General features: G+C 52.6%; 2 protein-coding genes and 1 long non-coding RNA gene across 15 annotated transcripts; 1 reads left to right on the plus strand and 2 right to left on the minus strand.

Annotated features, from left to right (window-relative positions):
* The first annotated feature begins 1,284 nt into the window (after positions 1-1,284).
* LOC118930738 (uncharacterized) lies at positions 1,285-38,143 on the plus strand. 2 transcript variants are annotated; one of them, XR_008994896.1, is made up of 3 exons: positions 1,285-1,416; positions 4,399-4,566; positions 37,872-38,143. It is a non-coding gene; the product is annotated as an uncharacterized LOC118930738 (long non-coding RNA). The 2 variants fall into 2 exon arrangements; XR_008994895.1 differs by lacking the exon at positions 37,872-38,143 and adding an exon at positions 7,754-7,971.
* Positions 11,601-27,014, minus strand: LOC118930735 (uncharacterized). 8 transcript variants are annotated; one of them, XR_008994890.1, is made up of 7 exons: positions 26,820-27,011; positions 19,641-19,991; positions 17,788-18,084; positions 16,128-16,561; positions 14,372-15,850; positions 13,756-13,821; positions 11,601-13,496 (listed from the first exon to the last, which is right to left on the minus strand). XR_008994890.1 is itself a non-coding variant. In XM_057494936.1 (4 exons), the coding sequence occupies exons 1-4, from the start codon at positions 26,890-26,892 to the stop codon at positions 16,591-16,593; spliced, it is 1,089 nt and encodes a 362-aa protein (XP_057350919.1). In that variant the 5' UTR covers positions 26,893-27,014; the 3' UTR covers positions 16,569-16,590. The 8 variants fall into 8 exon arrangements, 1 of the variants encoding a protein (XP_057350919.1); XR_008994888.1 differs by having other exon boundaries at positions 11,601-13,655; XR_008994886.1 differs by having other exon boundaries at positions 11,601-13,821.
* Positions 38,144-39,691: 1,548 nt separating the features above from the next.
* LOC130681668 (CD48 antigen-like) lies at positions 39,692-55,556 on the minus strand. 5 transcript variants are annotated; one of them, XR_008994894.1, is made up of 5 exons: positions 55,503-55,556; positions 46,443-46,793; positions 44,549-44,845; positions 42,584-43,017; positions 39,692-42,348 (listed from the first exon to the last, which is right to left on the minus strand). XR_008994894.1 is itself a non-coding variant. In XM_057494937.1 (4 exons), exons 1-4 carry the CDS (start codon positions 52,699-52,701, stop codon positions 43,160-43,162), a joined length of 978 nt encoding a protein of 325 aa, XP_057350920.1. In that variant the 5' UTR covers positions 52,702-52,743; the 3' UTR covers positions 43,115-43,159. The 5 variants fall into 5 exon arrangements, 2 of the variants coding, with proteins under 2 accessions (XP_057350920.1, XP_057350921.1); XR_008994893.1 differs by lacking the exon at positions 55,503-55,556 and adding an exon at positions 52,629-52,744 and having other exon boundaries at positions 39,710-42,321; XR_008994892.1 differs by lacking the exon at positions 55,503-55,556 and adding an exon at positions 52,629-52,744 and having other exon boundaries at positions 39,710-42,348.
* Between the last annotated feature and the right edge of the window lie 2,553 nt (positions 55,557-58,109).

Consider the following 58,109-nt stretch of genomic DNA (forward strand, 5'->3'; position numbering starts at 1 on the left):
TCTTTATATTCTTTTCTCTTATATTGTTTTAGTAGGTTATCTTTTTCTAGGAAATTATCCATTTAACCTACATGTTCAAATATATTGCTATATAGTATGTATAGCATGATCACTCTTTTCTTAATCTCTGCTGCCTTTATAGTGCATTTTATTTTAAACACAAATCAGATTCATCAGCCTTCTCTTTCTTTTTATGGTCATTCTTGCCAGAGCTTTATCTACTTTTCTGTCCTTTCAGCAAACCAGCTTTTCTTTAAATTGAGATATAATCGACATAACATTGTATGAGTTTAAGGTATACAGCATGTTGATTTGATACATGTATATATTGTAATCAGATAATCACCATCACCATAGCGTTAATAATACCCCTATCATGTCACATAATAATCATTTCTTTTTCCTGGTGGGAACAATTAAGATCTAGTCTCTTAGCAACTGTGACATTTATAATACAATACTGTTGTCTATAATCACTATGCTGTGCATTAGATTTCCAGGACTTAAATATCTTCTGGGTGCAGGTTGTACCCTAAATAACATCTCCCCAATTCTCCCCTCACTCCCAGCACATGCCTTTGTTGTTCTGTACTGTATATTTATTTCAATTACATTGCTTTCTGCTTTTATCTTATATTTGATTCCTTTTACATTATCTGAGTTGATGCTTTTTTCTAATTTTATGAATGGGACCATTTTCTCATTGACTTTTCAGTTTATTTCTTATTTTCTAATATAATATTTCAAATCAAAGAAATTCCTCTAAATATTATTTAAGTAATAACCCATAAATGTATGTGTAACTATTTTTATTAGCAGTCAGAACTGTGTTTTATAATTTCCAAATATGTGGACTTACTTAGTTATTGTTTGTTGATTTCTATACAATTTGAATTAAAGTTAGAAGAGGAAAATATGAATATTTAATATTCTTTTCCATTTGAATTTAAATGTTAAGCACTCTTTACACTTCTTTAATATTCATTTAGATTTGTTTTGTGGCCTACTACAGTCAGTTTGCAGACCATGATTCCACACATTCTGGGAAAGAGGATGACAGCCTTCAGCAGATGATCTGAGGGCATTGACTTCAAAGATCCACATTATGAGCTAAATTGTGTTCCCACAAAATTCATATATTGCAGTCCTAACCTGTAGTATGGCAGAATGTGACGGTATTCAGAGATAATGCCTTTAAAGATGTGATTAAGTTAAAATGAGGTCATCAGCTTGGGCCGGAAACCAGTCTGACTGGTGTCATAAGATGAAATTTGGAGTGAACGTTTGGAATGCAAGCGCCCAGAGGAAAGGCCATGGAGGACACAGGAAGAGCCGCCTTCTGAGAGCCAAGGACAGGGGCCTCGGGAAAACCAGACTTTCTGACACATTGATCTTGGGCTGCCAAACTCCAGAACTGTAAGAAATAAATTTTCTGCTGTTTAACCCACCAGGCCTATGGAATTTTGTTCTGGCAGGCTAGAAAACTCCCCTCAGGAGCAGGGACAGAGGAAGCAGGGCGCCAGGTGGGGGAGGCTGGAGGGGCAGGAGTCCCCACCCATGGAGGGCTGCAGGGTTCTTCCCATTCCAGGGGTGCCCAAGGCTCAGCAGCCGGCAGTCCCGCCAGGACCCAGGAGTGGGACAGGACAGGGCGAAGACACAGGGAGCAGGCCTTGAAGTAGCCCAGGGAGTCCTGTCCGGGGAATCCCAGGATGTCACCCCAGGGAGGGCCTGAGAGGGGATCCCCAGGCCCCTCCTTTCACAGGGGAGGAGGCTCCCTAGGGGAGAGCTTCTCCTGGGTCACACAGGCAGAGCCAGACCTGGAGCCCGGTCTCCCCTCTCCCAGGCCGAGCTGTCCCCTGCAGGGAGCCCCCCACCAGCCTCCCCCTTTCCCTGCCCCTCCCCCGGGATCCGCCCCCTCCAGCGCTGCTGTCCGTCACCAGGACCTGAGAGGTTCCTGGACTCTCAGCCTGCAGCCTCCCTCCTGGGAAAGGGGACCAAGTTCTCAGAGGGCTCAGCAGGGCAGGGGCTCCCAGCCCCCTGAGGGTCCCACCGCAGCCCAGCCAGACCCCCACCCTGCTGGGCAGGAGGGAAGCAGGCAAACAGGGGGCTCAGCCCTCAGGCTGCAGGGGAGGGTCCCCCAGGGGCTGGATGGGGAGCAGCAGCTGCGAGGAAGAGAAGAGCCAGAAAGAGGAGGAAGGCAGCAGGGGCTCCAGATCTGCAAAGATCTAAGCCCAGAGGAGAGAACAAAGCCAGGCGAGGGCATGTGTGTAAGCAAGGGAGTGGAAAAATTATTCAAATAATATTAAATTTAACACTCAACAATCAACATAAAAATTTTGTTCATGTTTCTGACCCTTCCCCCACCATCACACTCGGAAACTAGTCGTTCCCTCTCAAGTCCTGATCAAGCCCACCTGCAGGTCTTTGTGTTGTCCCCTTTGTCCCATGTCTTGGGGGCCCACTGTGCAGGGACCCTGTCTTCTGCAGCTCCTGCCAGCAGACGGGACTCATCAGTAAACGCTGTCACTGCTGTGGTGAGGGGCTCCCTACAAATCGAGGACTGTCCTTACTGGCAGCTTGTGTCTCTGGGAAACTGAAGTGTGAATTGACCAACCCTCAGGCCCCCTTTCCCACTTCGTCCAAACACAGGTCCAGGAAAGGGATAAAGATTTTTTAAATGATGAGGACAATACTTTAGTAACACCCACAGCATCACTCCCTCACCACCCACCCCTCCCCAACATATAAAGAAATTAGGGGGGCACATTACTTCTAATGATGCCTTTTCCAGTTCACTCAAGCTGCCCAAACTGAACTGGAAGGTGTCCATCCTGGTCAGCACCAAAGAGGTTGGGCCTAATGCAACCAAGTCCACTCCTTCCCATATCCTATGTGACCTTGAGAAAGTCACTTTCCCTCTCTGGTCACAGATCGCCTTATCTCTAAAATAAGAAATTCTACCAAGTCCTTCCTTCCTTTTCTTCCTTTCCTCCTTTCTTTTCGTCTTTCCTTCAATGAAGTTTGCTTTGGGCCTAGTATGTAGTTAAGTTTTATCAATATTCCATGTGTATTGAAAATAATATGCATTTTCTAATTGTTGGTGTTAGGTTTGGTATTTATTTATTAAATCAAATTATCAACTATGTTGTTCAAATCTTTCTCCTTACTATTTTTGTCTGTATGCTTTTTCAATTTTTGAGAGACTCGTATTAACATCTCCAACTATGAAAATCGTCTTTTTCTCCTTACAATTCTATCAGTTTGCATCATATGAGGTTATGTTATTGAAAGCATTTTCATTCATTGCCAGTATATTTCAAATTGTTATATGACCCCCTATCTCAATAATGTTTCTTATAAGCACTATATAGCTGGATGGAGTTTTCCATGCAATCTGTTCATGTTCATGTCTGATTGGTGAGGTGTTCTCCATTTAAGAGATTTTGATTATTGATGCATATAGTATGATTTGTCATATCATTAGATCCCTCTTTTTATTCTGTTTTGTCTATGCTTCTTTTCTTCTTTCCTTTGTGTGATTAAATTTTACTTTTTTTTGTTCCATTTTTTTTCCTCCACTTTTTTGGAAGTTCTATACTGCATTTCTATTCAGTTAGAGATTTGACTTAAGTTTTTAACATACATACTTAACAAATTCCAAATCAATGTCTGTACCCACTTCATAAAATGAAAACAAACATCAGATCACTTTATTATTGTAAATTGTCCTATTATTATCTTGTCCTATTATTATTATCATCCAATATTTTGATTATGCATTTTCACCCCCACATTGTATAAATTCTTATGCAATCTGTGTTCAGCTCTACCCCCTATTCACTACTTTCTACGCTCACCATTCTTTTTTGTTTTCACACTTTCCTCCCAGATTATTTTTTTAATGAAGTAATCCTTAGTGATTGTCTGTTGGTGATAAACATTCTCATTTTTAATTTGACTGAAAATGTCTTAATGTTGCCCCTTTTGTGAATGATAGTTTAGTTGGGTATACAAATCAAAATACACAATTATTCTCTATAAACCTTAGAGGACATTACACATTACAGCTGTGCTGTCATTTCCTAGTCATTTCTCTGTAGATGATCTGTCTTCCCTCCCTCTGGCTATTGTAAAATTTTATCTTTGTCTATGATGAGTGCTAAAGCTGTAACACACTTTAATTAGGTGGAGAACTGCCCCAATCCCAGGCAAAGCCAGTGCCACATGAGGGCCTGAGAGAATTAGACAAATTAATGCATTTAAAAGGAGAAAATGAACATGGACTATGATATGATCCATGATTCCAATGACCATGAGGTATATAGGGAAGGACAAAGAAGTCATTGGAGGACAGGGGCATCCCATGTCTAGTCTAACTAACCCCTGCCTCCACCACAGGCTGGAGCGCCTCCTGTCCCAGAGAATTTTGAAGCAGCACCATCCTGCTGTGGCCCTTGGAGTAATAGTCAGTAAAGAAGGCCACTCCAGACAGGGACGATCTACAGGTTATGACATGGATTGGATGTGCCTTGGTGTTGATCTGCAGGATCCTTGAGAGCTTCCCAGGTATAACCTGAAACCTGCCCCCGCTCACGGAGGGCAGGGAGATACCAAAGAAACAGGCATGCCACTCCAGGTTGGTAGGTGGCTTAAAAAGCAAAGGGAATTTACATACAAAGCTTCCTTTGGGTGGCGACAAGGTAAGTAGATCTTCCACACCTGCAACCAAATCTTAGTACTACATCACTCTTAAGATTTGGTCCTTGGGGCAGCCTCTGGGAGTGGAGAAGGCAGGCAGAACCCAGATTCCAAGGACTGAGGGTGGTGAGGCCCCTCTGATTACTGGGGACTAGTTCATGGGTCAAATGGTGGTCAAGTTTTCTCGAGGATATTCCTCAACACTTGAGCTCCCAAGGTCATAATTCCCTGGAGTGACTCATGGACCCTTCCCTAGAGCTGGTCTGTTAATAAGTGTGAAATACTTTCTGATTATGTGTATATTCTTAACACCAATACTTATTTAGATTTACTAATGTTTTTTACCTATTTCTTTGCCGAAATCTCTACTTCTTTGCACTCCTTTCTGCCTGTCTTTACTTCAAAAAAAAATTTTTTTTTTTGCATTATAGCCTTGATTCCTTCCTTAATTTCTTTGAATAGTTAATCCGCACCTGTGCCCTGAAGTGGAGGTCCCTCCATGGGTCTGTCCAGTGTTTGCTTCTGTTACAGATCAATAGACTTCATCTCTTTTTCAGGCAGTTTCTGGGCTCAGAGTTACAGCACAGAGTGAAAATTCCCACCCACAGCATGCATAGTATAGGCTTGGATTCCAAATTCTCAAATTCTTCCCATGAGCAGGGCAGATGACAGCCCCCAAGCTGATTTTCTAGGACAGAGGACAGACATGTTCTCATCCTGATTCTCCGCAGCCCGTTATCCAGCATTGTTCACCATCCCTACAAGGTCAAGGCCACACTTAAATGTATCCCCATAACGCTGGCTTCTAAGGGTTTTAGCTGGTTCTAATAACACCTTGGACACCGGAACTTCAAACCCTGTCAGTCCTTTAGTACTGAGTTCCCTCTTGTTTTTGTAACTGGAGTTTCTGAAACCAAGTTTTATAACTGAAACACTTTTATTATATTTTTATGAAGTATCACTTGGTGGTCAGAGAGTGAAGATGGGATTCTGAGTCAGTTCGAGGGCCCCCTTCCCTAGAAGTTTCTGTCAGTTCCCTCCCTGCCTCTGGCCCGCAGATAAGGGAGGAGACGCGATGAGACATCGAAGATCTGAAAGGGCCAGCCAGGGGACTCGAGGCGTAACAGCGCAAGAGTAATACCAAAAAGGCACTCCTCATATTTATTGAGTAAATGAACCCAAACATCCAAAGAATTTTGAGTAGGGGGTTCAACACTGTAAGGCTGGAGGCACTGGAGGAAGGAAAGCGAGGACAGTGCAAACGGAACAAAGACAGCACCAAATAGCTCTGTGCCATATAAGGAAGGGACGGACAGCTCTTCCGGGATTCCAGTCCCCTGACGTGCCGACAAACCCCGGATGCAGACCCCCTCCATCCGGAAGGCGGAGACCTCTGGCTGTCCATCACCCGACCCTGAGCCAATAAAAAATTCCCCACATACCCCTAGCGCAGTCCACTTCCCCCTCCCCTCCCTGTGCTTATAAAAACTCCCCGCCTATCTGGTTACACGTGACTTCCCCAGCCTGTGTTTCAGACTGGTGAACCTCACCCGGGAATTGCGCTCAAATAAACTGCCTGGCCCTTTGTTGCCTCTCATCGCCTGCTTATTTTGGCTAGAATTTATCTTACAAACACATGATCAACACACAATCATTATCTGACCTTGAGTCCAGCCCTAGGGTGTGATGTTCCTCAAGGACCCCGAAACCATGTGAGGGTGGTCAGAGTTGTAGGAACTGCTTTGTCTTTACTCATTTTGTTATTGATCATGCATCAGGAGTTGTAGGAGAAACAATCAGGTCATATGCATTTGTACATTTGATTTCTATATTACTTGATTTATGTATTAATCCCATCAACCCCACAGGTTACCCCAAGTATTTTTCTAGTACTGAAATCCCTGCTTCCCACAAACTCCCTTGCTCCTCCGATACTTGGGGCTGAGTGAACCATTGCTTCAGGAGGTGCTTCAAACCCACTGAGAATGTACAACGCCATGTCCGACTTTGGGCTTCCAAAATAACTAAAACCATATCTTATTGATAGAAAAAAGAGATTAGTGATTCCCAACACCGAGGATGGTAGGCTGAGGGAAGAGGTCTTTCAACAAGTAACAAACGGAAACAAGAACAAAACTATTCCACACCAGCTATGGAAAAGAGGTGTGGAACAAGCCAGGTGATGGAAACTCCAGATATGTCGAGGGACTACAATAGCAGAGGGGACAGGGCCCCTCCTAACAATTTATCTGGAATTCCAGGTCGTCTCTCGGGTCATCTTCTGGGGTAGAAATTGAGGCATGATGGGTCTGCAGAAAAAGAGCCTAAGAAGTGCGACAAGTCCCATCAAACTGGGCAATGATGATGGGGAGATTCGGAAGTTCTCACACATCCCCTATAGAAGAAAGAAAGTTCTGGGGCTGGGTGTGCACCAGAAAGTGCCTGGTTGAGAAGGGGGCAGGTCAGAGGGCCCAGACCTCACTGTGGCAGGCGTCACCTGCTCTGCCAGCGCATCTCTCCCTTTGGCTTTCTCAGATGTGACTTTCCCCCATAGAGTCGGGGTGGGGATCAAACCATAGCTCTCTCCACACAGATTCTCTTCCCCCTTATCTCTAAATCCTGCTCTGTTATGCCTTCGGTTTAGGTGAGAGCTTAACAGCCTCAAAACCAGTTTTCATACCTTCCTTTTCAAATTCTGCCTGTGGAGGATTCTCCCCAAGGGTTTTGATCACACCTGCCCTCTGCTGCTGTGGGTCCTGGGGAGGATCTGGTAAAGGGGTCTGGGGGGACATGGAGGTGAACTTGGCTCTGGTGCGGTCAGGAGCGTGGGGGTGGAGGAGCCGAGAGAGTCTGGCTGTCCTCCCTTCTCTGAAACTGGGATTCTCCATCCCTTCCCCATGGCGTGACTTTGGGTAAACTGTCTTACCTCCCAAGCCTCAGTTTCTTTGCTAAATGTCCTGCCTTCCTAGCAAAGGGCTCTGAGACTCAATAAGGCAGTGGATGAGTAATGAGGCTCTACAAGCGCAATAAAATTCTTAATTTTTTTCATTTTAAGGTGAGTTTTTGCTGGTCCAAGACGAACTTCAGTTGCTGGAGACATTTGTAGGAGTGCTGGGGAGTAAAACCAGGAAATTCTGAAAAATGTCATGGACAATAACAGTGGTACCCATGCCCATTCCTACTGAGTCAGCTGAGAAGAGAGATGATTTTATACTCTATTACCAACAGGCTGAAGGCTTAAAAACAGCAATAACAAAATTAAAATAGTTTTTAAAACTCAGCACAAAACATAGTCATGTCTGTTATTCTAAATTTGTTTCATTATTGTTACTATTGTTATTAATATCTTTCACTTTTTATTCAGCTAACACTTTTGAAGTGCCCACTCTGTTTTGTTCTGATACTATATGAGGTGCTTTGAATACATTCCCTAATGGGCCTTCAAAACTATTCTGTGAACGAGTTGTTAGAGCCCCCTTTTAATTAGTTCTCATGTATATGTACCTAGAAAGATAGATAGATTTGTATGGATATTTGTATATATATTTAATAGACTATTTTAAAGCAATTTTGGGTTTTTAGGTTTATAACAAAACCAGACAGAAAGTGCCCAGAGTTCCCATTAACTTCTGCCCCCGCCCACGCACAGCCTCCCCTAGGATGGAAATCCTAACCAGAGGGGTATGTTTCTGACAGTCAGTGAACCTGCACTGACGCATCACCATCACCTGCGGTCCATAGCGCACACTGGAGTTCCCTCTGGGTGTTCAGCATGGTATGCGTCTGCACAAACGTACACTGACATGTACCGACCGTCACAGTCTCATACACAGTATTTTCACTACACAATATTCCCTGTGCTCTGCCTGTTCATCCAATAACATTCTTTTGTCACCTCCTGCCCCAGAGCAAACCAAGATTCCTAAACCCACCCACAGACCCTGGTCACTGACCATCACACCAGGCTGGGGAAGGCTCACCCTGCAGTGCAGAGCCACTGGGACCACACAGAACCTCAGCTTGACCTGGGAAACCAAGGGTTCCCCAGGGAGCTGGAGCAGGCAGGGGCCTGGGGCCAGCCCCCACCTCCAGGACCCTGAAGCTGGCTCACAGCCAGTCCAACACCACCCTGTCTGTGTGGTTAGAATTCCAGGGACAAGAAAACGGCCCTCCTGGATGCTGGGGACTCCGCTGGGGTCAAGAATGTGCCCAGCAGGGCGAGTGAGCCCACCTCCACAGACACTCCTTTCCCAGGCGACTGGGGGAAGGGGGGCACTCACAATTCCCAAGAACTGTGACATCCAGTCCCCCAGGCCTTGGGATGACACAGGTGGGAAGACCAGACACAGACAAGCTTGGTGTGTCTCCCAGGAAGCTTTGCGTGGGAAGGGAGGGTGAGCTAGGAGCTTTAGGCAGAGGACACAGCTGTGTGGGGCACTGATATTATCTCTGCTCTGCTCCAAATCCCACCTGAAGGGCCCCTGGGTGGACACGGGTTCAGATTTGTCATGAGTGACCTCGAGAAGGAAACCAGTCTCAGAGGAGGGGGGCAGCCGCGGATGACAGTAGGGGAGGGCTTCCTGTAGCCAGGGCCACCCAAGCCAGAAGAGGTGCTGCGGGACGTGGTGAGGTCCCCGCCACCGGTGGACAGTAACCACAGGCACAGGCACTCCGTGGGTTGTCAGAGGCTCGGGACCAGGTGGGATTCCGTGTGGAGTGTCCTTCCAGTGTGACAGCCTTAATCCAGGGAAGTTTCTTTACCAAATCCCATAGGATATCTCAGATCCCCGAGGCCCCAGTGTCCCCAGACCCAGGAGGGGCAGGGCCTGGCACTGGGCCAGTGGCCGCAGGGGGCACGGCCAACCCAGTTTGTCCCCGCAAGCTCTCTGCCTGCTCCGTTCTGACCAACGGGGACGAGGCCCCTATTCTTCCTCCATCACTGTGGGCGGTGCTGGCCCAAGGCCTCTGCTCCTCGGGCTCCTGGGGAAGCTGGGAGCTCCGTCACGAGAGGCCCCAGCGGACGCAGGGACACGGGAGGCGCTCAGGCAGCCTGGACGGCCGGACTGGACTCTATATCTTTTTTGTGCTTGTCAAATTTTCAGAATCATAAATGAAAGCTTTCTATTATCCACCAAATTTTAAAATACATTTCTAGCACAAAAATTAATTATCCTCTTAAGATTTGAGGAGTTCACCTGTAGTAGAATTTGGCCCTTATGACATCAAAGGAGAAAACACTTCTATAAGTTTCCAACATGTTCTTTGGTAGTTTTTTGAGGTTTATATCCACATGTAAATCAATTTTAGCAATGCATTTTTTTCTAGAATTGTCCATTCAATAAAGATTTTTTAAATGAATGGACATTAATTACAAATACATTTTCTTAGAGTTTTTCTTCCTGTTATTGCTGTTTTAAAATGAGAGAATCTTGCAGGAAGGCTAAGTGATAAATTGGGTGAAGTCTCCAGCCCTGAGAGCTACAGGATCCGTTAACCAGTTCACAGCTTTTCTCTTTGAGTCTATTTTGGTTTACAAAAGCAATTTGATCATTCAGTTGGCAGATCATGGCATACTGAGGATATGTTCTCTCCTTCCACACCCTCTATTACATTTGGAAATGAGAAAAATAAAAGTGGATATTTTTGATGGGTTTCTTTTTTTTTTTTTGCTTTTTGGGGATTAAATAAAATATCACATAGCTGGATCCCAGAAGAGGTATAGAGATTCCCGCTCAGAGAGCAGAGCAAGACTAATCTCACACATGCACATGAGCAAAGAAAGAATATGTCAGTCAGAAGTTCTGTTAGCAAGAAATGGAGCCTAAAGAGAGGAGAGCGACAGAGACAAATGAAGGGCTCTGCCACCCGGGCAGGAGAGCCCCGGGCCCGGGCAGATAAACGCGACCGTGGAGATGCAGAGCTCAGCCCCGAGGCCTCCGGAATCCACCCCACAAGCGGCTGCTCACCCGCCTGGACTCAGGGCTTCCCAGGCGATACCCTGACTTCCTGCCTGGCTTGTCTTCGGGAGGAGGATGCCCTGGTCAGGCTAACAGGCATATCCAGCCCAGTTAGCAAGTATACGTCTCACTGTAAATTACTAAACATTCTGGTTTTGTCTGTCTGTGCCTTTTGACGTTTGCCAGCAAGATTTTGCTTCCCCAAGGCAAATCAGCAATGGATGAAATGGAGCCTCTGGACTCTGTCTCATAGTCTACGCATCAGAGTGTGAACCGTGGTGAACACAAGCAAGTAATGCCAACCCGTGCGGCCCTGTCAGTCACCCATTCCTTCCCTCCACATTACTGGGCTGTGGACTGAGCGCACGCTGAGAAACGTCTTGGAACACAAACCCTCGGCCTCTCCTTGCCATGCACATTCCCTTTTGAACTTTGTGAAGACTTCATGCAGACCCAGTGCTTCCGTTCTCAATCCTGATCATGCATCAGAATCAACTATTGAGGTTTTTAAATACAGATGATGCTTCATTTGTGGATAGAGTCCAAGCATCTGTTTTTAAATGCTCCCCAGTTCATCTAAGGAACAGCCAGAGTTGTGAGCAATCCATGGGGAGTGTCCGTTTGGATCAATTAGACCCAAATTTTTACTCTGTCTTTACTATCTAGAGAAATCCAGATGTGCTTGGGGTTATTTCAGTAAAGATCCTGAAGCCACCAATTCTACACAACAGAAAGTGAAAATGAGCATAAATACTTTCACTGGTTTCCATGACAGGCTTCCTGTTGGCACACAAGTGGCTTTATCTGTCTGAAGCCCAGCTCTGAGCCTATCACTGCCCTGCTGAAACATTGTAATAGATCATCTTTTTTGATTAGTGTCATAATCTGATGATTTGGAAAAAGAAACAGACTTCAGAAGATAACCACTGTTACCTTCTTGACATATCAGCTTTTAGACTTCCTTTTTACTCACACAAACATATGTTTATATGCATTTATAATACAAGATAATACCACACACATTGTTCCATAATCCACTTAATATTTCAAGGAGAGCTTTCCATTTAAATAAATAAAAATGTAATTTATTGTTCTTATTACATAACTGTTAATCCATCATGTGGACAGACTGTACTTCATTTACCCACTATATAGTGGTCACAGGCAAGGGCTTTAGATTCCAACTCCAAGATTTCAGTCCCAACTCTTATTAGGTATGTGAACTTGGACAAGTAACTTATCAATGTTGCAGTTTCCTGGAAATAATAATAGTATTTTCATAATAAGATTGAAATTGACACCTTGAGGCCTCAATACCCACTCGTCTTTAAAGTACAGCCCAGGTTAAATTCACCCTGACTCACAACCTCGTGGAGGGCGGGTGGAGAAAATAGGGCATGAAGGGGGAGGGAGGGCTCCAGGGGAAGGATGCAGGTTTAAATAGGGAAGTCAGCTAGACCTTACTGAGAAGGTAACATATGCACAAAACCTGCGGGAGGTCAGGGAAAGAGATATGCAGATACCTGGAGGAAGAGACTCCTGGCAGAGCAAAGGCCCTGAGGCAGAAGCATACAATGTGTATGGAAGGAATGGCAGAAAGGCCAGTGTGGATGAAAGGAGAAAGGGAGCATGGGACATAAGGTCATGTGGTACAGGGCCTTGCAGATGAAGTAGACCCATGGGGGAGTCCTCAGCTAAGGTGCAACTTAGGTTTGGAAAAGATCTTTCTGGATGATAATTTTGAAAACAGGATGCTAAGGGATTAAAAACCAAAGTAGGGAGATATGAAGCTACTCTAGTAATTTGGGTGAAGAATGATAGGGCCAGGGAGGTTGTGAGAGGTATTTTATTATGAAAATAAATATTTGAATATATATATATACAGGAGGAAAGATATCAGTATGTACTGATAGGGAGTAGGGTGTGAGAAAAAGGAAGATATCAAGCATGACACCAAAGTTTTGTGGCCAGAAAAATGGAAGGATGGAAGTGACAGTTTTAGGGGTGGGAAAATGTGCGGGAAGCACGTGTGTGGAGTTTAAATTTAAACATGACAAGCTGGAGATGCTTGTTTTCCATGCAAGTGGAGATGTCAGGTATGTCCAAACAGTGGGACATAATGTGGAGTCCAGAAGAGGGGTCACATCTGTAAGTCCTTTTTGACATTGAAGGTCACATAGTCACAGAATCTGGGGATTAGTGCGTGTCCATAACATCAGAAAGAAAATGGGTGTACCTAATGACGAGAGGTGGTCTCGGTGGTTTGGGTACAAACCCTGGGATATTCCAAAATTAAGGAGCTGGGGAGGAAAATGATAACGAAACTAAGGAACAACAGCTGAGTAGGAAGAAGTGAACAGTGAGTGGTGAATGCAACATGAAGGCAGGTTTTCAAGGAAGGGCAGGTCCATTGCTTGCAAACTGGTTCCAGGAGATGAGGACTGAGAGCTGACCACCAGATTCAACAATCTGGAGTTTCCCGGTGACCCCGACAGCAGCAGATTCAATGGAAAGGTGGGGCAATTCAAGAGAAGAACAGATTTCTCCAAATAAGGTATACAAATGGTCAATATGCACATGAAAACATGCTCAACATCACTAGTCATCATGGAAATGCAATTCAGAACCACAGTGAGATACCACTTCACACCCACTACGATGGCTACAATTGAAAAATGAGTTGCAGAGGATGTGGAGAGATCCCCATCCATTGCTGGCGGAAATGTAAAAACAGTGCAGCAAAAGGTGGAAGGAAGGTGGGAATGGAAGGATGAGAGGAGGACGGGGTCCAAGAAGCATTAGGAAGGATAATCCCGTGGAGCATGGTGACAGATTGGGTGTCTGGGATGAGGGAGAGAAAGGATCAAATGAGTAAAATTACCATCCATGTGGCCTTACATCATGCCTGCATCACTCTAACTCGGGAGAACTCATGTGAGGGGCTTAACCTCTCCGGATTTTATTTTTCCATCTGTACATTGGGGATGCCTCCTTACCGAACTGTTGAAGTTTTAAATGAGAAAATCATGTACAGCCTATTGAGTGGAGTTTTGAATATAATGCAAAGGCTAGCTGGTAAGGATGGGGATGCTGAACATACCTTGTTCAGAGGAGAAGGAACTTCTGCGAGACTCCAGGGAAAGGACGTCATCTCTGAATGTCTCATCTGCACCAGTGGGCAAGGTCCCTCATTCCACGTCTCCCACCACCAAGGCCCCATTCTCCACATAAGGGGCAATTCCCCTCTCTACCACCACAGGCTCCATCCATCATCAGGATGAGCTCAAAACAAGTTGGAGCACCTGAGACAGAAGACCAGGATCCTTGGGAGAGGAAGGAATGGAGGGTATTCCCTTCTGAACATTCCAGGATCCCAAGTTCTTCACTGACCATGTGGTAAAGGGTAAGATGTGGACACTAGAATCATCCAGCACTGGACTGAAGGCTTTGCTCTGTCACCAGCTAGTTTGGGATGCTAGGAACCTGTCCTGCAAACTGGGGATAATAATACCTACCCTAGAGAGTTCTTGGGAGGATACAGAGGGAATAATTTCTGTAAAATGCCTAGGGAAAAGCCTCATTCATTATAGGCTTTGAAAGGCCGGTTCCCTTCCTTTTCTTCTCTGCTTCAGGTTGGGTGGGAAGGGTCAATGGATGGTCACATCTTTCACTGCTCCTGAGTGGATGGACATTGATACTCCACCACGACCACTCACCTGGGATTCCAGAAAGGAGATGTTAGCTTTGTGTTTCAGCTTCCTGCTCAGCCTGAGGGGGGAGAGGTCTGAAAGAGTCTCCTTATTGATCCGCCTCCTCCTCCGCTATCCAGGCCCCATAGAGCAGGACGAGAGCATTGCTTCATAACGCCCAAGCCTCTAGCTCAGAACTTTGCTTTCTAAGGTCAGAGATGGAGCAGCTGAGCTGAGCTGGGAAGGGAACCAAGGGGCCCAGGAGTCCAGGCCAGCAGACGAGGTACTAAGTGCCCGGGACCAGAGTGAGTGCATCTCTGACCCAAGAGCTGCAGGAGGCAGAGGCTTTGAGGCGGGAGGACCCCGGGAGGGCAGACGCTCCCGCACACTGCAGTGCAGGCCGCCTCAGGTCCTCAGGCAACGTGAGGTTGCAGGAGAGGCGGGGAGAGCCCACCAGAACCTCGGGGCCAGGCAGAGTCACGGAGGTCATCCCATTCCACCCCCGCTGACATGTGGGCTCACGAGACTCTCAGCAGCCTCTGTGCACTGGGGCTCCGTCTGCCGAGGCCCCCGGGGACTGGGAGGGCTGGCTCATCCCCTCCCCAGGCTCACCCTCACACCCACAGCAGAGGCAGGAGGACACCCCACATCCATCCGCACCACCAAGTGTGCATCCCAACAGGGGAACGTCTGAGGCTCTTTTCCTACAGCTACTACGGACTCTGAGCTCCTGGGCTCATTCTCTGAGAAGGCTCAGCAGACCCTGAGAGCAGACGCATCCCCCACGCACTCCGCAGGAAGGCGGGCTGCGGCCGAGGCCCGGAAGGAAGGCCGTGGCCTGTGTACAGTGTGCACTGGACACTCCTCCCAACGCAGACACTGCCCCCCCTTCCCGGGAGCTGTGCACAAGGGGCAGAGTGATCCCGGGCCAGTCCCTCTGGGGGCCCTACCCTCCCATGCTGCCTCCACGGACCCCCAACTCTGCATCCGGAAGCCAGGTCCCACCTCCCTCCTCTGTGGACAGTCAACATCTCTACAGTGCCCGTGCCTGGGCTCACGTTCTCAGAAAGACACGCAGCAGAGGCCGTGGGGGCTGCCATGTGCAGTCAGGAGGGTCTGCATGGGGAGCTGCAGGAGCACAGGGCCCAGGAGCCGAGTCCACGACAGGAAGAGCCCTCGTCCTGCAGGGCTGAGGACGCTGAGGGGAGGGCAGCTTGGGGAGGGTCAGAGGAAGTGGCCGGGCCACATGCACACAGGGATCTGAGGGCTCCAGGGTCACAGCACACAGACCAGGAGCAGCTGGAGCTGGACCAGAGCTGGGAGAGGCAGCGTCTGCAGGGATCAGCTCAGGGTGCAGGTGTCCCAGGAGGACTGGATTCTCCTGCATCCTTAAATCATCTTCATGGCCTGGCCTGGCTTATGGACCACACTGTAGACAGACTTGAGAGGCTCCTCGTCTTGCAGATGTTGCTCACCGATACCCTGGGGGTGCAACCCAGACGGTTCCTGCAAAAGCAGAGTGACAGAGGGTTCCCGGAACAGCTGCGTGGTAGAGGGACCCACCTGGAGCCTAGGCTGCTGACGCGCATGGCACGTCATTCCCCCCGGAGCGCCCGGCACTCCACCAGCCCCAGATGTGAATTTTCTTAGTTACACTGTTGACTGTCAGGAAAAAGTAGAAAGAGGCAGTGGGGTCAGAAACAGCAGATGACTGGGGTGACCAGCACAGCCCAGGCCCAGAGGGGCAGGGAAAGCCAGGCGGGGCACCGCTCCCAGCTCTCACCTTGTCCCTGCCCTCCTGAGGCACCTGTGGGCTCAGCTCTGCATAGTACATGCCACCATCCTCGTCCCTGTGCTCCTCCTGCAGGCCTGCACCTGCGTCACACACAGAGCGGAGCTTGAAGCTGGACCCTGGAAACCTCTACCCTCCCGCACTGCTATGAACCCCAAGGTCATGGCCACACCCACCCTCCCCTCCTCTGGGACATTCCCTGAGCAGCAAAATGCAGGAGAAAGAGAGCATATAGGGTACAATGGGAGAAGGGCGGTAGCTGGGCTGCAAGGACAAGAGCCACCTGCCTCTCCCAGTCTCCATCTTCTTCTTCTTCCCACGCGTCTTCCAAAGCCACAGTCCAGCTCCAAGGATGAGCAGCACAGTGACGGTGGCCCCCAGGATGCCTGGCAGGGTGCGAGCACTGGTCTGTGCATGTGAACCTGCTTCCCTCACAGAGAGAGAACAAAAAAGATTAAGGAAAGACAGAACTTGGGTGCCCATTGCCAAGGAGACAGAGAGCAGGTGAGAAGCCTGAGGGGACCTGGATCAGAAGCTGAAGAGGAGGAGCACGGATGCTCGTGCATTCAGCCAGGTCCCCAGCTCCTGCTTGGTGCAGGGACGCTGAGATGAGCAGGATGTGGTTCTCGTCCTTGAGAAGCTCCTTCCTGGGGGGAAGGCTCCAGCCAGGGGGATCCCAGTGCAACAGAGGCTTACTTCTTGTGCACAGGTCTTCAGGGAGGGCCTCCCAGAGGAGGTGATGGGTAAAGTAAGTGTTGAGGGAGGAGAAGGAGCTCCCCAGATATTCAGGGTGGGCAGGCCATTCCAGGAAGGAGGAGCCGCCTGTCAGGGGATCACATCGCCAGCCCTGGGGCGGCAGCTCCCACTGGGGCAGGCAGGAGAGGGACAGGCAGGGGGAGTCAGGCCAGGGGATCAGAGGAGGCAGAGTCTGTTTCCAGGGCTTGTGGGTCAGGCTGAGTTTTAAGTGTTATGTGAGACTCAGGACGGGGCTGAGGGGAGGGGAACAGGGGTTCTGTGTGCTGCTGACACATCAGATGCCCCAGCAGCTGGTGGATGGGTAAGAGGAGGGGAGCTGCACGCAGGGAACCAGGTCATTCATTCAGGCTGTGCTTGGACAGGGACTCAAAGGAGAACATGACAAGGCCCTGGGGTACCAAGCGATGGAGGGGATGGATCCACAAACAGAGCACTGCTGCTCAGTGTGGGGGGACCCTGGGCAGCTCCTCAAAGGAGCTGACACCTATGGGCAGGGCGGCTACGGGACCCATAGGGCCCTGTGCAAAATGAGGATGAGGAGCCCATTGTTCAAAAATTATTAAAAATTTCAGAATAAGACAGCAGAGCCCTTCTAAGCAAAGGGCTTTATGGGGCAGCGTGATAACAGCCCATAAATCACAGTGCCTAAGGGGATCCTTCAGTTGGAATAAGATATGCAGTGGAGGCCTGTCAGGGCCAGGGTCAGGGCAGGGAGGTAGACATGGGCGTGACAGATATTCAGAAGCAGCAGCCATGTGGATGTGCCCCCAAGACCCAGTGTGGGGTGACCAGGTGGAAGGTGAGGCGATCACGCATGGCAGGGAGAAAAGCCCAGAGCCTCACCCCAGGGCTACCTGTGCACCGAGAGTGCCCTCCCTGCTGGCAGGTGGCTCACCAGGGACACAGATGGCCCCAAGGTCTGTGGTGGCAGTTTTCTGGTCAAGCGGATTGCTCAGCACACAGGTGAGCCTGGGGTTGGGCTGGCTCAGGGGCAGGCTCAGATCCAGGGTCCACGAGTTGGGGGCTGGTCCCGGGGTCCCTCTCTGCTCCAGCTCCTCGGGGAGGCCTTTGCTCTCCCAGGTCACCTTCAGGTCGTCCATGGCCCCCTGGGCCCTGCACTCGAGGGTGACGTTGCACCAGCCTGGTGTGATGGATGAGGAAGTGACCCAGATCTGGGGAAGGGGCACGGGTGCTGGGCGGGAAGGACAAAGGAATGGAGGCTCACATGAGTGGCGGACATGACAGTTCACATTCCCATCCGGGTTCTCCCTGGGCTCTGACCTCCACCCTCTAAGGATGGTGAGTACATTTTAGATAAAACCCAGTTTGCCCCAGAGCCAAACATACAACAGGGACAAGGAAGGGGGCCACTGAGTTAAGGCCTATGATTTCCCTAGTTTGAGCAAGACTTTAAAAATCTCCCACAAGAAAATAAATGCTGGGCCTCACCTTCCAGGACTGATTGTTACAAAGAAACTGGGTCTTTCCTGCAAGGGACACGTCTGGCTCTGAAGGCCCTGTGCTGGGGCAGGGCCCTGCCTGTCCTCCTGCTGGGATGATGCCCGCGGCTGCACAGCCCCCAGGCAGGAGCATCAGCAGCTCTGGGAGCCCAGAAGGGCCCTGGCGCCCAGCGGCTGTGGGAGGCGCGGAGGCAGCGACCAGGAAGGACAGCCCCGAGTGCGTGAGCACGTGCCGCTGGGTGAGCCTCACACACAAGTGACAGACGGCAAGTCACTCTTAGACATCACTCGGGGACCTACAGCTGCAGCTGCCATTCCTCCAAACAGGAGGCCGCCCTGCGCAGAGAGGAACCTGAGGGACAAGGAGCCGCTCTCCGAGGCTGCGCAGGGCTGCAGGGTAACCTTTCCTGCGACTGAGGGGCTCAGAGCTGGGCTGGTGGGGTCCCCATGAGTGAGGGGCTCAGAGCTGGGCTGGTGGGGTCCCCATGAGTGAGGCCACCTCAGGCTGGTGTGGAGTCAGGGGCAGGGACCGAAGGACCAGCTGCAAGTGGGTCCCAGCTGGGGTGGGTGAGCAGTGGCCCAGAGACACCCACGTCCCTGTCCTCAGAACCACTATCTTAGGTGACACACAAAGGGGAATTGAGGGCACAGGCGGCGCTAAGGCTGCTGATCAGCCGACCTTAAAACAGAGGCTCTCTGGATTATGAGGCTGGCACCCAGGGAACCACAAGGGTCCTTAACAGTGGGGACGGAGGGGAGGGGGCAGGCCTGCAGGGGGAGGAGGGCTGGTCCGCCATCACCGGCTTGAAGACAGGGAGGCAGCCGCCAGGAAGGAGCACAGGCAGCCCCGAGAAGGCGGGCAGGACAGAAGCCGTTCCCTCCCCTGGAGCCTTAGCCCAGGGAGCCTGTCTGACCTCTGACCTACAGGAAGGAAGGATAATAATTACTCTTGTTTTGAACCCCTAAGTATATATAATTTCTTATAGAAGCAATAAAAAATTAATAATCAAATTGAGTTAACTTAGTCCTGTAGACAAAATTAAATGTTATGGCAATAATTCTATTGCCCCCAATTTTCCATTCTGCTCTCCCAAAGCACTGCGGTTTTCTCCCGGGTTGAATCTCATCTCTGCTCCCCATTGTGGTGACCCCACTCACCTTAACCTCAGGGGAGGGATAGAGTCTGAAGGTCTGGTCTGGAGGGAATCCCACAAAATGCGGCCTGAGTGACACTCCTGGGGACAAAAGCAGGACATCGCCCTGGGTGGGTTCAGGGGCCGTCACATACCGCAGACAGTGAGGTGGAAATTCATGTTAAATTCTCTTCCTCCGGTGAAGCTGACTCGAGCCCGGTACTGCCCGCTGTCCCCGGGGGTCAGGTTGTCGATCCTCAGGGACGTCATGTTGGGCACGTGGACCCTCTGCTCATACTTGTCCCGGAGGCTGACCCAGGTGGGAGAGTCCGTGCCAGAATGGACCCGCAGGATGACTCTGTAGTCGGACTCAGGGCCGAAGCCCCACGAGATCTCCTTGAGCTCAGCTCCTGCCTCCCGGGCCGCGTGAAACAACACACAGCCTCCCTGGGTCCTGTTCAGATACACGTGGGCTCCGGAGCTGTTGGCCACAGTGCTGCAGGCACCTAGGGCATGAACACGGGAAATGGGAGCATTTTCTCAGTAAGAATAATAAAGAAAACCACACGACCCATCTTCTTAATGAAATCAAGGCAATATATGCCCTTAATTCTTGGAGGCGGCAGAGTACAATGAATGTGAAGCAATTCTGTAGTAAAGTCCTGGGTCTACTGGTCTGTGACCTTGACCAGGTTACTCACAATGGCTGTCTGCAGGCCCCTTCCTGCCTCGTATGCATAGTGGGAATTAAATGAGGTCACGGAATAAAGGCTCCCAGCACACCAACTGTGTAACTATAGGAGGCAGCTGCTAAAGTGGCCCCAGAACCCCTCCCTCCCCAGGGCCACACCCTCCCCTGGGGAGTGGGCAGCGCCTGGGGACTTGGCTCTAAGGAGCAGAACACAGCAAAAGCGAGGGGACGTGCCAGCCGTGCAGGTCATACAGGCCCGGGACCTCCGTCTTGTTCCCTCGCCCTCTCCTTTACTCTCTCTTGCTCGCCCTGATGAAGCCAGCTGCCCGGGTGTCCGCTGCCCTAAGGAGGGGCCCACGTGACAGGCACTGCGGGCGGCCTCCTGCCCACAGCCAGGGGGGACCTGGGGCCCTCAGCCCAACAGCCACGGGCACCCCGCCCCATCAGCAGTCCCACCAGGGGCTTGGAAGCAGACCCTTCCCACTGCCCCGGGAGCTGCCTGCAGACCCAGACGAGACCTTGATTCAGGCTGAGAGACCCTGAGCCTGAGGCCCGGCTGAACTGCCCCGGGGACCCGACCCACAGAGGCCGTGAGACTGTCCGTGGTGTGGTTTGAAGGCACTAAGGAACTAAGGCACCGGCAGCGTCCCCAGCAATAGGTAACTAACGCAGTGGTGAAGGGGCCCTCCTTGCCCGGCGCCCGCAGGCTGGGCCGCTGTAATAATACTGCAGGGACTTAGAACGAGGGGGTGACCTCCCCTCCACATGGCCCGTGACGGAGGGCGGGAGAGGTCCTGTCACCCATGGGGCTCCGCCACCTTGGGGCCGCACCACGTGGGCCCTCAGCCTCCTCACGGGCTCTCGGCCCCACAGCAGGGAGGGAGGCAGGGGAATCCCACACGGGGGTCACCTCATCGTCCAGAGGTAGCTGATCTCTGCTCCTGCTCCCTGGCCAGCAGCAGTCACAAGGTCCTGGCTCACTACCAGAAACAGAAAATGTTGGGGAGCAACCAACTGTTTGATGAGCTCCACTGGGCCCTCCACCCAGACAGCACTGTCCCCCTCCCAGGCCCTGAGAGGCCGGGAATGTCCCTCCTGGTCACTCTGCAGAACTGAGGCCATTGGGCTCAGCCCCTCAGGGCCACCCCTCCAGAGCCCATCTCTCCATTCAGACACAGGCCCGAACCCGATACCTTTTTTTCTCCCACCCTGGGATGAGGGTAGGAAAGAACAGGACCCAGGAAAGGGCCCCAGAACAACCTTACTCTGAAGGAGGAACAACCTCCGTCCAGCAGTTCAGGGTGAGCTGGGCTGCCAGGGCCCCAGGCCCCTCTCCACACCAGGGAGTCCTCCCCAGGCAGCCTGCCCCCCTCCTGCTGTGCGTGTCCCGTCCCGCCTCCCACTGGACACAGAGAGCCGCCCACCCAGTGTGCATGGGCAGAAGTGTCTCAGGTCCCTCTTGCTGTTCACTTAATCACTAACTCATCAGTCAGGCGTCTCCTCTGGGTCAGGCCTTCACCCCCGTCCCTTCAGCTCCACTCACGGGACCAGGGCCCCCACACCAGGCTCAGCAGCCCCCAGGCCCGAGGCCATGGCCCTTCAGGACTGCCTCAGTGGGCAGGTGGACCCTCCCTGCCACCCAGGAGATAGGAGGCATCCCTCATCAGGCTCTAGCCCAGCTCCTCACAGCTCCTGCTCTGCCCTTTCCTTCCACACCACACCCCCGGACCCCAGCACCCCAGTGCAGGAAGAGGTGTGCTGCAGACGCCACTCTGTCCTGCAGACTCACACCTGGGGTGCAGGACCGACAGCCTGACCCGGCCCACAGGAGGTGGACACCAAGGAGCAGGACGAGACTGTGCCACCAGGTCCCTCTAACACGTCAGGACACATGGCATGGCCAGCAGGTCCCCAGGACACAGTGACTAGCCCTCTCTCACCAGAATCTGAACTGGCCAAAATCTCATCAAAATAGAATTTCTCAACCTCCAAAACTTAAAAACAGTAACTTCAAGTTGTTGATACAATAAACTGTTGCTACAATAAATTCCAATTTAAGCCTGCCAGTTTTTGGAACTTTGATACGGCAGCTCTGGGAACCCAGGAAGCGTGGTCCATGACCTACACGTTTACCCCATGAGGGCCTCCGAGGAGTCAGGCCTGGGCTCTTGGGCAGCAGATCACTGGGGGGCGAGCTCTGCAGTGAAACAGACCTGGGTTCAGGTCCCAGTTCCACCCTTTGCTGGCTGAGCTCTCACATAGGAACACTGGCGTGCGCTGTGAGTGTTCATGATTCCTGGGAGGATTAAGTGAGATAGTATAGACAAAGCCCCAACACTGAGTATTTAGCTGTTATTATTACAGATAGGGACTCTTATGAGGGCCCACCTGCTATGGAAGTGCCAGTCCTCCGGCTTTCACCTGGTGTTTGCACTGCCACGGGGAGAGGTGCAGCCCAGCCCCCCACAAACACACACCCAGTCCCTACATTTCAGCTGCTCGGGCAGGTACCCTGTGTCCAATGATCCTCAGGACAGCCCATCAAAGCCAGCAGTTTATCAAGTGTTATCCTATTCAGAGGATGAGGAGATTGCATTTCAGCCACACTCAGTGGCTTTTAACTTTTTTAAATCGTAAACAAGTTATACATTCATATGGTTTAATATAAAGGAGGGAAATAGAATTAGAACATGCAGTCTCCCTACTGCCTCCCTCTGCCCAGCAACCTTTCCCACAGGCAGCATTATTACCAGTCTCTCCTGCATATACCCAGAGACAGTCTAGGCAACAAGGGGATGCATGTATCTCCACGTACAGGCACACACCCCGCGCGCACTGCCTGCTCCTTGCCTTTTCTCATGACCACACAGGCAGAGCCCGCTCTGCGTCCGCACACACGGAGGGTCTCACTTAAAGGCGGCATGCCATCCCATGGGGGTTCTGGTTCTGGCCCGCCTCTCCTGCAGTCAGGTCGCTTCCTGCCACTGCAAACAGCACCACTATGAACAGCCTTGTGTTGAGTTTGCACACATGTGTGTGTGCACATTGGGACAAACCACCAGGCGGCCCTATGGCATCAAAGGTACATACATCTGAACTTCTGTTCTATATTGCAAAATTGTCCACCAAAGGGTGTTCCTATTTACATTCTAACATTTTGGTTTCGCACCTACAGATGATGTATAATAAACTTTTGGCTGTTTGCCAAATTGATCAGGGCAAATTATATTGCCATTCTGATGTTAATGAGTACTTCTCATATAGATGAAGTTGATCACCATTGCATACTATTGTTTGAATCCCCTTTTCTGTTAACTGTGAACTATCTGCTTGCATCAGTTACATGGGAAAAAAATTACATATGTTCATGAAGGTTTTTTCTTGTTATTTTGTAGGTGTTCGACATATTTTAAGAAAATTAGTCTGTTTGTAACATAAATAATACAAATATTTTCTAGTTTGTTTTACAACTTTGCCTATGGACTATTTACCATGCCAAATGTTATTTAAAGGTATCAATCATTTCTAAGGGTTATTGACTTTACATCTTGCTTTAAATAGATCTCCCCACTTCAAAGCATGTTCATAATTCTCTTCTGTTTTCTGTAAAACTGCTACGTTTCAGTGTTGATGTTTTGATTTTGATCCTTGCGTGTCAGACCAGGTGACCTCACATGGCAGATGCTGGGACTCCAGCGTCAGGGAGACTTGACCTGAATCCCAATCCGCCCGCAGCTGCCTGTGGGAACTGGAGGGTTGTTTACCTCTCTCCTCAGCTTTCTTATCTCTGAAATGGAAGGAGTAACAGTGCTTCCCTCTCAGAAGTTAGGATTAAGAAGAGGAAAGCTCTGAGCACTGCATTCAGTTGTTGTCCCACATGGGAGCTGCTCTCTTTAGGATGATGATTATTCTTAACCAAGCAAACCCAGATCCACCCCAGGTGCCCCCAGTTCCCAGGGGGGAGGCCCCTCCTCTCCCCCAGCTGCCCCTCTCAGGGTCCCCTCTTGGGCACAGCACGCCTCCAGGGAGTCACAGCCCCGCGGGGGACGTCCCCCAGGAGGTGCAGGGAGTCGGGTGCCCTCCTGTTTCCCAGAGCCCTGACCGAGAGGAAGCTCAGTGCTGTGTGCATAGCTGCAGGCTTCCCCGGCCACTGTCCCCTCTCCTGTCACCGAGTCCCTGATGCCATCTGTGCCACTGGGGAGAGTGGAAGGGATGCAGGGAACGACAGGCTACAGGCTGTTCCAAGCTTGGGCTGGAGAAAAGACATATTATGGACTCTGTTTGCTGTGCACATTTTCCCGTTCCTTTATGGGTAACTTTCACAAAAACTATCCCTTTGTCCCAATAGGCGGAAATGTGTGGCGGCACCGACTGGGGGGCAGCATTCAGTCTGCAGCGGGGGGCCTTCCCAAGGGCTCTTCACCACTTAATCTGACCAAACAATGTCTTATTTCCACCCAGCTGTAGTCACAGGGACTCAGCACCACGGAACAGCGAGAAGAGAGCTAATATGTTCTGTTAACCAGACAGAAACAGCACCGCTTGGCCGAGGTGTTGGTTAGCGCTTCTCAAGGGCACAGCCGCAGCAGCTTTCTGAGCGCTCTGCAGACCCAGGTGCACACAGTGGGGAGGAGAGGACGGCCTTCAGCAGGTGGGCTGAGCGCTCCCCTCAGGAGCAGGGACAGAGGAAGCAGGGGGCCAGGTGGGGGAGGCTGGAGGGGCAGGAGTCCCCACCCATGGAGGGCTGCAGGGTTCTTCCCATTCCAGGGGTGCCCAAGGCTCAGCAGCCGGCAGTCCCGCCAGGACCCAGGAGTGGGACAGGACAGGGCGAAGACACAGGGAGCAGGCCTTGAAGTAGCCCAGGGAGTCCTGTCTGGGGAATCCCAGGATGTCACCCCAGGGAGGGCCTGAGAGGGGATGCCCCAGGCCCCTCCTTTCACAGGGGAGGAGGCTCCCTAGGGGAGAGCTTCTCCTGGGTCACACAGGCAGAGCCAGACCTGGAGCCCGGTCTCCCCTCTCCCAGGCCGAGCTGTCCCCTGCAGGGAGGCCCCCACCAGCCTCCCCCTTTCCCTGCCCCTCCCCCGGGATCCGCCCCCTCCAGCGCTGCTGTCCGTCACCAGGACCTGAGAGGTTCCTGGACTCTCAGCCTGCAGCCTCCCTCCTGGGAAAGGGCACCAAGTTCTCAGAGGGCTCAGCAGGGCAGGGGCTCCCAGCCCACTGAGGGCCCCACCGCAGCCCAGCCAGACCCCCACCCTGCTGGGCAGGAGGGAAGCAGGCAAACAGGGGGCTCAGCCCTCAGGCTGCAGGGGAGGGTCCCCCAGGGGCTGGATGGGGAGCAGCAGCTGCGAGGAAGAGAAGAGCCAGAAAGAGGAGGAAGGCAGCAGGGGCTCCAGATCTGCAAAGATCTAAGCCCAGAGGAGAGAACAAAGCCAGGCGAGGGCATGTGTGTAAGCAAGGGAGTGGAAAAATTATTCAAATAATATAAAATTTAACACTCAATAATCATAATTTTGTCCCATTTTCTGACTCTGTGTCTCTTTCTTATGTAATCTTCAAACCTGAGGGCCTTTGGAAAAAGCTCTATATAATTTAGCATATTTCTCCAGTTACATAAAACTGAAGAGAAGAGGAAGCCCACACGTCACTGTGACCCAGTCCCCAGGTCACGGGGCCTCGTGCCTTGCAAAGCTCCCTGTCATTCAGGCCGTCCTGTGCCCCAAGCCCTCGGCCCCATTCCATTCACAGCCCCCTGCAGTCCCACAGGGGCGGGTGCACAAACACCACCATCCCTCAGTGAGGCTGTTCAGCTTCCCCAGAATCATGATTCACAGGCCGTATTGTCCTCTCAGTGTTTGATTTCATTTCATTGTAGATGAGCATCACCTCCGATGAAGTCATAGATTGAAATTTGCCTGCCTTAGAGCAGCCTCTCTTCAGTTCCCTTTTTGTTATTAACCCCTCACCCCCTCCCCTCCCCTCCTCTCTCCTCCCCAGGTCACCCTCTCCTGACGCCCAGGAGGCAGGCAGTTCACCCCTTCCTTCCACATTTCTCCATCTCTCGCAACACGTGGGTGCACTGACTGACACCCTTACATTTTGGAGCTGCTGTTCCTTTTACACAATCAGAATGTCACTCCGTGCAGTGGCCCACGTCTTGCTCAAGGAAGGGGACTAGAGTTGCTCCACCGGCTAGGACATAGGTGCTTGGTGGGCCCCTCCTCCACACCACAGCTGTAGGGCTGTCAGGACCCTCTGAGCTCAGGCCAGGGGTTTCTGTTCCCATCCTCTGTCCCCAGACCCGGCTTCTTTGTCCCTCTCCATCCCTCCCCTCAGGAGGCTCCAGGCTCCCTGGCTCCCCTGGTGTTGCTACAGAAACTGCCTCACCTGCCCCCCAGCAATGGTCCCCTTAATGCAGCCAAGGTGGCCCCAGGGCAGAGTCCCAGAGTCAGGGATCCCAGCCTCCCAGAGTCAAAGACCATTTTATTCTTCCAGCCAGCCCAGGGCTCTAAGGCAAATGCACTACATTTGCTAAATCATAAGAGTTGTTTTCTCTTTTCATTCACCAAAAACAACAGAAGAGTATGGAAGTCCTGCCTCCCAGCTCCCCCAACAGCCATCCCTCCCGGGATCCCCAGCCACTCACTGAGGAGGAGGCTGGCGCATCGCAGGAGCCAGGTGGCCCAGCAGAGGCGGGGGTCTCCTGAGCAGGACCCCATGGCAGGCTGCCTGCCCGCGAGCTCGGCTGCAGAGGAAACATTAGGAGGAAGAGGCAAGAGAGGAAGAAAAGCTTCGCCCAAGTGAGCTCCGGCTCTTCCCACCCCGAGGCGGGGCTAACCGTGAGCTCTGGAAGGACGCTCACCAGCGCAGCGAGGCCATTTGGATCAGAACTATCCCAGCGCCTGCAGGAGGACTTCACTAGGCAGCTGCCCACTGAGCCTATGAACAGCCAGCCTCCCTCTGTGACAGGCCTGGCCCTGGGCTGGGGAGACCCTGCTCCTCTGGACACAGCCAGCCTGTCCTGGGAACCTCCCGTCCCTCTGCCCCTCAGCCGGCTCCCTGGGTTTACAGCGCTGCCCCAGAAGCCCTCCTCACCAAAGCCAGTGGGTCACACCCAGGCGTGTGTGCCAGTCACACTAGCACAGCCCGAGCAGGCGAGGCTCCCACTTTGGGCACTGTCCTCTCTCTTTACACCGTTTAAATTCTGAATCAAATTTCCATTTTGGTTTTCCATAGACATCAGCAGTCACTTTCCTAACTAAGCAGCTGTGAGCAAACAAAGCTCTTTACAGGAAGTGTCCACTCGCCACATCCCCTGTGCGAATATTGACATTTATCTATTGCAGGCAACTACGTGGCTTTCTCAGCTTCCAAATGCTAATCACACTGCCTACACACAGGGCACACAGCCAAGGCCCACAGCAGCTGATAGTCGTCCGCATGCATCATCCCCACTATTTCCCTTTAAGCCTCAACCGGCCCTGCGCCCGCAGTCACTGGGCGGCAGGAGTGGAGTGAACCCAGCCTCCTGGGCACAGCCTCAGCTGTCTCCCACTCACCACCGGCTACTGAGGGTAAGGCCCTGGCCTCTTCTCCCTGGATGGACACCCTCAATACCTGGAGACTCTCACCTCCAGCTCCTAGGGCAGCAGCACTACCCTAAGCCCAGGGTAGCTGGGCTTCACCCTCAGCTGCTCAGACCCCAAGGCTAAATTGGTAGGAATGAAGCCGTGACCGTGCACTCAAGGCGGGAAGGATGCTCTGTATTAAACCCAGTTTACGGGTTTCACCCCAAGTCCTAAGGGGTTGCATGATCTGCAGAAAGTCACACAGCAATTCAAGAGTCGGGACCTAAAATCCTATTAACAAACTCTACAAAAAAATTGCCCATCACTGCAGCTGCCGTCCCATCCACTACGCGGCCCCAAGAAGTCGCCTGAGTCTGTGCTCCCCGCCACGGCTCTGCAGGGTCCCGGGCAGGAGAACACTCAACGCTGGCCTATTCCCCAGTCCCAGTCTGTGCCGGGAAATCACTTCCAAAGGCAGTTCTGAGGCCTGGGGTCAGAAGCTTCTTGTATGGAGTCAAAATCTGGGAAGGTCCCCTGCTGCTCACGCTCAGGGGCACGTCAGCTCTGCCCTCCCACGTCCCCCCACCCCTGGTGAGCACCTCTGTGGGACAGGGGTTTGCTTATGAAAACCATTGCCTAAGGGGGTGGGAGGAGGGGCCTGGAGAGGGAATGAGCACCGCGCGGCCTGCAGGGACACAGGGACAGAGCCAGCCCACGCGTGTCCCTGCTGGAAAACACCGGGACGTCTCCAAATCCAGGACTCTACCTCATTCTCATCAGCCCACCTTCCTCTGCGGGTACAGGGCTAAGTCATCTTCGGTCCCAAACTTGTCTCCGTTTCAGTTTGCAAAGCATTCTTATTATGACTATCTTCCCATTTCTCAGATGGGAAACCGCAGATTCTAAGCGGTTAATCAATGAGCCCCAGGCGGGGAAGCCAGCGCGGGTCAGGGCGGGCTGAGGAGCAGCTCCCAGGCCCCAGACCACGGCCTCCGGCTCCCAGGCCCTCGCAGGCCAGTGACTCTCCCCCACTAAGGGGGCCTCAGACCCTGAGAAGCCACACTGAGGGGAGGGGGGCCGGCCTGTCCAGGGCTGATGCTCGCCTCCCTCACACACCCCACGCAGAGGCCTGGGGCTACATGTCAGCGCCTGTGAGCCCCAAGGCGGCCCTTGTCCAACCACAGCCGCCTCCCCTGCCCTCAGGGCCTCACACACGGGCCTGCGCCCCCAGCCAGGCCCAGGCCTGCAGAGGCTGCTGCCTGAGAGCCTCAGCTGGGCTCCCAGCGGGGCTCGGGGACCCTGCCATCTGCGAGGGAGCCTGGGCAGCCTGCCCCCTCCCCGGGCGGTGAGCGCTGACACCCCAGGGAGTGTCCTGGTCCAGCTGTCCCAGGGCTGCTTCATCCTAGTCACCCACCATCCGTCACTCATTCCAGACACACTCCCTCTAACCCTGAGCAGCCCCGCTGGTGGGGAGAGGGTTACCCCACGCCTGTGCCCAGCTCCCGGCAGGGGTTCTGCCCCCTCAGCTCAGGGCGATGCTCACCCCTGCAGCACCGCCCTTTCCCTGGGCTTCCGTCAGCACCAGGGTCCCTGTGGCTGCTGGCTGGACAGGTGCCCAGCCTCTCCCTTCTGCCCCGCGGTGGGGACAGACCACAACACACAGCATGACCGTCTGCCCACCCCTGGGCCTCAGGACACACACTGCACCCCACAGGGAGGACGGTGGGCTCTGCAGCTCCCCCTGCAGCCCCTGAGAACAGCCCACAGGCCTTTGGCACCCTCCCCAGGGGGGCACCGAGGGCAGGGTGGGCCCCGGCAGGAGCAGGTACCTGGAAATAACTCCCCACTTACAGGCATCAGTCCCCTCTCCTCACGCACCCAAGGGCCCCCGGCCCCCAGCCTGCACACCTGCTCCCAGCCCCGGAGTGAGACCCGCCCTCCCAGCCCCTGTCCCATGTCTGCTGACACCCCACACACAGCCCCAGTGGCCCCAGGAGCCCCCCTGTCCTACCCCACATGAATGCGGTGCTCTCTGTGCTGGCTCTACAGCCCCTCAGCAAGCTGTGTGTCACTGGGGATGTCCCCAGGGTCACTGCTCTCATCCTGCCCCTTCTGGTGGGGCCCAGGCCCTGGGAACACGTGAGGGAGGAGCTCCCTGGCAGGCTGGTGCCAGTGCAAGGTGGGCACCTGAGTGGGGGCCTCCTGTTGTCTCAACCTGTCCCCACCGAACCTGTGAGGACACTGGGGTGTGTCATGTGCTCCAGAGCAAGACAGCAGCTGTCGGCTGCGCTGCACACGGCTGCCACCACAGGTATCCATTCAGCAGATATTTACAGAACACACCTGTGCCCGGCCCCACCAGGGCCTTCCTTCCTGTCCTGGGAACCATCTGCTGTGGTCACTGGGCCCCCAGGTGGCTACACAGACAGCAAGGCCTCACCAGCGCCCCCTCTTCTGAGAGATCCTTAGCCCCCGGGGGCCCACGCCACAGGGTTCTGTGGGTGTAGGATGCGAGCTCCTCCATGACCCTTTGTCCCTTACTGTCCCCAGGCACGTTGATGACTTGCGCCAGGGCCCTTCACCCAGCAGAGGAAGAATCTCTGCGTGCACCATTTTATCATCAGGAAAAGAGTGACCTCCCGGAGGAAGAGCCGACAAGCTCCCTTCAGCCGATGATCGACATCAGCGTCGTAGTGATGCCCTGCTGATGGCGTGAACCTTTCATGTACTGCGGTGCCAAAGGGTTCTTTCTTCCCCAAACCCACAACCCCATCTATCAGGAGAGGAACAGGGATCAAATCCAAATTAGGGGCGTGTTACAAAACACCAGACTGGTACTCCTCAAAACCATGGTGAAGAAAGGAGGGTCGAGGGACTGTCACCACCCAGAGGAGCCGAAGGAGACACGATGGCTAACGTAAGGTGGTGTCCTGGAAAAGAAAAGGCCACTAGCTAAAAACAAAGCACACCAGAACACAGCATGCTTCCCGCAAGCTTGAGAAGGCATCTGTCACTCACCGTACAGGTAGCGACCTTAACGCTCGGGCATGGCAAGCTAGGGTCCCTCTGTGGAAGTTGCCGATGGAAGGTCCTGCACCTAATGCATCAGTGAAAGGTCCAGGCCCACAGAGAAGGAGAAGCCCAGTGTCTGGCCATTGTGGGTTTGAAGCACATGTAGGAGGTCACATTCTGCAGTCGTGGATGGCGTTGTATTTGCTCTAAATCAAGAAGGGAAAGGTCTGTGCCTTTCCGAAACAGTATCCACCTCTCTCAGCCACTCACAGTGCTGAGCGAAGTTTGACCCTTGTCCTCTGGTGGCTTGGACGAGGGAAACAGCCTCAGTGGGAGGGATTTGGGATGTGGGTGGCGGTCTGCCTCCTTGGTAATCTCCCTCCCTCTCAGTTGCCCCTGAAGCTGAAGACGGAGGTAAGTTTGTCTGTCTCCTCTCCCACGGAACCGTCCCCAGGCCCTGCTTCCGCTCTGATCTTGGGCTGTCAGTGAGTGTGCCGGGCCACAGCTACATCAATAAAGACACTGGGACATAAAAAAGAGAGAGATTTGGCATTTGAGGAGGGCTGGGTGGACGAGAAACACTGCCAGATTTGATGACTTACTGTCAGGCAGCAAACAGGCATCTGCGAACCCCTCCCCAAAGGCCGTGCAAATCACTGGCCTCGTGCAGAAAGACTCTGTCTAATGGGAACTTCAGAAACCCAAGTGATAGAAAGCGGACTGCTGTGGGCTCAGTGTTAGCATTCTTGTGTCTCGTTGAAATCTCTGGGTTGGTAATAGCCGTTAATACTCTTTAAGCCTTACCTTGGTCTGTCCGGGACCCGGTACATCGAGAATCTCCAGTGCTGAAAGTGAGGTGCCACCGTGCTCATACTGTACAGAACTGTATAGTGGAAACACCATGGGTGCTGTTCTGAATGCCCATGTGCACGTTTTAGGGAGCCCTGGAGCAGCACCCACTATGTACTAGCTCAAAACATACTTTCAGCCCTGGTTTGCAGCGTATTTCAAATTCTGTCAAGGCAACTGTACTTCCTGTAATGTGTATGTCTGCTTTGCATGACAGATGACTCTGTATGCTTAGACTGGTAGCTAGGAACATAATTATTGCATTATCCTGGTCAAAAGAATGCCAGCCCTTGGGTTCAGACCATTGCAGTCAGTCCTCCTACCAGCACAGCAAATGCATGTATGTGGTTTGCATTTCCAAGGAGATTGAGGCACTGGAAGAGTGTGGCCACCTGAAATATCATCTGTTCAAGAACAATTTGACTTTAACCACTTGCTTGTCTCTCGCTTGGACCGTTGCATTCATTGTTTCTCTATGTTAGCACTAAGCCATTCATTTCCTAGAATCTGAAACAAGTAATTGAGGTTCTAAGGAAGAAAACACTTTGTGGACATGGATCGGAAGCTGGCACCTTCTGTGAAGACGTCCTGGCTCTCTTATGTGATGGGGTTTTCTTAATTTTTTTATTTCATTTATTTTTGTTATCAGAATATGGTTGATATACCATATTATGCTGGTTTCAGACATACAACATTGCGATTTGACAATTACACACATAGCCAAATGGTCTCCACGGCAAATACTTACCTCCTGTCACTACCAAGATGTTAAAATATTATTGGCCATATCCTGTCTGCTGTACTTCCACTCCTGTAAATTACAATTCATTTTGTAATTTGAAGTTTATTCCTCTTTATCCCATTCACTTATGTCACCCATGACCGCACACCTCTATATGTGATGGTTTGAAGTGTATATCAAGGGTCAGCATCGGACTCACCCAGGGGCAGATGAACCAATGAGCTGGTGCCCTCTTGATGGATGTGTGGATGGTGCCAGAAACAGTCAAATAGGCAGGTAGAAGCTGTGAGACCCAAAACAGGGGTCTTCCCTTGGAGGCCTTATGCAACTTGAATAGTGAAAGGTAAAACAGTGAAAGCAGTTTTTGCATGTACTGATTTCTGTGTTCACAGCTCAAGACTGAAGTTTAGGAATGGTTTCAGGTTAGCATACAAACAATCTGATAAGAGCATGTTATATTTTTAAATGCCCAAAGAATGGGGGGAAAATTCTATGCTAAAACTTCGGGCAAGGATTGCCAACCCAGTTAAGTCTCTCAATCCTAATAGGGTAATTAGGGTCCCAGGATATAACCCTCCCCAGCTTTTCCAATGCCCTCTTTCAGTGCCGGTGTTGTCGGGTGCTCAGGGGTGAACTATGGTGTAAAATACACTCCCTTACCTGCACACACGCGCCCTTACCTGAGTGCAAACGAGATGCTCTGCTCACGTTCTACGACTTCGGCTCAGTGGTCATTCCTTCAAATGCTGGACATGTTAAAGAAGTCTATAACGGTATGTTTCCCCCCCACCCCACCCCACCTTTCCTTTTAAAACAGTTTCCTCTCACCTGGGTCCAAATCCAGCCCAAAGGAATTCTCACCGCCATGCCCTCCCCCAACATGGAGCCCCACCCTGGCTTCTCACCCAGGATCACGTTGCCCAGGGACTCAGCCCCTAATCGCTGAATCGCAGGTCATGTGTTTACATCTGACACTCCACCAGTCAGTCTGCAAACCCCTCCCAGTGTCTCTTGTTCTAACCTCACCTACATACCCCTGTGGCCAGTGTTGAGAGATGAATATTGGTGTCCCCACAAAATTCATGTGGAAGCGTAACCCCTTTTGTAGCAGTATTAGGAGCTGGGGTTTGGGAGGACATGAGAACGGAGCCCCATGAGGGGATTAGTGCCCCTGTAAGGAGGGAAGCCAGGAAGAGCACCCTCACCATGAGGGAATCTTGATCTTACACTTCATAGCCGTTGGAACTATGGGAAAATAAACTTCTGTTGTTTGAGCCGCCAGTCTAGGGCATTTGGTAACAGCAGCCAGAGAAAAACAAGACCTTTGGCCTGGAAGAGGAAGGGTGTGAGTCCAAGACCCAGCGGCACCACCCTCCGCCCATGCACATCCTCAGAGGCACCGCCCACCCCGCGCTGGCAGGGCCTGGGCACTAGTGCCACCTGGCGGCTGAAGACCGACCTGCCGCTAGGGATTCCTGGAAAGAGGCCTTCCAACATCAGGCATGTAAGGAGCGCCTACTGTGTGCAGCACAACGGAAGCAAAGACAGGGACCAAGTCACTGTCCCAGAGAAGGCCACAGTCCAGCGGGAGGCAGAAGCAGAAATCATTTCAGTGCCGGTTGTAAGTGCCCCGGTACAGAGGCTCGTAAGAAGCATCTTCTTTCATCAGGGAGACAAGAGCAGCACCTGTGGAAACTGAAATGAAGCAGGAAGGCTTCCTGGAGGAGGTGAGCAGGGTGACCTGCAGAGGGCAGGCGGAGCACACACAGCCACCAGGAGGGGAAGGGGCTGCAGGGTGGGAAGACATGTAGCTCAGGGCCCTGGGGCCCGGGGCTCTGTTCCTGATGGAGGCCAGGGCAGTTGTAAACTGGGTGAAGGGGGTGCTTGCCCCCAAGTCCACCTGAGAGTGCACTAAGGGGTGCTAGGAGCTGCCCAAGGCCGTGGCCTTACAGTGACGTTAACAAGGACACGTGAGCTCCTCGTGCAAGAGAACTTACCAGTACCTGCCAGTCTGCGGGGAAGGACCAAGGGGCGGGAGGGGCCCATTGCCTGCCTGGGTTGTCCCCACATCCTCTCACAGGTCTCTGGGGTCTCAGGTAAGGTTGGGGGTCTCAGCACCGGGGATGGAAGCAAACAGGACTGAGCAAGGGAAATGGGATTCCCACCCTGCGGTCCCCAGCTCTGGGGGAACCGGGCCTTCCAGGGGGAGGGCACCTCACCTCCACTGGCCTGCTTCGCTCCTTCCTCTCCTTCCTCCCCACATCATGATGAGCTCAGGCTGGGCCACAGGTCCTCTCTCTCTGTCCCTGTCCCCATCCCTGTCTCTGTCTCACACACATGTACCCCCACATTGTGCCTTACTGCAATATCTAATTTTGCTTCCCAGCAGCTGCTGATCCCTTCCTTTCCTCTTTGCATTTCTTCCACATTAAATTCAAATGTCTCAGGCACATGTTTGGCTCCAGTCTACTAGGTAAATACAAGGTAGTTAGAAAACCCAAAAAGAAAAAGAGTTAAGAATAATATCATTGCTTCATTAATGTTTCAAAAAACTTACAATTCCATCGACCTTTAACAATTATATGTGGACCGGTCTCTCAGAACACAATTACCAAAGAGACATTTGCTCAGTGAAGAAATAATATAATGTCCACTTGTAAACTGTCCATGTGAACATTCCAAGTATAGGTATGTTATATTTATTTTCATAATTTTCAATAAAAAATGACACCACAATTCAAGTAGTTTTTGTAGCGAAGGATATGCTCAGAGTCAAGCAGCATTTAAATGTTACTGGGAGTATTAGTTTCCTCTGTTCATGTCTTATTGCCTGAATTTTCATGATCCCTGTGGCCTTGTGTTGGTTGGTGTCCGTGCATTTGAAGGACAAGCACGTCTTCAGGTCTCAGCAGGTGAAGACCTTCCCAGGGCTGTTTCCTGGCTGATGGGATTGGCCCCAGGACCACCGCTCTGCTGGGTGGAGCCAGTTAGGAGGCTTTGCTGGGCCTGTAGTGGGTGGGGTCCATGCAGGGCAGGCTTTTACCAGGGGCACCAGGGAAAGTGGGTCCAGTCTAGTCCCTGGGTGGGCAGGTGGCCTCCAGAACCCCGCTTGTAGGGTGCTGCTGCACAAGTGTCCACTTGCAGGGTCTAGAGCTGGGTTGTCAGACAGCAAGGTTATTACCAGGTGCACACAGGAATGGATCCTGCCAGGTCCTTGGAAGGGCTGCTGCCTGTCACTGGAAGGGCCCCTGGGAGGGTGGGACTGGCCCTCAACCATGGCTGTGGGGGGTGGCATAAGCCCAGGGCTGTCTCAGGCCCCACAGTCAAGTTTAAGGTCTGCACATCTGGCTCTGGAGACACAGATGGACATGTCCCTGCCGGGTCCCTGGGACGGGGGAGGCAGATTGTCCCAGACCTTGATTGCACAAGTTGCAGCTGAGTACAGACAGGGCCCTCTCAGGATTTCCTGAGACACAGACTTGAGGGTGTCCCCTAGGTCCTGGGCCAGCAGTGCCACTCATGGACTATGGCCAGGAGGCCCATGCCTTTTACTGTCACTTTGCTCTAAATTTCTGCTTCCCACTCCTTTCCTCCTTGTTCCTTCTTCGGAAATGTTTTGGTTTTGCACTGTAGCCTTGAGTCCTCTCTTAATCTCTTCCCATAGTTTCCTAGCAGATTTCTTGGTTAATTGTGGTTCCCAGGCTGGGACTTCCTTTCTGCGGCTTCTGACCCTCTCAGAGGGAAGTGCATTTCCTAACATGTCAGCAATTGTTTTCTGTTATCGGACCTTCCGCAGTAATTGTTTTCTAGAGGAGTCCACACATGTACCCTGATGTGGAAATCTCTCCTAGGTCTGTCAGTGTTTACTACTCCTATAATTTATAGGCTTCAGCTCTTTTTAAGATAGTTTCTGGGCTCAGAGTTCCAGCACATGGTGAGAATCCCCACCCACACCAGGCACAGTATAGGCTTGGATTCCAAATTCTCAAATTTCTCCCGTGGACAGGGCAGGTAGCAGCCCCAAAGCTAGTTTCCCAGAATAGAAGACAGGCATTTTCTCACCCTGATTCTCTCCAGGTTTCATCTGCTTTCCTAGAAGCTCAAGGCCGCACTTGGACTTTATCCCTATTTAGGGATCTATAACACTGTCCTCTAGGTTTTATATCTGGTCTGACAACACGTTGAGTCACCAGAAACTTCAAATCCCCTCACACTTTAAGCACTGGGTTCCCTCTTGTTTCTGTACCTAGAGTTCCCTAAAACTAAACTACATAACATATAACATTTTTATTACACTTTCATCAAGCGTTACTGGGTAGTCAGAGTATGAGGAGGTGCTCTGAGTCAATTCAAGGGCCCTCTGTCTAGAGATTTCCAGGCATTTTTCTGTTGTTTAACCCCCTTCTCCCCACAAACCTCCAATACTTGGGGCTGAAGGAGCCATTGCTTCAGGAGCGTCTAGAACCCCACTGAATGCACAACCCCATATTCATCGGTAGAGCTCCAAAACAGGCAAACCATATATTATAGACAGAAAAGAGAAATCTGAGCTTTCCAAAACCGAGGATGTAGATTAAGAGAATTAAGTCCTATCAACAAGCAGCAAACTGAACACATACTAGTCAAGCTATGGGACAGGTGTGTGGAACAAGCCAGGTGACAGAAACTCCAGATGTGTGGGGGGAATATAACAGCAAAGGGGGCGAAGGCTCCTCTTTCAATTTATCTGGAATGGCCGTGCTGCTCCCAGGGTGTCCTCTGGGGCAGCAATCGCGACATGGTGGGTCTGCAGGAAAAGAACCTCTAGAAGTGCTGCAGGTCCCATCAGCCTGCCCACTACGATGGCGGAGGATTCAGACATTCCCAGGGAGAAAAGATGTGTGGGCGAGGGGGTGCCTTGGGCCAGAGGGTGCCTGACTGAGAAGGGGGCAGGTCAGAGGGCACAGACCTCACTGCGGCAGGCGTCACCCGCTCTGCCAGCGCATCTCTCTTTTGGGCTTTCTCAGGTGTGTTACATTCCCCTATGGAGTCGGGGTGGGGCGGGTAGCGGGGAGTCTCCACATAGATTCTCTTCCCCCTTATCTCCAAATCCTGCTCTGTGATGCCTTCGGTTTAGGTGAGAGCTTAACAGCCTCAAAACCAGTTTTCATACCTTCTTTTTCAAATTCTGCACGTGGAGGTTTCTCCCCAAGGGTTTTGATCACACCTGCCCTCTGCTGCTGTGGGTCCTGGGGAGGATCTGGTGAATGGGTCTGGGGGGACGTGGAGGTGAACTTGGCTCTGGTGCGGTCAGGGGCGTGGGGGTGGAGGAGCCGAGAGAGTCTGGCTGTCCTCCCTTCTCTGAAACTGGGATTCTCCATCCCTTCCCCATGGCGTGACTTTGGGTAAACTGTCTTACCTCCCAAGCCTCAGTTTCTTTGCTAAATGTCCTGCCTTCCTAGCAAAGGGCTCTGAGACTCAATAAGGCAGTGGATGAGTAATGTGCTCTCAAGTGCAATAAAATTCTTCTTTTTTTTTTCATTTTAAGGTGAGTTTTGGCTGGTCCAAGAGGAACTTCAGTTGCTGGAGACATTTGTAGGAGTGCTGGGGAGTAAAACCAGGAAATTCTGAAAAATGTCATGGACAACAACAGTGGTACCCATTCCCATTCCTACTGAGTCGGCTGAGAAGAGAGATGATTGATACTCTATTACCAACAGGCTGAAGGCTTAAAAACAGCAATAACAAAATTAAAATATTTTTTAAAACTCAGCACAAAATGTATGTTATTTTTAATTTGTTTTATTATTGTTACTATTATTATTAATATCTTTCACTTTTCATTCAACTAACACTTTCGAAGTGCCTACTCCACTTTGTTCCTATATGAGGCGCTTTGAATTCCCTAATGAGCCTTCAAAATTATCCTGTGAAATACTTGTTATACCCTTTTAATTAGTTCTCATGTATATGTATCTAGAAAGATAGAGAGATAGATTTGTATAGATTTTTGTATATATATTTAATAGACTATTTTTAAGCAGTTTCAGGCTTTTAGGTTTATAACAAAACCGGACAGAAAGTGCCCAGAGTTCCCATTAACTTCTGCCCCCGCCCACGTTCAGCCTCCCCCAGGATGGAAATCCTAGTCAGAGGGTATGTTTCTGATAGTCAGTGAACCTGCACTGACGCATCACCATCACCTGCGGTCCATACTTCACACAGGAGTTCCCTCTGGGTGCTCAGCATGGTATGCGTCTGCACAAATGTACACTGACATATACCGACCGTCACAGTCTCATACACAGTATTTTCACTACACCATATTCCCTGTGCTCTGCCTGCCCCAGAGCAAACCAAGATTCCTAAACCCATCCACAGATCCTGGTCACTGACCATCACACCAGGCTGGGGAAGGCTCACCCTGCAGTGCAGAGCCACTGGGACCACACAGAACCTCAGCTTGACCTGGGAAACCAAGGGCCTCCCCAGGGAGCTGGAGCAGGCAGGGGCCTGGGGCCAGCCCCCACCTCCAGGACCCTGAAGCTGGCTCACAGCCAGCCCAATGCCACCCCCGTCTGTGTGGTTAGAATTCCAGGGACAAGAATACGGCCCTCCTGGATGCTGGGGACTCTGCTGGGGTCAAGAAAGTGCCCAGCAGGGTGAGTGAGCCCACCTCCACAGACACTCCTTTCCCAGGCAACTGGGGGAAGGGGGGCACTCACAATTCCCAAGAACTGTGACATCCAGTCCCCCAGGCCTTGGGATGACACAGGTGGGAAGACCAGACACAGACAAGCTTGGTGTGTCTCCCAGGAAGCTTTGCGTGGGAGGGGAGGGTGAGCTAGGAGCTTTAGGCAGAGGCCACAGCTGTGTGGGGCACTGATATTATCTCTGCTCTGCTCCAAATCCCACCTGAAGGGCCCCTGGGTGGACACGGAGTCAGATTTGTCATGAGTGACCTCGAGAAGGAAACCAGTCTCAGAGGAGGGGGGCAGCCGCGGATGACAGTAGGGGAGGGCTTCCTGTAGCCAGGGCCACCCAAGCCGGAAGAGGTGCTGCGGGACGCGGTGAGGTCCCCGCCACCGGTGGACAGTAACCACAGGCACAGACACTCCGTGGGTTGTCAGAGGCTCGGGACCAGGTGGGATTCCGTGTGGAGTGTCCTTCCAGTGTGACAGCCTTAATCCAGGGAAGTTTCTTTACCAAATCCCATAGGATATCTCAGATCCCCGAGGCCCCAGTGTCCCCAGACCCAGGAGGGGCAGGGCCTGGCACTGGGCCAGTGGCCGCAGGGGGCACGGCCAACCCAGTTTGTCCCCGCAAGCTCTCTGCCTGCTCCGTTCTGACCAACGGGGACGAGGCCCCTATTCTTCCTCCATCACTGTGGGCGGTGCTGGCCCAAGGCCTCTGCTCCTCGGGCTCCTGGGGAAGCTGGGAGCTCCGTCACGAGAGGCCCCAGCGGACGCAGGGACACGGGAGGCGCTCAGGCAGCCTGGACGGCCGGACTGGGACTTCATGTCTTTTACATGCTTTGTCAAGGGTTTAGAATCATAAATGGAAGCTTTCTATTGTCTGTCAAGTTTTAAAAACATATTTGTTAGCACAAAAATTAGCTCTTCTTTCAGATTTGAGGAGTTCACCAATAGTAGAATTTGGCCCTTATGCCCTCAAAGGAGAAAATTACTTATATAAATTTTATAATATTTACTGTGTTGACTTTTTGAGGTTTATATACACATGTAAATCAAATTTGACAATACATACTTTTCTAGAAATTCTCGATTTAATGAAGATTTTTAAAATCAGTAGACGGAAATTACATATTATATTTTCTTAGAATTTTGTCTGCACTAAGTGATAAAATTGGTGAAGATTCCAACCCTGAGAGCTACAGGATCCATTAATCAGTTCACAGCTTTTCTCTTTGGGTCTGTTTATAAAAGCAATTAGTCGGTCAGTTGGCGGTACGTGGCATATTGAGGGGGCGTCATCTCCCCTCACAGCCTTTACTACTACAGTCTGGAAATGAGAGAAATAAGAGTGGATGTTTTGGGTGGGGTTTTTGTTTGTTTGTTTGTTTCTTTCTTTCTTTGTCTTTGGTTTGGGGGGATTAAATAAAACACCACATATCTGGATCCCAAAAGAGGTATAGAGATTCCCGCTCAGAGAGCAGAGCAAGACTAATCTCACACATGCACATGAGCAAAGAAAGAATATGTCAGTCAGAAGTTCTGTTAGCAAGAAATGGAGCATAAAGAGAGGAGAGCGACAGAGACAAATGAAGGGCTCTGCCACCCGGGCAGGAGAGCCCCGGGCCCGGGCAGATAAACGCGACCGTGGAGATGCAGAGCTCAGCCCCGAGGCCTCCGGAATCCACCCCACAAGCGGCTGCTCACCCGCCTGGACTCAGGGCTTCCCAGGCGATACCCTGACTTCCTGCCTGGCTTGTCTTCGGGAGGAGGATGCCCTGGTCAGGCTAACAGGCATATCCAGCCCAGTTAGCAAGTATACGTCTCACTGTAAATTACTAAACATTCTGGTTTTGTCTGTCTGTGCCTTTTGACGTTTGCCAGCAAGATTTTGCTTCCCCAAGGCAAATCAGCAATGGATGAAATGGAGCCTCTGGACTCTGTCTCATAGTCTACGCATCAGAGTGTGAACCGTGGTGAACACAAGCAAGTAATGCCAACCCGTGCGGCCCTGTCAGTCACCCATTCCTTCCCTCCACATTACTGGGCTGTGGACTGAGCGCACGCTGAGAAACGTCTTGGAACACAAACCCTCGGCCTCTCCTTGCCATGCACATTCCCTTTTGAACTTTGTGAAGACTTCATGCAGACCTAAACCTTTAGTTCTCAACCCTGATCTGAATGGTGCATCAGTATCAACCATTAGGTTGTATTCTAAATATAGATGATGCTCCATTTGGGGATAGAGTCCAAGCATCTGTTTTCAAATGCTCCCCAGTTAATCCAAGAAACAGCCAGGGTCATGAGCAATCCATGGGGAGTGTCCGTTTAGATCACTTAGACCTAAACTTTACTCTGTCTTTACTATCTAGACAAATCCAGGTGTGGCTGGGGTTATTTCAGTAAAGATCCTGAAGCCACCAATTCAACACAACAGGAAGTGAAAATGAGCATAAATACTTTCACTGGTTTCCATGACAGGCTTCCTGTTGGCACACAGGTGGCTTTATCTGTCTGAAGCACAGCTCTGAGCCTATCACTGCCCTGCTGAAACATTGAAATCGATCATCTTTTTTGGTTAGTGTTATAGATAATATGATGACACAGAAAGAGATTTCAGAAGATAACCACTGTTACCTTCTTGACCTATCAGCTTTTAGACTTCCTTTATGCTCACATAAACATATGTTTATATACATTTATAACACAAGATAATGCCATACATGTTGTTCCATAACCCACTTAATATTTCATGGACAACTTTCCATTTAAATACATAAAGATGTAATTTCATCCTTACTGCGTAAATATAATTCCATCTATACTTCATTTACCCAGTATATAGTGGTCACGAGCAAGGGCTTAGATTCCAGCTCCAAGATTTCAGTCTCAATTCTTATCAGTTATGTGACCTGGACAAGTTGGTTAACATCAGTGTTGCAGTTTCCTGGGAATAATCATTCTATTTGCATAATAGGAATGCACTTGACACTCTGAAGGCAGCTCAGAGAAGGTCAGAGGAAGTGGCAGGACCATGTGTGCCCAGGGCTTTGAGGGCTCCAGGGTCACAGCCACACAGACCAGGGGTGGTTGGAGCTGGACCAAGCTGGCAAAGGCAGCGTCTGCAGGGATCAGCTCAGAGAGCAGGTGTCTTGGGGGGGCCTGGATTCTCCTGCATCCTTAACTCATCTTCATGGCCTGACCTGGCTTATGGACCACACTGTAGACAGACATGAGATGCTCCTTGTCTTGCAGATGTTGCTCACTGATACTCTGGGAGTGCAACACAGATGGTTCCTGGAACAGCTGCATGATAGAGAGCTCCTCGAACACCTGTGTGATAGAGGGGCCCACCTGGAGCCTGGGCTGCTGACCACACTGCGTTTATTCCCCTGCAGCGCCCGGCTTCCCACCGGCCCCAGATGTGAATTTTCATGGTTCTACCGTGTTGTCCAGAAACAATTAAAGTGCAGTGGGGACAGAACAGCAGATGGCTGGCTTTGACAAGCCCAGGCCCGCTCAGTGAGGGGTGGGGAAAGCCAGGCGGGGCACCGCTCCCAGCTCTCACCTTGTCCCTGCCCTCCTGAGGCACCTGTGGGCTCAGCTCTGCATAGTACATGCCACCATCCTCGTCCCTGTGCTCCTCCTGCAGGCCTGCACCTGCGTCACACACGGAGCGGAGCTTGAAGCTGGACCCTGGAAACCTCTACCCTCCCGCACTGCTATGAACCCCAAGGTCATGGCCACACCCACCCTCCCCTCCTCTGGGACATTCCCTGAGCAGCAAAATGCAGGAGAAAGAGAGCATATAGGGTACAATGGGAGAAGGGCGGTAGCTGGGCTGCAAGGACAAGAGCCACCTGCCTCTCCCAGTCTCCATCTTCTTCTTCTTCCCACGCGTCTTCCAAAGCCACAGTCCAGCTCCAAGGATGAGCAGCACAGTGACGGTGGCCCCCAGGATGCCTGGCAGGGTCCGAGCCTTGGTCTGTGCATGTGAACTTGCTTCCCTCACACAGAAAGAGCAAAGAAGGTTAAGGAAAGACAGAACTTGGGTGCCCATTGCCAAGGAGACAGAGAGCAGGTGAGAACTCTGAGGGGTCCTGGATCAGAAGCTGAAGAGGAGGCAGCATGGATGCTCATGCATTCAGCCAGGTCCCCAGCTCCTGCTTGGTGCAGGGACACTGAGTTGAGCAAGATGTGGTTCACATCCTTGAGAAGCTCCTTCCTGGGGGGGAAGGGTGCAGCCAGGGGAATCCCAGCGCAACAGAGGCTTACTCGCTGTGCACAGGTCTTCAGGGAGGGCATCCCAGAGGAGGTGATGGGTAAAGTAAGTGTTGAGGGAGGAGAAGGAGTTCCCCAGATATTCAGGGCAGGCAGGCCATTCCAGAAAGGAGGAGCCACCTGTCGGGATCACATCGCCAGCCCTGGGGGCAGCAGCATGCACTGGGGCAGGCAGGAAAGGGACGGGCAGGGGATCAGAGGAGGCAGAGTCTGTTTCCAGGTCTAGTGAGTCAGGTTGAGTGTCAAACTTTATCTGGCACCCAGGACAGGGATTGCAGGGGTGACAGAGGTTTTAAGTGTCACTGACACACAGATCCCCCAGCAGCTTGTGAATGTGGTTTAGAGGGGTTGGGGCTTCACCCAGGGAACCAGTTAATTCATTCATTCAATGAACACCAACTGTGAGCAGACTTCGCCAGAAGCTGTGCTTGGGACAAGGATTCAATGGAGAACAGGACATGCCCCTGGTGTGCCAGGGCACGGAGGGGACAAATCCACGAACAGAGCATTGCTCCTGAGTGCGCAGTGGCCATGGCTAGCTCCACCAATGAGCTGATACCTGACGGCAGGGCTGCCACAGTGCCCGCAGGGCCCTGTAGCAAAGCGAGCCCCTTGTTAAACATTAGCGAAAATTTTAAGATATGACTGTAGGGCCCTTCCAAGCACAGGGCCCTATGTGTCAGCACAGGTTACTCACCCAGGAAGCCAGACTTTCCTAATAGGGACCCTACAATACAAATAAGATGGGACGTGGACAACAAGATGGGAGGAAGGAAGGTAGAGGAAAGAGTGTGTCCTGAGGCTTAACGCTTTCACGGGCAGAACACCCTCAGGAGCTCCAAGCAAGCAGCCCAGTGCGCAGTGTGGAGGTGAGGCCAGAGACACGGGCAGAGCACCTGAGCCCTGAAAGCACCAGGGAATCCCTGGAGGCCAAATCTAGCAGACAGCACAGGACAACAACATAAAATGAATTATTTTCCAAAAGACTCCAGGGGATGAACTATGGATAATGGATGGTGGTGCAGAGAAAGACGTAAGGTTGCTGCATGAACCAAAGTGTCAAGACTTGGATGAAGACACAGGCATGAGAGACATTTAGAAGAAGCAGCCATGTGGATGTGCCCCCCAGATCCTGTGTGGGGTGACCAGGTGGAAGGTGAGGCTATCATGCATGGCAGGGAGAAGAGCCCAGAGCCTCACACCAGGGCTACCTGTGCTCCAAGAGTGCCCTCCCTGCTGGCAGGTGGCTCACCAGGGACACAGATGGCCCCAAGGTCTGTGGTGGCAGTTTTCTGGTCAAGCGGGTTGCTCAGCACACAGGTGAGCCTGGGGTTGGGCTGGCTCAGGGGCAGGCTCAGATCCAGGGTCCACGAGTTGGGGGCTGGTCCCGGGGTCCCTCTCTGCTCCAGCTCCTTGGGGAGGCCTTTGCTCTCCCAGTTCACCTTCAGGTCCTCCATGGTCCCCTGGGCCCTGCACTCAAGGGTGATGTGGCACCGGCCTGGTGTGATGGATGAGGAAGTGACCCGGATCTGGGGAAGGGGCACGGGTGCTGGGCGGGAAGGACAAAGGAATGGAGGCTCACATGAGTGGAGGACATGACAGTTCACAATTTCCCATTGATTATCTCATTGAAGACCCGGCATCCACCTTGTAAGGAAGATGTGAGCATTTTATAAATAAAACACAATTTGCCAAAGAAAAACATAGAAAGTAACAATAAGGAAGGGATTCACTGAGTTAAGCCCTATGATTTCCCTAGTTTGAGCAAGACTTTAAAAATCTCCCACAAGAAAATAAATACTGGGCCTCACCTTCCAGGAATGATTGTTACAAAGAACCTGGGTCTTTCCTGCAAGGGACACGTCTGGCTCTGAAGGCCCTGTGCTGGGGCAGGGCCCTGCCTGTCCTCCTGCTGGGATGATGCCCGCGGCTGCACAGCCCCCAGGCAGGGAGCATCAGCAGCTCTGGGAGCCCAGAAGGGCCCTGGCGCCCAGCAGCTGTGGGAGGCGTGGCGGCAGCAACCAGGAAGGACAGCCCCGAGTGCGTGAGCACGGGCCGCTGGGTGAGCCTCACACACAAGTGACAGACGGCAAGTCACTCTTAGACATCACTCGGGGACCTACAGCTGCAGCTGCCATTCCTCCAAACAGGAGGCTGCCCTGCACAGAGAGGAACCTGAGGGACAAGGAGCCGCTCTCCGAGGCTGGGCAGGACTGCAGGGTAACCTTTCCTGTGACTGAGGGGCTCAGAGCTGGGCTGGTGGGGTCCCCATTAGTGAGGGGCTCAGAGCTGGGCTTGTGGGGTCCCAGGGAGTGAGGGGCTCAGAGCTGGACTGGTGGGGTCCCCATGAGTGAGGCCACCTCAGGCTGGTGTGGAGTCAGGGGCAGGGACTGAAGGACCAGCTGCAAGTGGGTCCCAGCTGGGGTGGGTGAGCAGTGGCCCAGAGACACCCACGTTCCTGTCCTCAGAACCAATATCTTAGGTGACACGCAAAGGGGAACTGAGGGCGCAGGCGGCACTAAGGCTGCTGATCAGCCGACCTTAAAACAGAGACTCTGGATTATGAGGCTGGCACCCAGGGAACCACAAGGGTCCCTAACAGTGGGGACGGAGGGGAGGGGGGCAGGCCTGCAGGGGGAGGAGGGCTGGTCCGCCATCGCCGGCTTGAAGACAGGGAGGCAGCCGCCAGGAAGGAGCACAGGCAGCCCCGAGAAGGCGGGCAGGACAGAAGCCGTTCCCTCCCCTGGAGCCTTAGCCCAGGGAGCCTGTCTGACCTCTGACCTACAGGAAGGAAGGATAAGAAGTGCTGTTTTATACTCCTAAGAACATGGTAATTTCTTATAAAAGCACTAAAAAATCATTAATCAAATTGAGTAAACTTAGTCCTGTAGACAAAATTAAATGTTATGGCAATAATTCTATTGCCCCCAATTTTCCATTCTGCTCTCCCAAAGCACTGTGGTTTTCTCCCGGGTTGAATCTCATCTCTGCTCCCCATTGTGGTGACCCCACTCACCTTAACCTCAGGGGAGGGATAGAGTCTGAAGGCCTGTTCTGGAGGGAATCCCACAAAATGCGGCCTAAGTGACACTTCTGGGGACAAAAGCAGGACATCGCCCTGGGTGGGTTCAGGGGCCGTCACATACCGCAGACAGTGAGGTGGAAATTCAGGTTAAATTCTCTTCCTCCGGTGAGGCTGCCTCGAGCCCGGTACTGCCCGCTGTCCTCGCGCGTCAGGTTGTCGATCCTCAGGGACGTCATGTTGGGCACGTGGACCCTCTGCTCATACTTGTCCCAGAGGCTGACCCAGGTGGGAGAGTCCGCGCCAGAATGGACCCGCAGGATGACTCTGTAGTCGGACTCAGGGCCGAAGCCCCACGAGATCTCCTTGAGCTCAGCTCCTGCCTCCCGGGCCGCGTGAAACAACACACAGCCTCCCTGGGTCCTGTTCAGATACACGTGGGCTCCGGAGCTGTTGGCCACAGTGCTGCAGGCACCTAGGGCATGAACACAGGAAATGGGAGCATTTTCTCAGTAAGAATAATAAAGAAAACCACACGACCCATCTTCTTAATGAAATCAAGGCAATATATGCCCTTAATTCTTGGAGGCGGCAGAGTACAATGAATGTGAAGCAATTCTGCAGTAAAGTCCTGGGTCTACTAGTCTGTGACCTTGACCAGGTTACTCACAATGGCTGATCTGCAGGCCCCTTCCTGCCTCGTATGCATAGTGGGAATTAAATGAGGTCACGGAATAAAGGCTCCCAGCACACCAACTGTGTAACTATAGGAGGCAGCTGCTAAAGTGGCTGCAAAACCCCTCCCTCCCCAGGCCCACACCCTCCCCTGGGGAGTGGGCAGCGCCTGGGGACTTGGCTCTAAGAAGCAGAACACAGCAAAGGGAGGGGACGTCCCAGCCATGCAGGTCATACAGGCCCGGGACCTCCGTCTTGTTCCCTCGCCCTCTCCTTTACTCTCTCTTGCTCGCCCTGATGAAGCCAGCTGCCCGGGTGTCCGCTGCCCTAAGGAGGGGCCCACGTGACAGGCACTGCGGGCGGCCTCCTGCCCACAGCCAGGGGGGACCTGGGGCCCTCAGCCCAACAGCCACGGGCACCCCGCCCCATCAGCAGTCCCACCAGGGGCTTGGAAGCAGACCCTTCCCACTGCCCCGGGAGCTGCCTGCAGACCCAGACGAGACCTTGATTCAGGCTGAGAGACCCTGAGCCTGAGGCCCGGCTGAACTGCCCCGGGGACCCGACCCACAGAGGCCGTGAGACTGTCCGTGGTGTGGTTTGAAGGCACTAAGGAACTAAGGCACCGGCAGCGTCCCCAGCAATAGGTAACTAACGCAGTGGTGAAGGGGGCCCTCCTTGCCCGGCGCCCGCAGGCTGGGCCGCTGTAATAATACTGCAGGGACTTAGAACGAGGGGGTGACCTCCCCTCCACATGGCCCGTGACGGAGGGCGGGAGAGGTCCTGTCACCCATGGGGCTCCGCCACCTTGGGGCCGCACCACGTGGGCCCTCAGCCTCCTCACGGGCTCTCGGCCCCACAGCAAGGAGGGAGGCAGGGGAATCCCACACGGGGGTCACCTCATCGTCCAGAGGTAGCTGATCTCTGCTCCTGCTCTTTGACCAGAACTAGTCACGAGACCTGGCTCAACACCAGAAACAGAAAACGTTGGGGAGCAATGGAGACTGGGCCTTCAGGTCCCTCTAACACATCAGGACACAATAGCTTGGACAGCAGGTCCCCAGGACTCAGTGACCAACCCTCTCTCACCAGAATCTCAATGGGCCAAAAACTCATCTAAATAGTACTTCTCAGACTTCACAACTGAAATACAATAACTTAACTGGTTGCTACAATAAATTCCTGTTGTTTAAGCCTGCCAGTTTTTGGAACTTTGATACGGCAGCTCTGGGAACCCAGGAAGCGTGGTCCATGACCTACACATTTACCCCATGAGGGCCTCCAAGGAGTCAGGCCTGGGCTCTTGGGCAGCAGATCACTGGGGGGCGAGCTCTGCAGTGAAACAGACCTGGGTTCAGGTCCCAGTTCCACCCTTTGCTGGCTGAGCTCTCACATAGGAACACTGGCATGCGCTGTGAGTGTTCATGATTCCTGGGAGGATTAAGTGAGATAGTATAGACAAAGCCCCAACACTGAGTATTTAGCTGTTATTATTACAGGTAGGGTCTCTTATGAGGGCCCACCTACTATGGAAGTGCCAGTCCTCCGGCTTTCACCTGGTGTTTGCACTGCCACGGGGAGAGGTGCAGCCCAGCCCCCCACAAACACACACCCAGTCCCTACATTTCAGCTGCTCGGGCAGGTACCCAGTGTCTGATATTCCTCAGGACAGCCCATCAAAGCCAGCAGTTTATAGAGTGTTATCCTATTCAGAGGATGAGGAGATTGCATTTCAGCCACTCTCTGTGGCTTTTAACTTTTTTAAATTGCAAACAAGTTATACATTCATATGGTTTAATATAAAGGAGGGAAATAGAATTTGAACATGCAGTCTCCCTACTGCCTCCCTCTGCCCAGCAACCTTTCCCACAGGCAGCATTATTACCAGTCTCTCCTGCATATACCCAGAGAAAGTCTAGGCAACAAGGGGATGCATGTATCTCCACGTACAGGCACACACCCCGCGCGCACTGCTGCTCCTTGCCTTTTCTCATGACCACACAGGTAGAGCCCGCTCTGCGTCCGCACACACGGAGGGTCTCACTTAAAGGCACGTCCCATGGGGGCTCTGGTTCTGGCCCGCCTCTCCTGCAGTCAGGTCGCTTCCTGCCACTGCAAACAGCACCACTATGAACAGCCTTGTGTTGAGTTTGCACACGTGGGTGTGTGCACATTGGGACAAACCACCAGACGGATCTATGGCATCAAAGGCACATACATCTGAACTTCTGCTTGATATTGTTAAATCAGCCACCAAAGGGTGTTCCTATCTAAGTTCTAACATTTAGATTTCCCACCTACAAACAGTGTATAATGATCAAACATTCTGCACTTTGCCAAAGTGATAAGAGAAAATTGTATCTCATAGTTTAAATGAGTATTTCTCATATAGATGAAGTTGATCATACTGTCATTGAAATCTCCTTTTCTGTTAACTGTGAACTATCTGCTTGTGTCCTTTACCCATGTGGGGTTTTTTCTTGTTACTTCATAGGAGTAAGACATATTTTAAGAATATTAGTCTGTTTCGAAAGTAAATAATACAAATATTTTCTAATTTGTTTTACAACTTTGCCTATATACTATTTACCATGCCAATGTTATTTTCATGAAGTTAAAGGTATCAATCATTTCTAAGGGTTATTGGCTTTATATCTTGCTTTTAATAAATCTCCCCCACTTCAAAAGCACGTTCATAATTCCCTTGTTTTCTGTAGAACTGCTGCATTTCAATGCTGATGTTTTGATTTTAATCCTTGCGTGTCAGACCAGGTGACCTCACATGGCAGATGCTCAAAAGCTGGGACTCCAGCGTCAGGGAGACTTGACCTGAATCCCAATCCGCCCGCAGCTGCCTGTGGGAACTGGAGGGTTGTTTACCTCTCTCCTCAGCTTTCTTATCTCTGAAATGGAAGGAGTAACAGTGCTTCCCTCTCAGAAGTTAGGATTAAGAAGAGGAAAGCTCTGAGCACTGCATTCAGTTGTTGTCCCACATGGGAGCTGCTCTCTTTAGGATGATGATTATTCTTAACCAAGCAAACCCAGATCCACCCCAGGCGCCCCCAGTTCCCAGGGGGGAGCCCGCTCCTCTCCCCCAGCTGCCCCTCTCAGGGTCCCCTCTTGGGCACAGCACACCTCCAGGGAGTCACAGCCCCGCGGGGGACGTCCCCCAGGAGGTGCAGGGAGTCGGGTGCCCTCCTGTTTCCCAGAGCCCTGACCGAGAGGAAGCTCAGTGCTGTGTGCACAGCTGCAGGCTTCCCCGGCCACTGTCCCCTCTCCTGTCACCGAGTCCCTGATGCCATCTGTGCCACTGGGGAGAGTGGAAGGGATGCAGGGAACGACAGGCTACAGGCTGTTCCAAGCTTGGGCTGGAGAAAAGATATATTATGGACTCTGTTTGCTGTGCACATTTTCCCGTTCCTTTAGTGGGTAACTTGCACAAAAACTATCCCTTTGTCCCAATAGGGGGAAATGTGTGGCGGCACCGACTGGGGGGCAGCATTCAGTCTGCAGCGGGGGGCCTTCCCAAGGGCTCTTTACCACTAATTCTGACCAAACAATGTCTTATTTCCACCCAGCTGTAGTCACAGGGACTCAGCACCACGGAACAGCGAGAAGAGAGCTAATATGTTCTGTTAACCAGACAGAAACAGCACCGCTTGGCCGAGGTGTTGGTTAGCGCTTCTCAAGGGCACAGCCGCAGCAGCTTTCTGAGCGCTCTGCAGACCCAGGTGCACACTGTGGGGAGGAGAGGACGGCCTTCAGCAGGTGGGCTGAGCGCTCCCCTCAGGAGCAGGGACAGAGGAAGCAGGGGGCCAGGTGGGGGAGGCTGGAGGGGCAGGAGTCCCCACCCATGGAGGGCTGAGGAAGTGCCCCGGGGCTGCAGGGTTCTTCCCATTCCAGGGGTCCTAAGGCTCAGCAGCCGGCAGTCCCGCCAGGACCCAGGAGTGGGACAGGACAGGGCGAAGACACAGAGAGCAGGCCTTGAAGTAGCCCAGGGAGTCCTGTCCGGGGAATCCCAGGATGTCACCCCAGGGAGGGCCTGAGAGGGGATGCCCCAGGCCCCTCCTTTCACAGGGGAGGAGGCTCCCTAGGGGAGAGCTTCTCCTGGGTCACAGGCCGAGGTGTCCCCTGCAGGGAGCCCCCCACCAGCCTCCCCCTTTCCCTGCCCCTCCCCCGGGATCCGCCCCCTCCAGCGCTGCTGTCCGTCACCATGACCTGAGAGGTTCCTGGACTCTCAGCCTGCAGCCTCCCTCCTGGGAAAGGGGACCAAGTTCTCAGAGGGCTCAGCAGGTCAGGGGCTCCCAGCTCACTGAGGGCCCCACCCTGCTGGGCGGGAGCACCATGAGTAAGAGGGAAGAAGACCTCAGAAGAGGAGGCAGGCAGCAAAGGCTCTCAGATCTTCAAAGATCTAAGGCCAGAAAAGAAAATAGAATTAAACCAGGGGATGATGTGGTCATTAGCAAGATAGTGTAAACATTATTCAAATAATATACACCTCAACACTCACAATCAACATAATTTTATTCATTTTTCTGGCTTTCTGTCTCTTTCTTATGTAAAATTCAAAGCCATGGACCTTTGAGAAAAGTTCTACATAATTTAGCATATTTCTCCAGTTACATAAAACTGAAGAGAAGAGGAAGCACACACGTTACTGTGACCCCGTCCCCAGGTCACGGGGCCTTGTGCCTTGCAAAGCTCCTTGTCATTCAGGCCGTCCTGTGCCCCAAGCCCTGGGCCCCATTCCATTCACAGCCCCCTGCAGTCCCACAGGGGCGGCGCACGAACACCACCATCCCCCAGTGAGGCTGACCAGCTTCCCCAGAATCATGAATCACGGGCCTCACAGTCCCCTCAGCTGTTCCTATTTCATTTCCTTGTAGGGAAGCATCACCTCCGATGAAGTCCTGAGTGTGAAGTTCGCCTTCCCTAGCGCAGCCTCTCTTTCCACTTGTGCTCAGCCCCACCCCCTCCTCTCCCCTCCTCTTGCCTCCCCAGGTCACCCTCTCCTGACGCCCAGGAGGCAGGCAATCCACCCCTTCCTTCCACATTTCTCCATCTCTCGCAACAGGTGGGTGCACTGACTGACACCCTTACATTTTGGAGCTGCTGTTCCTTTTACACAATCAGAATGTCACTCCGTGCAGTGGCCCACGTCTTGCTCAAGGAAGGGGACTAGAGTTGCTCCACCAGCTGGGACACAGGTGCTGGGTGGGCCCCTCCTCCACACCACAGCTGCAGGGCTGTCAGGACCCTCTGAGCTCAGGCCAGGGGTTTCCGTTCCCACCCTCTGTCCCCAGACCCGGCTTCTTTGTCCCTCTCCATCCCTCCCCCAGGAGGCTCCAGGCTCCCTGGCTCCCCTGTTCTTCCTGCAAAAGCTGCCTCACCCACCCCCCAGCAATGGTCCCTTAATGCAGCCAAGGCTACTAGCGCCCAGAGCTCAGAGGTCCCAGCCCCCCAGAGCCAAAGGCCATTTTGTTCTTCTGGCCATCCTGGGGCTCTAAACCAAATGAACTACATCTGCTAATTAATATCAGTGTCTTTTCTTTTATTCACCAAAGACATCAGAAGGGCAAGGGGACCCTGCCTCTCAGCTCCCCCAACAGCCCTCCTGCCAGCACCCCGGGCCACTCACCAAGGAGGAGGCTAGAGCATCGCAGGAGCCAGGTGGCCCAGCAGAGGCGGGGGTCTCCTGAGCAGGACCCCATGGCAGGCTGCCTGCCCGCGAGCTTGGCTGCAGAGGCAACATCTAAGAGAAAAAGAAAAGCTTCACTCCCACCCAAGGTGGAGCTAACTTTACACTCAGAAGTGACATGTGGCAAGCATAGATAAGCTATCACGTATATGACCCCAATACCCACAGGAGAGCCTCAGTAAGCAGCTGCAGAGTGGATGTTCAAACGGTCTGAGTCCATGGCACTGGGCTGGAGAGTCCCTGTGTCTGGGGTCACAGCCAGCTGGAGATCTTACCCCTGCCCCCTATACCCACTCCAAACTTATCCCTGGTTCCCAGAGTTCACAGTGCACCCCAGGCAGCCCTCCTCGCCACCACCCATCTATGTCAGTCATGTAAGGAAGTCACACTGTTTCAGCCTGGGGAGGTTCATCGTCTCCTGTTTTGAGTGCTGTCCTCCGTCTTAATGCCACTTAAAGAATGACTCAAATTTCCTTTCTGAGTTGCCATAAACTTTGTCTTACACTTTCTTATATAGTGTCCACTCCCCACATGCCCAGTGCAAGTATGGGCACTGGCCCCTTGCTGGCCCCGCCATGGCTTTCTCAGCAGCCACTAGTGCTATTCATGCCCCCTGCACACAGGGCAAAGCCAAGCCCCACGGAAGCTGCATCACACCAAGCCTTCCCGTGGCACCGCCACCAGCCACGCTCCTGCCGCCACTGAGCAGCAGGGGTGGGGATGTGCCCACGCCTCCCACCCCAGCCTCAGCTGCCTCACACTCACCACCAGCTGCTGAGGGTCAGGTCTGGCCTCTTCTCCCCCAACTGGGTACCCCACAGTATCTGAGAACTCTCACCTCCCAGCCCCTAGGGCAGCAGCACCATCTTGCTAACTCCCAGGTGGGCCCCCTTCCCCTGCCCACCGGGGCAGCCCCTCAGCTGCTCAGATCCCAAGGTGGGCTACCCAGGCTCACCCCAGGACCGAGCACGTAAGGCGGACAGGACCCTGTGTATCAGATCCGTGTTACGGATGTGAACCCGATGTCCTAAGGGGCTGGATGACCTGCAGAAGGTCACGCAGCAAATGCAGAGTCAGAGTCTGGACACAAGAACAGCTCTGCAAAGCCGCCCAACACCACAGCTGCCGCCCCATCCACTGTGCGGCCCCAGGAAGTCACCTAAGTCCAGTCTGTGCTCCCCGCCACGGCTCTGCGGCGTCCCGGGCAGGAGAACACTCAACACTGGCCTATTCCCTGGACCCAGGCTGGGCGGGGAAATCACCTCCAAAGGCGTCCGTCCTGAGGCCTGGGGTCGGAACTTCGTGTACGTGTACGGAGTCAAGATCCAGGAAGGTCCCCTGCTGCTCACGCTCAGGGGCACGTCAGCTCTGCCCTCCCACGTCCCCCCACCCCTGGTGAGCACCTCTGTGGGACAGGGGTTTGCTTATGAAAACCATTGCCTAAGGGGGTGGGAGGAGGGGCCTGGAGAGGGAATGAGCACCGCGGGGCCGGCAGGGACACAGGGACAGAGCCAGCCCACGCGTGTCCCTGCTGGAAAACACCGGGACGTCTTCAAATCCAGGACTCTACCTCATTCTCATCAGCCCACCTTCCTCTGCGGGTACAGGGCTAAGTCATCTTCGGTCCCAAACTTGTCTCCGTTTCAGTTTGCAAAGCATTCTTATTATGACTATCTTCCCATTTCTCAGATGGGAAACCGCGGATTCTAAGCGGTTAATCAATGAGCCCCAGGCGGGGAAGCCAGCGCGGGTCAGGGCGGCCGAGGAGCAGCTCCCAGGCCCCAGACCACGGCCTCCGGCTCCCAGGCCCTCGCAGGCCAGTGACTCTCCCCCACCAAGAGGGCCTCAGACCCTGAGAAGCCGCACTGAGGGGAGGGGGCCGGCCTGTCCAGGGCAGACGCTCGCCTCCCTCACACACCCCACGCAGAGGCCTGGGGCTGCATCTCGGGTGCCTGTGAGCCCCAAGGTGGCCCTTGTCCAACCACAGCCGCCTCCCCTGCCCTCAGGGCCTCACACACGGGCCTGTGCCCCCAGCCAGGCCCAGACCTGCAGAGGCTGCTGCCTGAGAGCCTCAGCTGGGCTCCCAGCGGGGCCCGGGGACCCTGCCATCTGCGAGGGAGCCTGGGCAGCCTGCCCCCTCCCTGGGCGGTGAGCGCTGACACCCCAGGGAGTGTCCTGGTCCAGCTGTCCCAGGGCTGCTTCATCCTAGTCACCCACCATCCGTCACTCATTCCAGACACACTCCCTCTAACCCTGAGCAGCCCCGCTGGTGGGGAGAGGGCTCCCCCATGCCTGTGCCCAGCTCCCGGCAGGGCTCCTGCCCCCTCAGCTCAGGGTGATGCTCACCCCCACAGCACCGCCCTTTCTCTGGGCTTCCGTCAGCACCAGGGTCCCTGTGGCTTCTGGCTGGACAGGTGCTCAGCCTCTCCCTTTCGCCCCGCGGTGGGGACAGACCACGACACACAGCACTACCATCTGCCCACCCCTGGGCCTCAGGACACACACTGCACCCCACAGGGAGGACGGTGGGCTCTGCAGCTCCCCCTGCAGCCCCTGAGAACAGCCCACAGGCCTTTGGGATCCTCCCCAGGGGGGCACCAAGGGCAGGGCGGGCCCCAGCAGGAGCAGGTACCTGGAAATAACTCCCCACTTACAGGCATCAGTCCCCTCCCCTCACTCACCCAAGGGCCCCTGGCCCCCAGCCTGCACACCTGCTCCCAGCCCCGGAGTGAGACCCGCCCTCCCTGCCCCTGTCCCGTGTCTGCTGAGTCCCCACATGCAGCCCCAGTGGCTCCAGGAGCCCCCCTGTCTTACCCCACACAGAATGAGGTGCTCTCTGTGCTGGCTCTACAGCCCCTCAGCAAGCTGTGTGTCACTGGGGATGTCCCCAGGGTCACTGCTCTCATCCTGCCCCTTCTGGTGGGGCCCAGGCCCTGGGAGCAGGGGAGGGAGGAGCTCCCTGACAGGCTGGTGCCAGTGCAGGGCAGGCACCTGAGTGGGGTGCATCTCGGCGTGTCCCACCATGCCTGTGAGGACACTGGGGTGTGTCATGTGCCTCAAAGCAAAACAGCAGCTGTCAGCTGCACTGCACACAGCTGCAAATATTTGCAGAACACCCCTGTCCCCTGGCCTTGCCCAGCCTGCTCACCATCTGCTGTGGTCACTGGGCCCCCAGGTGACTGCACAGACAGCAAGGCCTCACCAGCCCCTCCTCTTCTGAGAGATCCTCCGCCCCCAGTGGCCCACAGCATTCTGTGGGAATAGGATGCAAGCTCCTCCATGACCCTTCATCCCGTTACTGCCCCCAAGCGTGTTGGTGACTTGCCCCAGGGCCCTTCACCCCGCAGAGGAAAAATCTCAGTGTCCACCATTTTATCATCAGTCACTCAATGAAATTGTCCATTTGTGAAGAGCGTTAAATTTATAGATGTCAGTTACATATAACATTCTCTTAGCACTTTATTGTTGTTATTTGTTACCATTTTGCTCTTTAAACATGAGAAGAGCTTACTGAAAGGCTAAGATATAGATTAAGTAAAGATTCCAAACTTGAGAGTCACAGGACCCGTTTATCAGTTGACAGCTTCTCTCTCTGTCTGTTTGCAGAAGCAGTTAGATGGGGCAACTTTGGTACGTTACAGGGAGGGGTTGTTCTCTCTCGCCTCGCCCTCTGCTGAGAATCTGGAAATATGTTAATAGGCTGGGTGGCTGTTTTCACTTTTTCTTGTTGTTCCTGTTTTCATCGTTTGAAATTACATAAAACACCACATCCTTGGATCCCAGGAGAGGTATAGAGATTCCAGCTCAGAGACCAGGGCAAGACTGATTTCGCACACACACGTGAGCAAAAAAGAATATATCAGCCAGAAGTTCCATGAATGAGAAATGTTTAGAGTATAAAGAGAAGCGAGTACAGAGACAGATGAAGGGCTCTGCCACCCTGGCAGGAGAGTCCCGGGCCCTGGCAGGTAAATGCGACCAAGGAGATGCAGACCTCGGCCCAGAGGCCATGACAATCCAGCCCAGGAGCGGCTGCTCACCTGCCTGGACTCAGGGCTCCACAGGCAGCCCGGCGATGCTTTGGCTTCTCCTGTGGCCAGTCTCTGGGAAGAGGGCACCCTGGCCAGGCTGCCAGGCATATCCAGCCCAGCTCACACGTATACTACTTACAATTACTTTACAAAAAAGGGATCTGATGTTTTCTATCAGTGTTTTATGATGCTTATTAGCAAGATTTTGAATCCCCAAGGCAACCGGTTTTCTGTGCAATGGCTGAGATCCAGCTTCCGACTCAGGCTGAGCCGAAGTGTCAGACTCTGCACCTTGGTGAACACACCGCACGATGCCAACCTCTGGGGCCTCGTCACCCACTCCTTCCTTCACTCACCCACCGCTCGCCACACTATGTGCTGAGCACAGTTGGGGCCATTGTGGAAGGCACTGTCAGCTCTCCTTGCCTGGTGTGTTCCATGTCAATTTCATGGAGACCTCATAAAGGCAAAAGGTTTTCAGTTCTCAGTCCTGATCCTGCATCAGAATCAACTATTGATTTTTTTTTAAATATAGATGATGCCCGGTTTGGCTAGAGGGTTAAGGATTCTGTGTTTTTAAAAGCTCTGTAGGTGATCTGATGAATAGCCAGGGTGTGAGCAATTCATGGGAAGGGTTCCTGTGAATCCATCAGACCAAGATGTTCACTTGCCTGTATTTTCTGCACAGATCCAAGGATGTTTATGAATGATTACAACAGAGACCCTGAAGGGATTATTTGAGCACAAGAGGTGAAGGGGGGGAACATGAGACTAAATACTGATGCATTGGTATTGTCTGACTCCCACACTGGAACATAACAGACTGGGAGGTTTAAACAACAGATATTTATGTTCTCACAGTTCTCAAAGCTCAAAGGTCAAGGTCAAGGTGTTATGAAGGGTGGTTCCTGGTGAGGCATCCCTCCTAGGCTTGCAGACAGGACTTTCTCCTTGTGTCCTCACATGGCCTTTTCCTCCTGTAGGCGGGAAGAGGAGGTGCCACCTCTTTAATTAGGACACCAGTTCTATCAAATTATTGCCCACCCTGTGACCTCATTTAACCTTATTAGTACCATAAAGACCTTATCTCAAAATACTGTCACACTGGGGCTAGGCCTTCAACATACAAATTTTAAGGGAACAAAATTCACTCCATAGAAACTCGTTTCCAAGATGATAAACGTCCTGTTGGCATATATGTGGTTTCATCATTCCAAAGATTAGCTCTGACCATGTCACTGCCATGCTCAAAAATGTTACTACATGATCTTTTTTTCTGATAAGTTTTGCAAAAACTGTGGTGTTACAGAAAAGGAGAAAGATCTCAGAAGATAACCACTGTTAACTGCTTCACACATCACTTTTTACACTTCCTTGAGACCAGCGTAAA

The sequence above is a fragment of the Manis pentadactyla genome, chromosome 19, assembly GCF_030020395.1.
Source record: "Manis pentadactyla isolate mManPen7 chromosome 19, mManPen7.hap1, whole genome shotgun sequence".
Taxonomy (NCBI): domain Eukaryota; kingdom Metazoa; phylum Chordata; class Mammalia; order Pholidota; family Manidae; genus Manis; species Manis pentadactyla.

Excerpts from the sequence above, each read along its gene's own strand:
- LOC130681668 (XM_057494937.1), bottom strand. The coding sequence starts at position 52,701 with ATGGGGTCCTGCTCAGGAGACCCCCGCCTCTGCTGGGCCACCTGGCTC. Across the intron at positions 46,794-52,628 it reads ATGCTCTAGCCTCCTCCTTG|GTGCCTGCAGCACTGTGGCC; the intron begins GTGAGTGGCCCG and ends TTCATGCCCTAG. Across the intron at positions 44,846-46,442 it reads TTTCCACCTCACTGTCTGCG|CACCCGTGCCCCTTCCCCAG; the intron begins GTATGTGACGGC and ends CTTCCCGCCCAG.
- LOC118930735 (XM_057494936.1), bottom strand. The coding sequence starts at position 26,892 with ATGGGGTCCTGCTCAGGAGACCCCCGCCTCTGCTGGGCCACCTGGCTC. Across the intron at positions 18,085-19,640 it reads TTTCCACCTCACTGTCTGCG|CACCCGTGCCCCTTCCCCAG; the intron begins GTATGTGACGGC and ends CTTCCCGCCCAG. Across the intron at positions 16,959-17,787 it reads TGGGGCCATCTGTGTCCCTG|GCGGCTCCTCCTTCCTGGAA; the intron begins GTGAGCCACCTG and ends ATCCCCTGACAG.